The 72,089-nt window shown below is 43.7% G+C and overlaps 1 protein-coding gene across 1 annotated transcript; it reads left to right on the top strand.

Annotated features, from left to right (window-relative positions):
- The first annotated feature begins 26,677 nt into the window (after window positions 1-26,677).
- On the top strand, window positions 26,678-43,911 carry LOC139764060 (uncharacterized). The gene is made up of 6 exons (XM_071690515.1): window positions 26,678-26,817; window positions 31,123-31,286; window positions 33,528-33,648; window positions 36,842-36,927; window positions 38,966-39,193; window positions 41,554-43,911. Exons 2-6 carry the CDS (start codon window positions 31,227-31,229, stop codon window positions 41,773-41,775), a joined length of 717 nt encoding a protein of 238 aa, XP_071546616.1. The 5' UTR covers window positions 26,678-26,817; window positions 31,123-31,226; the 3' UTR covers window positions 41,776-43,911.
- The last annotated feature ends 28,178 nt before the right edge of the window (window positions 43,912-72,089 follow it).

Genomic DNA, 72,089 nt, shown 5'->3' with positions numbered 1-72,089 from the left:
CCTGTTTCAAATTATGTTTCTTGAACTGATAAAATTGTGTATAAAGGATTCTGTATCTCAGTTCAATGGATAATGTTATGCTCAGAAGTTGATATAGCAATGGGTAACCCTCTTAAACCTGTATCAAGTAATCTTTACATGGAGATATATAGATGATGTTCTTTGTGTTAGGCAAGCAAACGAAAATTAACAAAGATTTCTCCCTTTATTTCACAATTTAGTACCTTCCATCAAATTTACTGTGGAAGGGGAAAATAACTGTTTATTACCATTTCTAGATTGCTTGATCCATAAGGTTGGAAGCACGTTTAAGTTTAGCATAAATAGAAAACTCATCAATGTTTATTCATTTATTCATTATTCCGCAGCTCAACATGACCGAGTTATACAGTCATTATTCCAGTGATGTTCCGCAGGGCTAACATTAAGTATATGTAATTCAGAATTTATCAATAATGGATTGAGACGATATTCTCTACTGCATCTAAGTTAAAGTATCCTAGATCTTTCATTGATAAATCTCTTGAGCTGGCAAAGAAATTCTTTTAAGGAATCTTTTAGTTCTCCCATTTAGATAATTTCGTTACTCCCCAGCGCTCTTAAACGCTTTGATGACAATGTAGTCTCCTGTAATAACAATATTATTAAAAAATATCGTAATAAAAAACTCGCCAGAAGATACTGCGGGCTGTAGCATGTTCTATATTGGGCAGACTGATAAGAATCTCTACGTTAGACTTAAACAACACGAATATAGTATAAGAACAGGACAAGAATTAAATGCTTTGTTCAATCATGTTGAACATTATGATCATTGTATTGAATGGAGTAATGCTAATCAGATTATTCACCGTGACTCCTTGACCAAGAGAAATATCAGTGAATCTTCTCTTATTACATAAATAAAGACTTGTAACATGAATATTGGTGAAGGTCTATACAAACTGAATAGCTTTGTCGTCGGCATAACTTTTCAAATGGTTTCCTGTCTTGTTAACATGATAGAAGTTAGTGACAGACACGATGCCAGACCCGAACACCACCAACCGGAAACACTTGTGAACCAACAGCGTCTTACCTTTGCCTTTTCTTCGAATGTAAAGTGACTGTTATGTCTTCTTTCTAATTCTTGTATGTCCTCTGACGATGTGATCATTACATGAAAGTGCACTTGCGGCTCATTGTGTTTCATTTTCCTCATGGTTATCAAGAAATATGCACGAGACCGGGTGAGCAATGTGGCAGTTGAGGGTATGAGTGATGCACATGCGGTATTCAGTGCTTTGAATGGAAATAGTGAAGAGTTTGTGGATTTGTGTGCTGAAAAAGGACTGGTGATTGGGAATACCTGGTTTAAAAAGAGAGATATATATAAGTATACGTATGTAAGTAGGAGAGATGGTCAAAGGGCATTACTGGAGTAGGGCATTACTGGATTGATAGGCGTGTAAAAAGACACTTTGGACGTTAATGTGCTGAGAGGGACAGTTGGAGGGATGTTTGATCATTATCTTGTGGAGGCGAAGGTGAAGATTTGTAGAGGTTTTCAAAAAAGAAGAGAGAATGTTGGGGAGATGAGTGGTGAGAGTAAGTGAGCTTGGAGAGGAGACATGTGTAAGGAAGTACCAGGGGAGATTGAGTATAGAATGGCGAAAGGTGAGAGCAAAGGACGTAAGGGAAGTGGGTAAGGAATGGGAGTAAATGTGAATAAGAGCAAGAATATTAGGTTCAATAGGGTTGAGAGACAAGTTAATTGGGATGTAAGTTTGAATGGAGAAAAATTGGAGGAAGTGAAGTGTTTTAGATATCAGCAGCGGTTGGAACCATGGAAGCGTAAGTGAGAAACATGGTGGGGAGGGGGCGAATGTTCTGGGAGCGATGAAGAATGTGGAAAAAGAGAACATTATCTCGGGTAGCAAAAATAAGTATGTTTGAAGGAATAGTAGTTCTAACAAAGTTATAAGGTTGCGAGGCGTGGGCTATAGATAAGGTTGCACGGAGGAGGGTGGTTGTGTCGGAAATGAAATGTTTGAGGATAATATGTGGTGTGAGGTTGTTTGATCGAGTAAGTAATGAAAGGGTAAGAGAGATGTGTGGTAATAAAAAAAGTGCGGTTGTCAGAGCAGAAGAGGGTGTATTGAAATGGTTTGGACACATGGAGAGAATGAGTGAGGAAAGATTGACAAAGATGACATATGTGTCAGATGTGAAGGGAACAAGGGGAAGAGGGAGACCAAATTGGAGGTGGAAGGATGGAGTGAAAAAGATTATGAGCGATCGGGGCCTGAACATACAAGACGGTGAGACGTGCAAGCGAATTGGAACTATGTGGGATGTCAGGGTTGACGTGCTGTTAATGGATTGAACCAGGGCATGTGAAACGTCTGGGGTAAACCATGGAGAGGTCTGTGGGGCCTGGATGTGGATCGGGAGCTGTGGTTTCGGTGTATCACACATTACAGGTAGAGAATGAGAGTAAACGAATGTGGCCTTTTTTGTCTGTTTTCCTGGTGTTACCTCGCTCAAGCAGGGTTTAGTGATGCTGTTTCCTGTTGGGCGTGGTAGCGCCAGGAATGGAAGTAGGCAAGCAAATTTGAATATGTACATATGCATATATTCCTCTAAGTCCACGGGGAAAATGAAACACGATAAGTTCCCAAGTGCACTTTCGTGTTATAATCACATCATCAGGGGAGACACAAGATAGAAATATAAGTCAGTTGATATACAACGAAGAGACGTAGCTAGGACGCCATTTGGTAAACAAGTGATTGGTCAAGGCAGACAACGAGCGTATCATAAACTTATTATGTGGACAAGAAGGGGTATTGTTTACAAATTCTATCAACAATAAAGCTATCCAATTTGTATAGACTTTCACTAATATCAAGGTTATAATTCTTTGGGTATTTGATAATACCTGGGAATAGGGGAGAAAGAATACTTCCCACGCATTCCTCACGTGTCGTAGAAGGCGACTAAAGAGGACGGGAGCGGGAGGCCAGAAACCCTCCCTTCCTTGTATTTTGACTTTCTAAAAGGGGAAACATAAGAAGGAGTCAGGCGGGGAGTGCTCATCCTCCTCGAAGGCTCAGATTGGGGTGTCTAAATGTGTGCGGATGTAACCAGGATGAGAAAAAAGGAGAGATAGGTAGTATGATTGAGGAAAGGGACTTGGATGTTTTGGCTCTGAGTGAAACGAAGCTCAAGGGTAAAGGGGAAGAGTGGTTTGGGAATGTGTTGGAAGTAAAGTCAGGGGTTAGTAAGAGGACAAGAGCAAGGGAAGGAGTAGCACTGCTCCTGAAACAGGAGTTGTGGGAGTATGTGATAGAGTGTAAGAAATTAAATTCTAGATTGATATGGGCAAAACTGAAAGTTGATGGAGAGAGATGGGTGCATATGCACCTGGGCATGGGAAGAAAGATCATGAGAGGCAAGTGTTTTGGGAGCAGGTGCATGAGTGTGTTAGCGGTTTTGATACACAAGACCGGGTTATAGTGATGGGTGATTTGAATGCAAAGGTGAGTAATGTGGCAGTTGAGGGAATAATTGGTATACATGGGGTGTTCAGTGTTGTAAATGGAAATGGTGAAGAGCTTGTGGATTTGTGTGCTGAGAAAGAACTAGTGATTGGGAATACCTGGTTTAAAAAGCGAGATATACATAAGTATACGTATGTAAGTAGGAGACATGGCCAGAGAGCGTTATTGGATTACTTGTTAACTGATAGGCGCGCGAAAGAGAGACTTTTGGATGTTAATGTGCTGAGAGGTGCAACTGGAGGGATGTCTGATCATTATCTTGTGGAGGCGAAGGTGAAGATTTGTATGGGTTTTCAGAAAAGAAGAGAGAATGTTGGGGTGAAGAGAGTGGTGAGAGTAAGTGAGCTTGGGAAGGAGACTTGTGTGAGTAAGTACCAGGAGAGACTGAGTACAGAATGGAAAAAGGTGAGAACAAAGGACCTAAGGGGAGTGGTGGAGGAACGGGATGTATTTGGGTAAGCAGTGATGGCTTGCGCAAAAGATGCTTGTGGCATGAGAAGCGTGGGAGGTGGGTTGATTAGAAAGGGTAGTGAGTGGTAGGATGAAGAAGTAAGATTATTAGTGAAAGAGAAGAGATAGGCATTTGGACGATTTTTGCAGGGAAATAATGCAAATAAGTGGGAGATGTATAAAAGAAAGAGGCAAGAGGTCAAGAGAAAGGTGCAAGAGGTGAAAAAGAGGGCAAATGAGAGTTGGGGTGAGAGAGTATCATTAAATTTTAGGGAGAATAAAAAGATGTTTTGGAAGGAGGTAAATAAAGTGCGTAAGACAAGGGAGCAAATGGGGACTTCAGTGAAGGGGGCTAATGGGAAGGTGATAACAAGTAGTGGTTATGTGAGAAGGAGATGGAGTGAGTATTTTGAAGGTTTGTTGAATGTCTTTGATGATAGAGAGGAAGATATAGGATGTTTTGGTCGAAGTGGTGTGCAAAGTGAGAGGGCTGGGGCAAATGATTTGATAAACAGTGAAGAGGTAGTAAAAGCTTTGCGGAAGATAAAAGCCGGCAAGGCAGCAGGTTTGGCGGGTGTTGCAGTGGAATCTATTAAATTGGGGGTGACTGTATTGTTGACTGGTTGGTAAGGTTATTTAATGTATGTATGACTCATGGTGAGGTGCCTGAGGATTGGCGGAATGCTTGCATAGTGCCATTGTACAAAGGCAAAGGGGTTAAGAGTGAGTGCTCAAATTACATAGGTATAAGTTTGTTAAGTATTCCTGGTAAATTATATGGGAGGGTATTGATTGAAAGGATGAAGGCATGTACAGAGCGTCAGATTGGGGAATAGCAGTGTGGTTTCAGAAGTGGTAGAGGATGTGCGGGTCAGGTGTTTGCTTTGAAGAATGTATGTGAGAAATACTTAGAAAAGCAAATGGATTTGTATGTAGCATTTATGGATCTTGAGAGCGCATGTGATAGAGGTGATAGAGATGCTCTGTGGAAGGTATTAAGAATATATGGTGTGGGAGGCAAGTTGTTAGAAGCAGTGAAAAGTTTTTATCGAGGATGTAAGGCATGTGTACGTGTAGGAAGAGAGGAAAGTGATTGGTTCTCAGTGAATGTAGGTTTGCGGCAGGGATGTGTGATGTCTCCATGGTTGTTTAATTTGTTTATGGATGGGGTTGTTAGGGAGGTGAATGCAAGAGTTTTGGAAAGAGGGGCAAGTATGCAGTCTGTTGTGGATGAGAGAGCTTGGGAAGTGAGTCAGTTGTTGTTCGCTGATGACACAGCGCTGGTGGCTGATTCATGTGAGAAACAGCAGAAGCTGGTCTCAGTCTCTAGCTGTCATGTAATAATGCACCGAAACCACAGCTCCCTTTCCACATCCAGGCCACACAGAACTTTCCATGGTTTACCCAAGACGCTTCACATGCCCTGGTTCAATCCATTGACAGCACGGCGACCCCGATATACCACATCGTTCCAATTCACTCTATTCCTTGCACGCCTTTCACCCTCCTGCATGTTCAGGCACCGATCACTCAAAATTTTTTTCACTCCATCTTTCCACCTCCAATCTGGTCTCCCACTTCTTGTTCCCTCCACGTCTGACATATCTGACATATGCTGTCGGTGGATTGAATCAAGGCATGTGAAGCGTCTGGGGTAAACCATGGAAAGCGGTGTAGGTATGTATATTTGCGTGTGTGGACGTATGTATATACATGTGTAGGGGGGGGGGGGGTTGGGTCATTTCTTTCGTCTGTTTCCTTGCGCTACCTCGCAAACGCGGGAGACAGCGACAAAGTATAATAAAAAAAAATGAATATATATATATATATATTTCTTTTCTTTTAAACTATTCGCCATTTCCCGCGTTAGCGAGGTAGCGTTAAGAACAGAGGACTGGGCGTTTTTGGAATATCCTCACCTGGCCCCCTGTATTCCTTCTTTTGGAAAATTAAAAAAAAAACGAGAGGGGAGGATTTCCAGCCCCCCGCTCCCTCCCCTTTTAGTCGCCTTCTACAACACGCAGGGAATACGTGGGAAGTATTCTTAATCCCCTATCCCTAGGGATATGGGATATAATGGGATATAATGCTCTCCCATATATATATATATATATATATATATATATATATATATATATATATATATATATATATATATATATATATATATATATGGGAGAGCATTAAATCCCATTATATCCCATATCCCTGGGGATATGGGATATATCTATTCTATCCCTGGGGATAGGGGATTAAGAATACTTCCCACGTATTCCCTGCGTGTCGTAGAAGGCGACTAAAAGGGGAGGGAGCGGGGGGCTGGAAATCCTCCCCTCTCGGTTTTTTATTTTCTTTTTTTTTTTCAAAAGAAGGAACAGAGAATTGGGCCAGGTGAGGGTATTCCCTCAAAGGCCCAGTCCTCTGTTCTTAACGCTACCTCGCTAATGCGGGAAATGGCGAATAGTTTGAAAGAAAAGAAAATATATATATATATATATATATATATATATATATATATATATATATATATATATATATATATATATATATATATATATATATATATATATATATAAATATATTGCATTACAATGTAATGCATTACAATTCATGAAACGTATAAATGGCGTTGACAGTGAAATTTCAAAGCAAAACAGCCATAATCCACACAATGATGAAACAGTACAGAAGGTTGAAATAATCCCAATACAAATTACTAAGCTGACACCATTATGTATACAACAGTGAATTATCATGAATCAATTTGCATGACGTTACATGAGTAATACCTTTACCAAAAAGGTCTTTCAGTCTCATGATATCATACTGTTTTCTAATTGAATATGTTAAGGGACAGACGTGTTCTAACATATGTCACTCTGTCTGGATCAGCCCACAAACACATAACCGGGTCAGACGGCAACACCAAGCTGTGTCCACATACGCGGGTCTAGTGGATGTCTGTCATGTAACTCTCTTGACATGTTTGGTCTTGTATATCTCGCTCCTGTACTGAAAAGTTCAGGTTAATTTCCTTATATACGAGACACCTTGATGAACCTAAGTTACACATCATGTTACGAACATTTCATACTAGTAAGCATTTCTCGGGTATTTCATTTTTTAATAAGTTCACCAACAGTTTTTCTTGTATGTGTATTTGAGTTAATAACAGTTATAACGACAAGTGAGAGTGGGTCGTCATGCATCCCGGTCCTATCAGACCAAATTCTATGACCAAACTTGTGTTGATTCCGTTTAACCAAAACTTGTGGTGTCGGGTAACCTGCCTCAGTGTAGGTTCCACGTCGACCTCCTCACCTCCAGCAGTTGTCTTAATGCCCAGGTGTACGACGGGCTTGACCCACCCAAGACTCGCACATTAGGCAGGAGATCAGTGCCGTACCAAACACTCTCCACTTCACAATGAATGAGACACCGCTGTTCTTTTTTACTCCAGATGTATTCATCAAATTGCAACATAGCTTATTCTTTGCATGTGACTGAACAGCTGAGGAGACAGAACCATCACTTGTGAACGGTGGACCAAACACACATAACTGGTGCACTGCTCCATAACCAACACGTTCACGTTGATCACCTCCGTGTTCTCATTTTTACCAATGATCACACAGAATTTTGTCTTGCTAGTATTTATTACCATACCACAATGTAGCTGACATTACTGATAAGTTATTACCATACCACAATGTAGCTGACAGTACTGATAAGTTATTACCATACCACAATGTAGCTGACAGTACTGATAAGTTATTACCATACCACAATGTAGCTGACAGTACTGATAAGTTATTACCATACCACAATGTAGCTGACAGTACTGATAAGTTATTACCATACCACAATGTAGCTGACAGTACTGATAAGTTATTACCATACCACAATGTAGCTGACAGTACTGATAAGTTATTACCATACCACAATGTAGCTGACAGTACTGATAAGTTATTACCATACCACAATGTAGCTGACAGTACTGATAAGTTATTACCATACCACAATGTAGCTGACAGTACTGATAAGTTATTACCATACCACAATGTAGCTGACAGTACTGATAAGTTATCTCTAACTTCTTCATCATGTTGTGCCTGCTTATTGAGAGCCTTACAGTATCATCCATCAAGACTAAAATATGTAACCATTGTAAAAATTCTTCTGGGTGACATTTTTGTTTCATCACATTTATTAATTCATTAACAAAATGTACAAATATGAGACGAAGTTCGAGCCATGCCTGACACCCAACCTGACTGAAGTGCCCACAATACTTCTAGTTAGACGATACATTAACATTACTGCTGCTAGCACTACCACCCCACATCCCAACCTCTTCAGAACTGACAACAGTTTTTGCCTGGGGACTTGATCATATGTCTTGAAGACATCAGTAAAAGTCACCATTAGTTTCATTGTTCTGCTTGCCGTACGTGCGTGTGTGCATGGAGGAAACACAGTAACCTACAGGCACGGAAGGTTCTCCTGTACCTCGGTCTCTTCCCTGAACCAACTCATACCATTTCGCAATGCGCTTCATTACACTTATCCCTCTATGATCATTATGGCTAACATCCAGTGGCCTGGAAGCAGAGCAAACACACGTGGAGGGGCCAACACGCTGCATCAAGCTTCATGTTTCCATCATGTTGGAGCAGATTTGCGGCCCAGATGGGCTGGTCCTACACGGGGAGGGAGGGGGCATCCGTTGTTACCTCATCTACATTATGACCTGCCATCTTCTCATGGTTCAATATGATCAGTTTTACATTATGACATGCCATCTTCTCATGGTTCAATATGGTCAGTTTTACATTATGACCTGCCATCTTCTCATGGTTCAATATGGTCAGTTTTACATTATGACATGCCATCTTCTCATGGTTCAATATGGCCAGTTTTACATTATGACCTGCCATCTTCTCATGGTTCAATTTGGTCAGTTTTACATTATGACCTGCCATCTTCTCATGGTTCAATTTGGTCAGTTTTACATTATGACCTGCCATCTTCTCATGGTTCAATATGGTCAGTTTTACATTATGACCTGCTATCTTCTCATGGTTCAATATGGTCAGTTTTACATTATGACCTGCTATCTTCTCATGGTTCAATATGGTCAGTTTTACATTATGACCTGCCATCTTCTCATGGTTCAATATGGTCAGTTTTACATTATGACCTGCCATCTTCTCATGGTTCAATTTGGTCAGTTTTACATTATGACCTGCTATCTTCTCATGGTTCAATATGGCCAGTTTTACATTATGACCTGCCATCTTCTCATTGGTCAATATGGTCAGTTTTACATTATGACCTGCCATCTTCTCAAGGTTCAATATGGTCAGTTTTACATTATGACCTGCCATCTTCTCATGGTTCAATTTGGTCAGTTTTACATTATGACCTGCTATCTTCTCATGGTTCAATATGGCCAGTTTTACATTGTGACCTGCCATCTTCTCATTGGTCAATATGGCCAGTTTTACATTATGACCTGCTATCTTCTCATGGTTCAATATGGTCAGTTTTACATTATGACCTGCTATCTTCTCATGGTTCAATATGGTCAGTTTTACATTATGACCTGCCATCTTCTCATGGTTCAATATGGTCAGTTTTACATTATGACCTGCCATCTTCTCATGGTTCAATTTGGTCAGTTTTACATTATGACCTGCTATCTTCTCATGGTTCAATATGGCCAGTTTTACATTATGACCTGCCATCTTCTCATTGGTCAATATGGTCAGTTTTACATTATGACCTGCCATCTTCTCAAGGTTCAATATGGTCAGTTTTACATTATGACCTGCCATCTTCTCATGGTTCAATTTGGTCAGTTTTACATTATGACCTGCTATCTTCTCATGGTTCAATATGGCCAGTTTTACATTGTGACCTGCCATCTTCTCATTGGTCAATATGGCCAGTTTTACATTATGACCTGCTATCTTCTCATGGTTCAATATGGTCAGTTTTACATTATGACCTGCTATCTTCTCATGGTTCAATATGGTCAGTTTTACATTATGACCTGCCATCTTCTCATGGTTCAATATGGCCAGTTTTACATTATGACCTGCTATCTTCTCATGGTTCAATATGGCCAGTTTTACATTATGACCTGCCATCTTCTCATGGTTCAATTTGGTCAGTTTTACATTATGACCTGCCATCTTCTCATGGTTCAATATGGTCATTTTAACATTATGACCTGCCATCTTCTCATGGTTCAATATGGCCACTTTTACATTATGACCTGCTATCTTCCCATGGTTCAATATGGCCAGTTTTACATTATGACCTGCCATCTTCTCATGGTTCAATATGGTCAGTTTTACATTATGACCTGCCATCTTCTCATGGTTCAATTTGGTCAGTTTTACATTATGACCTGCCATCTTCTCATGGTTCAATATGGTCAGTTTTACATTATGACCTGTCATCTTCTCATGGTTCAATATGGTCAGTTTTACATTATGACCTGTCATCTTCTCATGGTTCAATTTGGTCAGTTTTACATTATGACCTGTCATCTCATGGTTCAATATGGTCAGTTTTACATTATGACCTGTCATCTTCTCATGGTTCAATTTGGTCAGTTTTACATTATGACCTGTCATCTTCTCATGGTTCAATTTGGTCAGTTTTAAATTCTTCGTCACTGATACAAGTTTTCACAAGGTTTGGCTACACCAAATTTACCTTTCCAATTAATAACTACACACACACTCACACACACACACACACACACACACACACACACACACACACACACACACACACACACACACACACACACATGCACACAGACGGAATAAGCTAGGATGTGTGTGTATGTGCATATATACACTGGAGTAAAGACATACTCCATATATAGAAGGTTAAGCGAGGGGTCAACATGAGTGTAAAGCTCTCTCAGTAACACACAAACAGTAACCATACACACACACACACACACACACACACACACACGCGCGCGCGCGCGCGCGGGCGCGCAACATGGCTCTGCCGGAGGTGCACATGTGAAACGCTGAAACATATGTAGGAAGGCCCTACATTTGAGACTTATGTAGGAAGGCCATACATGAGACACGTGTGTAGGAAGACCATACGTGTGAGACGTGTGTAGGAAGACCATACATGTGAGACGTTTGTAGGAAGACCATACGTGTGAGACGTGTGTAGGAAGGTCGTACATGTGAGAGGTGCGTAGGAAGGACATACATGAGAGACGTGTGTAGGACCATGCATGTGAGACGTGTGTGGGGAGGCCATACATGTAAGACGTGTGTACGAAGGCCATACATGGGAGACGTGTGTAGGAAGACCATACGTGTGAGACGTGTGTAAGAAGACCATACGTGTGAAACGTGTGTAGGAAGACCATACATGTAAGACGTGTGTAGGAAGGCCATACATGAGAGACGTGTGTAGGTAGATCATACGTGTGAGACGTTTGTACGAAGGCCATACACGTGAGACGTTTGTAGGGAGGTCATACATGAGACACATGTGTAGGAAGACCATACATGTGTTACGTGTGCAGGAACACCATACTTGTGAGACGTGTAGGAAGGCCATTCATGTGAAACGTGTGTAGGAAGACCATACATGTGAGACGTGTGTAGGAAGACCATACATGTGAGACGTGTTTAGGGAGACCATATAGGTGAGACGTGGGTAGGAAGGACATACATGTGAGACGTGTGTAGAAAGGTCGTACATGTGAGACGTGTGCAGGAAGACTATACATGTGAGACGTGTGTAGGAAGGCCATACTTGTGAGACGCGTGTAGGAAGACATAAACATGAGACGTTTGTAGGAAGACCATACGTGTGAGACGTGTGTAGGAAGGTCGTACATGTGAGAGGTGTGTAACAGGACATACATGAGAGACGTGTGTAGGACCATGCATGTGAGACGTGTGTAGGAAGGCCATACATGTGAGACGTGTGTAGGAAGACATACATGTGTGACGTGTGCAGGAAGACCATACAGATGAGACGTGTGTAGGAAAGCCATACATTTGAGACATGTGCAGGAAGACCATACAAGTGAGACGTGTAGGAAGGCCATTCATGTGAGACGTGTGTAGGAAGACCATACATGTGAGATGTGTGTAGGAAGGCCATACATGTGAGACGTGTGTAGGAAGACCATACATGTGTGACGTGTGCAGGACACCATACATATGAGACGTGTGTAGGAAGACCATACATGTGAGACGTGTGTAGGAAGACCATACATGTGTGACGTGTGCAGGAAGACCATATATATGAGACGTGTGTAGGAAAGCCATACATTTGAAACATGTGCAGGAAGACCATACATGTGAGACGTGTAGGAAGGCCATTCATGTGAGACGTGTATAGGAAGACCATACATGTGAAAAGTGTGTAGGAAGGCCATTCATGTGAGACATGTGTAGGAAGACCATACATGTGAGACGTGTGTAGGAAGGCCATTCATGTAAGACGTGTGTAGGAAGACCATACATGTGAGACGTGTGTAGGAAGGCCATACATGTGAGACGTGTGTAAGAAGACCATACATGCGAGATGTGTGTAGGACGACCATATAGGTGAGACGTGTTTAAGAAGACCATACATGTGAGACGTGAGTAGGAAGACCATATAGGTGAGACGTGGGTAGGAAGACCATATATGAGAGACGTGTGTAGGAAGACCATATAGGTGAGACGTGGGTAGGAAGACCATACGTGTGAGACGTGTGTAGGAAGACATACATGTAAGACGTGTGTAGGAAGGCTATTCATGAAAGACGTGTGTAGAAAGACCATACATGTGAGACGTGTGTGGGAAGGCAATACATGTGAGACGTGTGTAGGAAGACCATACATGTGAGATGTATGTAGGAGGCGGTATATGAGAGAAGTATGCAGGAAAGCCATACATGAGAGACGTGTGTAGGAAGACCATACATGAGAGACGTGTGTAGGAAGACCATACATGTGAGACGTGTGTAGGAAGGCCATTCATGTGAGACGTGTGTAGGAAGACCATACGTGTGAGACGTGTGTAAGAAGGCCATACACGTGAGACGTGTGTAGGAAGACCATACATGTGAGAGGTGTGTAGGAAGACCATACATGTGAGAGGTTTGTAGGAAGACCATACATGTGAGACGTGTGTAGGAAGACCATACATATGAGACGTGTGTAGGAAGAACATACTTGTGAGACGTGTTTAGGAAGGCCATTCATGTGAGAGGTGTGTAGGAAGACCATACATGTGAGAGGTGTGTAGGAAGGCCATACATGTGAGAGGTGTGTAGGAAGACCATACATGTGAGACGTTTGTAGGAAGACCATACATGTGAGAGGTGTGTAGGAAGACCATACATGTGAGACGTGTGTAGGAAGACCATATGTGTGAGAGGTGTGTAGGAAGACCATACATGTGAGAGGTGTGTAGGAAGGCCATACATGTGAGAGGTGTGTAGGAAGACCATACATGTGAGAGGTGTGTAGGAAGACCATACATGTAAAAGGTGTGTAGGAAGACCATACATGTGAGACGTTTGTAGGAAGACCATACATGTGAGAGGTGTGTAGGAAGACCATACATGTGAGAGGTGTGTAGGGAGACCATACATGTGAGACGTGTGTAGGAAGGCTATACATGTGAGAGGTGTGTAGGAAGGCCATACATGTGAGACGTGTGTAGGAAGACCATACATGTGAGACGTTTGTAGGAAGACCATACATGTGAGACGTGTGTAGGAAGGCCAGACATGTGAGACGTGTGTAGGAAGGCCATACATGTGAGACGTGTGTAAGAAGGCCATACATGTGAGACGTGTGTAGGAAGGCCATACATGTGAGACGTGTGTAGGAAGGCCATACATGTGAGACGTGTGTAGGAAGGCCATACATGTGAGACGTGTGTAGGAAGGCCATACATGTGAGACGTGTGTAGGAAGGCCATACATATCAGACGTGTGTAGGAAGGCCATACATGTGAGACGTGTGTAGGAAGGCCATACATGTGAGACGTGTGTAGGAAGGCCATACATGTGAGACGTGTGTAGGAAGGCCATACATGTGAGACGTGTGTAGGAAGACCATACATGTGAGACGTGTGTAGGAAGACCATACATGTGAGACGTGTGTAGGAAGGCCATACATGTGAGACGTGTGTAGGAAGGCCATACATGTGAGACGTGTGTAGGAAGGCCATACATGTGAGACGTGTGTAGGAAGGCCATAGATGTGAGACGTGTGTAGGAAGGCCATACATGTGAGACGTGTGTAGGAAGGCCATACATGTGAGACGTGTGCAGGAAGGCCATACATATCAGACGTGTGTAGGAAGGCCATACATATCAGACGTGTGTAGGAAGGCCATACATATCAGACGTGTGTAGGAAAGCCATACATATCAGACGTGTGTAGGAAGGCCATACATATCAGACGTGTGTAGGAAGGCCATACATGTGAGACGTGTGTAGGAAGGCCATACATGTGAGACGTGTGTAGGAAGGCCATACATATCAGACGTGTGTAGGAAGGCCATACATATCAGACGTGTGTAGGAAGGCCATACATATCAGACGTGTGTAGGAAGGCCATACATATCAGACGTGTGCAGGAAGGCCATACATATCAGACGTGTGTAGGAAGGCCATACATGTGAGACGTGTGCAGGAAGGCCATACATATCAGACGTGTGTAGGAAGGCCATACATGTGAGACGTGTGTAGGAAGGCCATACATGTGAGACGTGTGTAGGAAGGCCATACATGTGAGACGTGTGTAGGAAGGCCATACATGTGAGACGTGTGTAGGAAGACCATACATGTGAGACGTGTGTAGGAAGGCCATACATGTGAGACGTGTGTAGGAAGGCCATACATGTGAGACGTGTGTAGGAAGGCCATACATGTGAGACGTGTGTAGGAAGGCCATACATGTGAGACGTGTGTAGGAAGGCCATACATGTGAGACGTGTGTAGGAAGGCCATACATGTGAGACGTGTGTAGGAAGGCCATACATGTGAGACGTGTGCAGGAAGGCCATACATATCAGACGTGTGTAGGAAGGCCATACATATCAGACGTGTGTAGGAAGGCCATACATATCAGACGTGTGTAGGAAGGCCATACATATCAGACGTGTGTAGGAAGGCCATACATATCAGACGTGTGTAGGAAGGCCATACATGTGAGACGTGTGTAGGAAGGCCATACATGTGAGAAGTGTGTAGGAAGGCCATACATATCAGACGTGTGTAGGAAGGCCATACATATCAGACGTGTGTAGGAAGGCCATACATATCAGACGTGTGTAGGAAGGCCATACATATCAGACGTGTGCAGGAAGGCCATACATATCAGACGTGTGTAGGAAGGCCATACATGTGAGACGTGTGTAGGAAGGCCATACATGTGAGACGTGTGTAGGAAGGCCATACATGTGAGACGTGTGTAGGAAGGCCATGTTTGTGGAGGGTGGCAGGCAGGATGGTTGGGAGCCACGTCCTCGCTCCTGATTGTCATGTCTGGCTGGTGTCCGTCACCCGCAGACGCAGCATTGCTGACTTGAGGCAGGCCCGAGCCTACACACTGGCCCCACCCCACTCACAACACAGTGGCCCCACTCCACTCACAACACAGTGGTCCCACTCCACTCTCAACACAGTGGTCCCACTCCACTCTCAGCACAGTGGTCCCCCTTCACTCTCAACACAGTGGTCCCACTCCACTCTCAACACAGTGGTCCCACTCCACTCTCAACACAGTGGTCCCACTCCGCTCTCAACACAGTGGTCCCACTCCACTCACAACACAGTGGTCCCACTCCACTCACAACACAGTGGTCCCACTCCACTCTCAGCACAGTGGTCCCCCTTCACTCTCAACACAGTGGTCCCACTCCACTCATAACACAGTGGTCCCACTCCACTCACAACACAGTGGTCCCACTCCACTCACAACACAGTGGTCCCACTCCACTCACAACACAGTGGTCCCACTCCACTCTCAACACAGTGGTCCCACTCCACTCACAACACAGTGGTCACACTCCAATCTCAACACAGTGGCCCCACTCCACTCTCAACACAGTGGTCCCACTCCACTCTCAGCACAGTGGTCCCCCTTCACTCTCAACACAGTGGTCCCACTTCACTCTCAACACAGTGGTCCCACTTCACTCTCAACACAGTGGTCCCACTCCACTCACAACACAGTGGTCCCACTCCACTCTCAACACACTTGTAACACTCCACTCTCAACACAGTGGTCCCACTCCACTCACAACACAGTGGTCCCACTCCACTCTCAACAGAGTGATCCCACAACACTCTCAACACAGTGGTCCCACTCCACTCTCAACACAGTTGTCCCACAACACTCTCAACACAGTGGTCCCACTTCACTCTCAACACAGTGGTAACACTCCACTCTCAACACAGTGGTAACACTCCACTCACAACACAATGGTCCCACTCCACTCTCAACACAGTGGTAACACTCCAATCACAACACAATGGTCCCACTCCACTCTCAACACAGTGGTCCAACTCCACTCTCAACACAGTGGTCCCACTCCACTCTCAACACAGTGGTAGCACTCCACTCTCAACACAGTGATACCATTCTACCCTTAACACAGTGGTTCCACTCTACTCTTAACACGGTGGTCCCATTCCACTCTCAACACGGTGGTCCCACTCCACTCTTAACACGGAAGTCCCACTTCACTCTCAACACGGTGGTACCACTCTACTGTCAACACGATGGTCCCACTCCAATCTCTACACAGTGGTCCCACTCCACTCTCAGCACAGTGGTCTCACTCCACTCTCAACACAGTGGTAACACTCCACTCTCAACACAGTGGTTCCACTCCACTCACAACACAGTGGTCCCACTCCACTCTCAACACAGTGGTCCCACTCCACTCTCAACACAGTGGTAACACTCCACTCTCAACACAGTGGTCCCACTCCACTCTCAACAGAGTGGTCCCACTCCACTCTCAACATAGTGATTCCACTCCACTCTTAACACAGTGGTCCCACTCCACTCTCAACACAGTGGTCCCACTCCACTCTCAACATAGTGATTCCACTCCACTCTTAACACAGTGGTCCCACTCCACTCTCAACAGAGTGATCCCACAACACTCTCAACACAGTGGTCCCACTCCACTCTCAACACAGTTGTCCCACAACACTCTCAACACAGTGGTCCCACTTCACTCTCAACACAGTGGTCCCACTACACACTCAACATAGAGGTAACACTCCACTCTCAGCACATTGGTCCCACTTCGCTCTCAACAAAGTGGTCCCACTACACTCTCAACACAGTGGTAAAACTCCACTCTCAACACAGTGGTCCCACTCCACTCTCAACACAGTGGTCCCATTCCACTCTCAACATACTGACTCCACTCCACTCTTAACACAGTGGTCCCACTCCGCTCTCAACACAGTGGTCCCACTACACTCTCAACACAGTGGTAACACTCCAGTCTTAACACAGTGGTCCTACTCCATTCTCAACAGAGTGGTCCCACAACACTCTCAACACAGTGCTCCCACTCCGCTCTCAACACAGCAGTCCCACTTCACTCTCAACACAGTGGTAACACTCCAGTCTTAACACAGTGGTCCTACTCCATTCTCAACAGGGTGGTCCCACAACACTCTCAACACAGTGGTCCCACTCCACTCTCAACACAGCGGTCCAACTCCACTCTCAACACAGTGGTCCCACTCCACTCTCAACACAGTGGTCCCACTACACTCTCAACACAGTGGTAACACTCCAGTCTTAACACAGTGGTCCTACTCCATTCTCAACAGGGTGGTCCCACAACACTCTCAACACAGTGGTCCCACTCTACTCTCAACACAGCGGTCCAACTCCTCTCTCAACACAGTGGTCCCACTCCACTCTCAACACAGTGGTCCCACTCCACTCTCAACACAGCGGTCCCACTCCACTCAGAACACAGTGGTCCCACTCCACTCTCAACACAGTGGTAACACTCCTCTCTCAACACAGTGGTCCCACTCCACTCTCAACACACTGGTCCCACTCCACTCTCAACATAGTGATTCCACTCCACTCTCAACACACTGGTCCCACTCCACTCTCAACAGAGTGGTCCCACATCACTCTCAACACATTGGTCCCACTCCACTCTCATCACAGTGGTCCCACTTCACTCTCAACAGAGTGGTCCCACTACACTCCCAACACAGTGGTAACACTACACTCTCAACACAGTGCTCCCACTTCACTCTCAACAGAGTGGTCTCACTGCACTCTCAACACAGTGGTAACACTCCACTCTCAACACAGTGGTCCCACTCCACTCTCAACGCAGTGGTCCCACTCCACTCTCAACACAGTCGTAATACTCTACTCTCAACATAGTGATTCAACTCCACTCTCAACACAGTGGTCCCAGTCCACTCTCAACACAGTGGTCCTACTCCACTCTCAACACAGTGGTAACACTCTACTCTCAACACAGTGGTCCCACTCCACTCTCAACGCAGTGGTACCACTCCACTCTCATCACAGTGGTAACACTCCACTCTCAACATAGTGATTCCACTCCACTCCTAACACAGTGGTCCCACTCCACTCTCAAGATAATGGTCCCACTCCACTCTCAACACACTGGTCCCACTCCACAATCAACGCAATGGTCCCACTCCACTCTCAAAACACTGGTAACACTCCACTCTCAATACAGTGGTCCCACTCCACTCTTAACACAGTGTCCCACTCCACTCTCAACACAGTGGTAACACTCCACTCTCAACGCAGTGGTCCCACTCCACTCTCAACGGACTGGTCCCACTCCACTCTCAACACACTGGTCCCACTCCACAATCAACACAATGGTCCCACTCCACTCTCAAAACACTGGTAACACTCCACTCTCAATACAGTGGTCCCACTCCACTCTTAACACAGTGTCCCACTCCACTCTCAACACAGTGGTAGCACTCCACTCTCAACACAGTGGTCCCACTCCACTCTCAGCACAGTGGTCCCACTTCACTCACAACACAGTGGTCCCACTCCACTCTCAACACAGTGGTCCCACTAAACTCTCAACACAGTGGTCCCACTTCACTCTCAATAGAGTGGTCCCGCTACACTCTCAACATAGGAATTCCACTCCACTCTTAACACATTGGTCCCACTCCACTCTCAACACAGTGGTCCCACAACACTCTCAACACAGTGGTCCCACTCCGCTCTCAACACAGTGGTCCCACTCCACTCTCAACATAGTGGTCCCACTCCACTCACTACACAGTGGTAACACTCCACTCTCAACACAGTGGTAACACTCAACTCTCAACACAGTGGTCCCACTCCACTCTCAACACAGTGGTCCCACTCCACTCTCAACATAGTGATTCCACTTCACTCTTAATACAGTGGTCCCACTCCACTCTCAATAGAGTGGTCCCACAACATTCTCAGCACAGTGGTCCCGCTCCACTCTCAACACATTGGTCCCACTTCACTCTCAACAGAGTGGTCCCACTACACTCTCAACACAGTGGTAACACTCCACTCTCTACACAGTGGTCCCACTCCACTCTCAACACAGTGGTCCCACTCCACTCTCAACACAGTGGTAACCCTCTACTCTCAACATAGTGATTCCACTCCACTCTCAACACAGTGGTCCCACTCCACTCTTTACACAGTGGTAATACTCCTCTCTCAACATAGTGATTCCACTCCACTCTTAACACAGTGGTCCCACTCCACTTTCAAGACAATAGTCCCACTCCACTTTCAACACACTGGTCCCACTCCACAATCAGCACAGTGGTCCCACTCCACTCTCAACACAGTGGTAACACTCCACTCTCAACACAGTGATACCATTCTACCCTTAACACCGTGGTCCCATTCTTCTCTTAACACAGTGGTCCCATTCCACTCTCAACACGGTGGTCTCATTACGCTCTTAACACGATGATCCCACTCCACTCTCAACACGGTGGCACCACTCTACTGTCAACACGATGGTCCCACTCGACTCTCAATACAGTGGTCCCACTCGACTCTCAACACAGTGGTCCCACTCCACTCTCAACACAGTGGTCCCACTCCACTCTTAACACAGTATGCCCATTCCACTCTCAACACAGTTGTCCCACTCCACTCTCAACACAGTGGTCCCACTCCACTCTCAACACAGTGGTCTCACTCCACTTTCAACACAGTGGTCCCACTTCACTCTCAACACAATGGTCCCACTCCACTCTCAACACAGAGGTCCCTACACTCTTAGCATAGTGGTCCCACTCCACTCTCAACACAGTGGTCCCACTCCACTTTCAACACAGTGGTCCCACTCTACTCTTAGCACAATGGTCCCACTCCACTCTGAACACGGTGGTCCCACTCCACTCTTAACACAGTATGCCCATTCTACTCTTACCACAGTAGTGCTACTCCATTCTCAACACAGTGGTCCCACTCCACTTTCAACACAGTGGTCCCACTCTACTCTTAGCACAATGGTCCCACTCCACTCTGAACACGGTGGTCCCACTCCACTCTCAACTCATTGGTCCCTCTCCACTCTTAACACAGTGGTCCTACTCCACTCTCAACACTGTGGTCTCACTCCACTCTTAACACAGTGGTCCAACTCCACTCTTAACACAGTGGTCCCACTCCACTCACAACACATTCGTGAGAAGTTTTGAGTCCTGGAAACTGTAGTTTGGAGGGTAGACGGGAGGCAGGCAGGTGGCTCCTGTACTCCGTGTTACCTGACCTTCTACTTCACCCGTCTAACACACACGTTCTTGCTGGGGGCCTCATTATCTTCACGCTACCTGGACTCACGCTGGCGTAAGACATACGGGCCTGTCATACTTATGAACCAACAAGAAATGTCTCATATAGCCTGAGTTAACACTAAATTACCTGCCGTATACTCTCTCTTAAAGTACCAGCCGTACACTGTCTCATAAAGTACCAGCCGTATACTCTCTCTTAAAGTACCAGCCGTACACTGTCTCATAAAGTACCAGCCGTATACTCTCTCTTAAAGTACCAGCCGTACACTGTCTCATAAAGTACCAGCCGTATACTGTCTCTTAAAGTACCAGCCGTATACTGTCTCTTAAAGTACCAGCCGTATACTGTCTCTTAAAGTACCAGCCGTATACTCTCTCTTAAAGTACCAGCCGTATACTCTCTCATAAAGTACCAGCCGTATACTCTCTCTTAAAGTACCAGCCGTATACTGTCTCTTAAAGTACCAGCCGTATACTCTCTCTTAAAGTACCAGCCGTATACTCTCTCATAAAGTACCAGCCGTATACTCTCTCATAAAGTACCAGCCGTATACTCTCTCTTAAAGTACCAGCCGTATACTGTCTCTTAAAGTACCAGCCGTATACTGTCTCATAAAGTACCAGCCGTATACTGTCTCTTAAAGTACCAGCCGTATACTGTCTCATAAAGTACCAGCCGTATACTGTCTCTTAAAGTACCAGCCGTATACTCTCTCATAAAGTACCAGCCGTATACTGTCTCTTAAAGTACCAGCCGTATACTGTCTCTTAAAGTACCAGCCGTATACTGTCTCTTAAAGTACCAGCCGTATACTCTCTCATAAAGTACCAGCCGTATACTGTCTCTTAAACTGCCAGCTGTATACTGTCTCATAAACTGCCAGCTGTATATATTGCGTTAAAATACCAATCGTATACTGTGTCTTGAAGGGCAAATTGTTTACACTGTGTTTAAGTGCCAGCCTTGTCTAGTCACCATAAGTGTCAGCCATAAACTGTCTCTTACAGTGCGAGCTGTATACTGCTTCTTGCAGTACCAACTGAGCACTCTCTCTTAAAGTGCCAATTGTATGCTGACCCATATAATGTCAGCTGTTCAGCCGCATACAGTCTTAAAATGTCAGTCGTATAACGTCTCTTAAAGTGTCAGCCATATAGTTTTGCTTAAAGTGTCAGCCATATGGTTTTGCTTAAAGTGTCAGCCATATGGTTTTGCTTAAAGTGTCAGCCATATGGTTTTGCTTAAAGTGTCAGCCGTAGTGTCTCCTAGAGCACCAGCCGTAGTGTCTCCTAGAGTACCAGCCGTAGTGTCTCCTAGAGCACCACCCGTAGTGTCTCCTAGAGTACCAGCCGTAGTGTCTCCTAGAGTACCAGCCGTAGTGTCTCCTAGAGTACCAGCCGTAGTGTCTCCTAGAGCACCAGCCGTAGTGTTTCCTAGAGTAACAGCCGTAGTGTCTCCTAGAGCACCAGCCGTAGTGTCTCCTAGAGCACCAGCCGTAGTGTTTCCTAGACTAACAGCCGTAGTGTCTCCTAGAGCACCAGCCGTAGTGTTTCCTAGAGCACCAGCCGTAGTGTCTCCTAGAGTAACAGCCGTAGTGTCTCCTAGAGTAACAGCCGTAGTGTCTCCTAGAGCACCAGCCGTAGTGTCTCCTAGAGTACCAGCCGTAGTGTCTCCTAGAGCACCAGCCGTAGTGTTTCCTAGAGTAACAGCCGTAGTGTCTCCTAGAGCACCAGCCGTAGTGTCTCCTAGAGCACCAGCCGTAGTGTCTCCTAGAGTAACAGCCGTAGTGTCTCCTAGAGCACCAGCCGTAGTGTTTCCTAGAGTAACAGCCGTAGTGTCTCCTAGAGCACCAGCCGTAGTGTCTCCTAGAGTAACAGCCATAGTGTCTCCTAGAGTAACAGCCGTAGTGTCTCCTAGAGCACCAGCCGTAGTGTCTCCTAGAGCACCAGCCGTAGTGTCTCCTAGAGTAACAGCCGTAGTGTCTCCTAGAGCACCAGCCGTAGTGTTTCCTAGAGTAACAGCCGTAGTGTCTCCTAGAGCACCAGCCGTAGTGTCTCCTAGAGTAACAGCCATAGTGTCTCCTAGAGTAACAGCCGTAGTGTCTCCTAGAGCACCAGCCGTAGTGTCTCCTAGAGCACCAGCCGTAGTGTTTCCTAGAGTAACAGCCGTAGTGTCTCCTAGAGTAACAGCCGTAGTGTCTCCTAGAGCACCAGCCGTAGTGTTTCCTAGAGTAACAGCCGTAGTGTCTCCTAGAGCACCAGCCGTAGTGTTTCCTAGAGTAACAGCCGTAGTGTCTCCTAGAGCACCAGCCGTAGTGTCTCCTAGAGTAACAGCCATAGTGTCTCCTAGAGTAACAGCCGTAGTGTCTCCTAGAGCACCAGCCGTAGTGTCTCCTAGAGCACCAGCCGTAGTGTTTCCTAGAGTAACAGCCGTAGTGTCTCCTAGAGCACCAGCCGTAGTGTTTCCTAGAGCACCAGCCGTAGTGTCTCCTAGAGTAACAGCCATAGTGTCTCCTAGAGTAACAGCCGTAGTGTCTCCTAGAGCACCAGCCGTAGTGTCTCCTAGAGTACCAGCTGTACACTGTCTATTATCGTGCCAAGTGATCACTGTCGTGGTTGCTTACAACACTGCATGTGATGCTGGTCAACATCAAAGTAAAACAAAATCCCGATTTCCAACGTGGATATTGTAGTGATCCTCTTACTGCTCATGACGGGCAATCCTGGGATGATATACTTCATGAAGATGACATGAACGTAGCTTGTAAAAATCTCAGAAAATCCTTCCAAGCAGCAGAGGGACCGACCATAGGTACCAGTGCGTAGCAGATGGTGGATTACTAAAACAAAACCAAGGTGGTGGAACGGGGAAATAAGAAGGTGCTGTTGTTTGAGTAAGTAGCTCATAAGAAGCTCACACAATGCAGTAACCAACATGATAGAGTAAGGTATGTACATTTGCATAGAGAAAGTGAGAGAGTTATACGACGAAGCGAACATCAATATGAAGCGTATATTGCTGAACATAGCAAAATATACCTTAAGGAGTTTTCCAATCATGTAGTTATGGGAGGAGCAAGAGTCATTACCCAGTCAACAGGTCCATAATTACGAAAAACGGTGACCTGGTTCAAGACAACGTAGCCATAACAAAAATATTAGATGACTTTCTTGTATCCATATTTACGATCGAGGACACAACCCATGACCAGAACCCAGTTTCATTGATAAGAGAGGAGGACGTTCTTCAACAAACTGACGTAAAGGACGAAGACATACCATCAATAATAAAAGAAATGAAGATAAATCAAACAGCAGAGCCTGATGAGTTATATGTGAGAACAATGAAAGAGGTGAACAATGAGACAGTTAACTGGTCTTCTCAGTAAGTCACTTGCTACAGGACAAGTTCCAGATGAATGCAAGTTGGCCAATGTGACGATGATATTCAAAACAAGGCAGTAAGTCACTGCCCGGAAATTATCGTGCTATTAGCTTAACGTGTGTAGTTGGTCAACATATGGAAACCATCATTCTGTGTACAATTGTAAACCATTTAGATGACCATCACTTAATAAACAATTCTCAGTATAATGTCGACGAAATCGCTCATGTCTGACAAATCTGCTTGATATCTTTTATGATATAATCAACATGTGTGACGAAAGTAAAGTACTTAATGTTATCTATCTAGATTATCATAAAGCTTTCCATAAGGTTCATCATCCAAGATTACATGCAAATATTGAGGCACATGGCAATGATGGGGTTGTACTTTAGTGGACAGAAAAGTGGTCCCTGATGCAACACTATGGTCCTTAATGCAACATTACAGTCAGTGATGCAGCATTATGGTCCCTGAAGCAACAATTTGGTCCCTGATGTAACGCTATGATCCCTAATGCAACACTATGGTCCCTGGCGGAAGACAATGGTCCCTGATGAAACAAATTGGTCCCTGATGTAACGCTATGATCCCTAATGCAACGCTATGGTCCCTGGCGGAAGACAATGGTCCCTGATGAAACAAATTGGTCCCTGATGTAACGCTATGATCCCTAATGCAACGCTATGGTCCCTGGCGGAAGACAATGGTCCCTGATGAAACAAATTGGTCCCTGATGTAACGCTATGATCCCTAATGCAACGCTATGGTCCCTGGCGGAAGACAATGGTCCCTGATGAAACAAATCGGTCCCTGATGTAACGCTATGATCCCTAATGCAACGCTATGGTCCCTGGTGGAACACTATGGTTTCTGATACAACAGTAGTGTCCTTCATGCAGTGCTATGGTCACTGATGCTACACTATGGTCCCTGATGCAACACTATGGTCCCTGATGCAACACTATGGTCCCTTATGCATCACTATGGTCCCTAAAGCAACATTATGGTCTCTGATGCAACACTATGGTCCCTGATGCAACACTATGGTCATTGATGCATCACTATGGTCCCTGATGCATCACTATGGTCCCTAAAGCAACATTATGTTCCCTGATGGAACACTATGTTTCCTGAAGGAACACCATGGTCGTTGATGCAACACTATGATCGCTGATGCAACACTGTGGTCCCCGATGCAACACTTATTTCTATGATGCATCACTATGGTCCCTAAAGCAACATTATGTTCCCTGATGGAACACTATGTTCCCTGAAGGAACACCATGGTCCTTGATGCAACACTATGGTCGCTGATGCAACACTATGGTCCCCGATGCAACACTTATTTCTCTGATGCAAAACTATGGTCCCCGATGCAACACTATGGTCACTGACGCAACACTATGGTCCCTGATGGAGCATTATGGTCCCTGAAGCGCTGCCCTGGTCCCTGATGAAAAACAATGGTCCCTGATTTAACGCTATTCTCCCTGAAGCAACACCATGATCCCTGATGCAACACAATGGTCCCTGATGAAATCCTATGGTCCTTGATGCATCACTATGGTCCCTGATGTATCATTATTTTCCCTGATACAACACTATGATCCCTTATGAAACACTATGCAACACGATGGTCCCTGATGCATCAATATGGGCCATGATCATCACTATGGGCCATGATGCATGACTATGGTCCCTGATGCATCATTATGATCTCTGATGCAACGCTATGATTCCTGATGCATCACTATGGTCCCTGATGCATCACCATGGGCCATGATGCATGACTATGGTCCCTGATGCATCATTATGATCCCTGATGCAACACTATGATTCCTGATGCATCACTATGGGCCATGATGCATCACTATGGGCCATGATGCGTTACTATGGGCCATGATGCATCACTATGGGCCATGATGCATCACTATGGGCCATGATGCATCACTATGGGCCATGATGCATCACTATGGGCCATGATGCATCACTATGGGCCATAATGCATCACTATCGGCCATGATGCATCACTATGGGCCATGATGCATCACTATGGGCCATGATGCATCACTATGGGCCATGATGCATCACTATGGGCCATGATGCATGACTATGGGCCATGATGCATGACTATGGGCCATGATGCATCATTATGATCCCTGATGCATCACTATGATCCCTGATGCAACACTATGGTCCCTGATGGAACACTATGGTTCGTGATGCAAGGCCATAGTCCCTGATGGAACACTATGCTAGACCAAAGCTGGTGTGTTACCAGCAACAGTTCACCAATATTTGCCACAGTGAGGGAGAGCAGGAAGGAATGGTGGCACGTCGTTAGTAGGAAGGACCCCAGCCAGGGACACACTACCTTTCACCACCCTGGAACACCCCATCCAGGAGAACATATACGCAACTGCCTCACTGATGACTGTGTCAAACACCTTCTAGGAATCCCTGAACATCGCCGTAGGGTGGGTGAGTCAGACGGGCCGCACGTATAAGGTGGGAGCGGACGAGGCCAGAGTCAGTCGAGATCTTTGTTCTGAGGAGGACGGTAGCAGACCAGGACCCTCTACTACCCCGTCAGTGTAAGTGTGTTCATCAGTCTGGCCAAGTGATAGTGTTCCACACACACACACACACACGCGCTCATCCTCCATCTCCAGCAGAACACCTGGAGACCCAGTGACCAACACCTATAGTGGTGGTGTGACCTTTTGAAATTTGTGATACAGACGTGTACGTCACTACTGTACCTTACAGTTCTATCTATGGTTTATGCTGATTACAGTGTTTTTGTACATTTTGTATGACCAAGATAGAATGTGGTGAAGCCACGCCACGCCTACCACAGTCTCCAGCGATAGTGTGGTGACGAGAGGTGTACCCAGTGTGGTGTGCGGCCCTGTGTAGTGAGGGCTCAGGGAGAAACACACGTGCTACCACCCCATCATAGCCACCTCACGCTCCCCCATACTCTCTCTCTCTCTCTCTCTCTCTCTCTCTCTCTCTCTCTCTCTCTCTCTCTCTCTCTCTCTCTCTCTCTCTCTCTCTCTCTCTCTCTCTCTCTCTCTCTCTCTCTCTCTCTCTCTCTCTCTCTCTCTCTCCTGGCTTGGTCATGTACTCTTCTCGAGACTTGAACTTTAAACAGTTCTTACAGAAGACCGACACACTGTTACCACGCCATCAACATATATCCTGCCCTAGGGTCTGCCCTTTACACATGGCCACCATCCACCCTAGGGACTGCCCTTTACACATGGCCACCATCCACCCTAGGGACTGCCCTTTACACATGGCCACCATCCACCCTAGGGACTGCCCTTTACACATGGCCACCATCCACCCTAGGGACTGCCCTTTACACATGGCCACCATCCACCCAAGGGACTGCCCTTTACACATGGCCACCATCCATCCTAGGGACTGCCCTTTACACATGGCTACCATCCACCCTAGGGACTGCCCTTTACACATGGCTACCATCCACCCTAGGGACTGCCCTTTACACATGGCTACCATCCACCCTAGGGACTGCCCTTTACACATGGCTACCATCCATCCTAGGGACTACCCTTTACACATGGCCACCATCCACCCTAGGGACTGCCCTTTACACATGGCCACCATCCACCTTAGGGACTGCCCTTTACATAAAGCCACCATCCATCCTAGACAGAGCCACTTCAGGCATCATGAGCAGTAAAGCCAATGTGATAGGAAGACAGAGTGAGGGTGTTTCCCTTTATCTTAACTCTTGCTACAGGAGGAGACTCATAACATGTCCACTACGGCATAGGATGTCGAGTGTCGAGCACAGCCAACATATTCAGGATTGTTTCACCCAATCATAGTGTGGGCTCTGGCGTATACCTTGCCCGCTGGGTCACAGGGCCAAGGTCTTGGAAAGTTTGGCAGTGTGTTGACAGCGGGCCAGGTTCTCCTTTCACTGCCTGGTGACCCTGGAAACCTGGTACTAAGCAGCACCTGATGCAGGCTTCACCGTCAGACTCCTCAACTTTGGGTGTGGCAGGAGACGAAGGTTCTCCTGCGGTCGCTCTCATATTTGTCAGCCAGTTGGAACAGTCTTTGTCTCGTTGCTAAGCCAGTCGGAAAAGTCTGCCACATTGCCTCAACCAGTCGGAACAGTCTGTGTCACTTGCCTGAACCAGTTTCAGCAGACAGTGAGAAGTGTCTGTGTCACTTGCCTCAGCTGGTCCGAGCAGTCTTTGTCTCTTGCCTTAGCCAGTGGGAACAGTTTCTGTCGCTTGCTTCATCCACCAGAAAGTCTTTGTCACTTGCCTCAGCCAGTTTCAGCAGCTTGTATCACGTGTCTCAGCCAGTTAGAAATGTCTGTGTCACTTGCCTCATGTGGTCCGAACAGTCTTTGTCTCTTGCCTTAGCCAGTCTAAATAGATTTTGTAACTTGCCTCAGCCAGTGGGAACATTCTTTGTCTCTTGCCTTATCCAGTTCGAGCAGTCTGTGTCTCTTTCCTCAGCCAGTATAAATACCCCATTTCACTTGCCTCAAACACTAGGATCAATCTTTGTCACTTGCCTCAGCTAGTAGGAAGTCTTTATCATTTGATCAATCAATTTTGATAGATTTTGTCACTTTTCTCAGTCAGTCTGAACAGCACTTGTCACTTGTCTCAGCTATTGGGAAGAGTCTTTGTTAGTTGCCTCAAACAATCTAAGCAAAGTTTGTCACTTGCCATAGCCAGTGGAAAAGTCTTTGACACTTGCTTCAGCCAGAAAAAAAAGTCTTTGTAATTTGCTTCAGCCAGAATGCACAGTTTTTGTGACTATCCTCGGCCAGTAGGGACAGTCTTTATCATTTGCATCAACCACTGGAATAATCTTTATCACTTGCCTCAGCCACTGGAATAATACTTTTCACTTGCCTCAGACAGAGAGAAAAGTCTTTGTCACTTGCCTCAGCCAGTAGGAATAGCTTGTGTCATTTGCCTTAGTCGGTAGGAACAATCTTTGTCCCTTGCCTCAGCCTCTGGAATAATCTTCGTCACTTGCCTCAGCTAGTGGAAACAGTCTTTGTTACTTGTTTCAGCCAGTAAGAACAGTTTTTGTAACATGCCTCAGCCACTAGGGACATTCCTTGTCACTTGCCTCAATTACTGGAATAATCTTTGTCAACTGCCTCAGCCACTGGGATCATTTCTGTTACTTGCCTCGGCCAGTAGGAACAGTCTCTGTCACTTGCCTCAGCCAGTGGGAGAAGTCTTTGTCACTTGCCTCAGCCAATGGAAGAAGCCTATATCACTTGCCTCAGCCAATGGGAGAAGCCTTTGTCACTTGCCTCAGCCAATGGGAGAAGCCTTTGTCACTTGCCTCAGCCAATGGGAGAAGCCTTTGTCACTTGCCTCAGCCAGTGGGAGAAGCCTTTGTCAGTTACTTTCTGTCTGTTACCTTCCCGGCTTTTCTGGCAGCAGTTATTTCTTTACGACACTCACTCACCGTGTTATTACGCTGTTGTTACGGTCGTCACGCTGTTGTTACGGTCGTCACAACACTTTACATTGTGACGCTAAGGTCTCCGGTCTCGAGAGACTGACACCACAAAGTTACTGTCCATTTTCATCAGATATGATATACCAGCATACAACATACACTCAGACATACCCGCATACAACATACACTCAGACATACCAGCATACAACATAAAGTCTGACATACTAGCATACAACATACACTCAGACATACCCGCACACAGCATACACTCGGACATACCTACATACAACATAAACTCAGACATACCAGCATACAATAACACTCAAACATACAAACATACAACGTATACTCAGACATACCAGCATACAACATATATTTAAACATACCACCATACAACATAGACTCAAACATACCATCATACAACAAACACTCAGATATACCAGAATACAACATACATTCAGATATACCAACATACAACATACAATCAGACATACCAGCATAGAACATACACTCAGATATCATATACCAGCCAAGTATTTCTGGTAACATCTAAGGTGGTATGTGAGCCAGCTGGTTCATGGTAGCACCTAAGGTGGTGTTCGAGCCAGCTGATTCATGGTAACAATAAGGTGGTGTGAGAGCTAGCTGGTTCATGGTAACACCTAAGGTGATGTAGGATCCAGGTGGTTCATGGTAACACCTAAGGTGATGTAGGATCCAGGTGGTTCATGGTAACACCTAAGGTGATGTAGGAGCCAGGTGGTTCATGGTAACACCTAAGGTGATGTAGGAGCCAGGTGGTTCATGGTAACACCTAAGGAGATGTAGGATCCAGGTGGTTCATGGTAACACCTAAGGTGATGTAGGAGCCAGGTGGTTCATGGTAACACCTAAGGAGATGTAGGAGCCAGGTGGTTCATGGTAACACCTCAGGTGATGTAGGATCCAGGTGGTCCATGGTAACACCTCAGGTGATGTAGGAGCCAGGTGGTTCATGGTAACACCTAAGGTGATGTAGGAGCCAGGTGGTTCATGGTAACACCTCAGGTGATGATGTAGGAACCAGTTAGTTCATGACAGCGGGGAGTGTCATGGCGTCAGAATGCCGCACTTCATGAGAGTTGGATGGTGTCATGCAGTTCAGCCAGGCATGCGGCCCCATCATGCAAGGATGCATGGAGAGCACAGTAGTTGTTCTGGGCGTCTGTGCTGGAGGGCAGTTGGTGTCAGGGTTCCCAGACCATCTCGGCCCACCGACCCTCAAATGGTTTCAACTGGACGTGAATGGTTCAACTTTACCCCGGTATTGCCCTCCACTGCAGAATGGACACCACTTAATATCTTTTGAGGTCATTCTTATGTTTCTGGAGGTGTTTTCTTCATACTAAATGTTTTATTACCATAGTCCTCTTCCTTCCCCGCAGGATCGCCAGTTGGAGAGCGTGTCGAGTATCGGGGTTACGAACCAGTAGAGAACAAAGAAAGGGCAACGAGTCGACGCTGAGGGTAGCCAACCAGCATATCCAAGATGGCGTGTTCATTACGATGTGTTGTGGTCTGTGGGATACTGCTCGCAGTTCTTGACATCGTAAGTGGCTTGATTCTTCCATCTTTGTGTGTGTGTGTGTGTGTGTGTGTGTGTGTGTGTGTGTGTGTGTGTGTGTGTGTGTGTGTGGCTCAGACCTGCAGCTGTGTTGGCAACCTCTTCAAGATGTCCTCGAGTTTAGCTGTTGGCTTTGTGTGTCGCCGGAGAATAGCGGCCGCTTCACCTGGACCTGTGTGTGTTGACATGAGGCAAGGCTCATGTTGTGTAGGTGTACAGCAACATGAGGCAAGGCTCATGTTGTGTAGGTGTACAGCAACATGAGGCAAGGCTCATGTTGTGTAGGTGTACAGCAACATGAGGCAAGGCTCATGTTGTGTAGGTGTACAGCAACATGAGGCAAGGCTCATGTTGTGTAGGTGTACAGCAACATGAGGCAAGGCTTCTTGTTGTGTAGGTGTACAGCAACATGAGGCAAGGCTGTGTAGGTGTACAGCAACATGAGGCAAGGCTCATGTTGTGTAGGTGTACAGCAACATGAGGCAAGGCTCATGTTGTGTAGGTGTACAGCAACATGAGGCAAGGCTCATGTTGTGTAGGTGTACAGCAACATGAGGCAAGGCTCATGTTGTGTAGGTGTACAGCAACATGAGGCAAGGCTCATGTTGTGTAGGTGTACAGCAACATGAGGCAAGGCTCATGTTGTGTAGGTGTACAGCAACATGAGGCAAGGCTCATGTTGTGTAGGTGTACAGCAACATGAGGCAAGGCTCATGTTGTGTAGGTGTACAGCAACATGAGGCAAGGCTTCTTGTTGTGTAGGTGTACAGCAACATGAGGCAAGGCTCATGTTGTGTAGGTGTACAGCAACATGAGGCAAGGCTCATGTTGTGTAGGTGTACAGCAACATGAGGCAAGGCTCATGTTGTGTAGGTGTACAGCAACATGAGGCAAGGCTCATGTTGTGTAGGTGTACAGCAACATGAGGCAAGGCTCATGTTGTGTAGGTGTACAGCAACATGAGGCAAGGCTTCTTGTTGTGTAGGTGTACAGCAACATGAGGCAAGGCTCATGTTGTGTAGGTGTAAAGCAACATGAGGCAAGGCTCATGTTGTGTAGGTGTACAGCAACATGAGGCAAGGCTCATGTTGTGTAGGTGTACAGCAACATAAGGCAAGGCTCATGTTGTGTAGGTGTACAGCAACATGAGGCAAGGCTCATGTTGTGTAGGTGTACAGCAACATGAGGCAAGGCTCATGTTGTGTAGGTGTACAGCAACATGAGGCAAGGCTCATGTTGTGTAGGTGTACAGCAACATAAGGCAAGGCTCATGTTGTGTAGGTGTACAGCAACATGAGGCAAGGCTTCTTGTTGTGTAGGTGTACAGCAACATGAGGCAAGGCTTCTTGTTGTGTAGGTGTACAGCAACATGAGGCAAGGCTTCTTGTCAAGTGTAGGTGTACAGCAACATGAGGCAAGGCTTCTTGTCAAGTGTAGGTGTACAGCAACATGAGGCAAGGCTTCTTGTTGTGTAGGTGTACAGCAACATGAGGCAAGACTTCTTGTCAAGTGTAGTTGTACAGCAACATGAGGCAAGGCTTCTTGTCAAGTGTAGGTGTACAGCAACATGAGGCAAGGCTTCTTGTCAATATTACTGATGTCTTATAGTATTCTATATTTCTGAAGCCCTATTGTACTGTATTACTATAACCTTATAGTACCCTAATTACTGAAGTCTTATAGTACCATTCATTAGTGTAGCCCTATACTAACTTGTGTTACTGAAGCCTTGTGGTACCCTATATTACTGAAATCTTACAGTACCCTATACTGCTTAGTCACTATAATTTTCTGTAATACTATACATCTTGTGTTACTGAAGCCCTATAGTTCCTGTAATAATGTAACCCCATAGTACCTTATATCACGATAACCCTGTATTACCTTACCTCTATCGCTGTAACCCTATACTACCATGAATCGGTTGCCTCATATCCGTCTATCACTGCTACATCCTGCATCACTGTTGAGCCCTACCTTTCATCACTTCTACCCTCTCTCCTTATCACTGTCACTGCTGAGCTGTAGCCTAAAAATTCTGTAACCTTGACCTACTGTATCTATGTACCTTTAATCCATCTTCATCTATCATCTCATGTTGACTCTTCCTTCAGTCTGTAACCTTACAATCTTGTATCATCTCATCCCTAATTCCCTGAATCATTGGTAGCTACTGTAACTGTCAAATACAGTGTGACTGTAATGTATTGTATCTTGCTTCAACAGCTGCACGGGTTGGTAACGCTGGGCTTCTACGGTTACCAGTTCATCATTGAATCCTTCTACCTGTGTCCACTCGAGCTGCCTGTAGAGAAATGCCACAACAAAATCTACATCTACGAGCAGAGTGAGTACACCTCGCCATGTATCGTGAGGTTGTCAGTCTAACCTGAACTGTTGCAGTACAACATGTGTACATCTTAGATCACTCCTGGTGGAGTGGTGCAGTACAACATGTGTACATCTTAGATCACTCCTGGTGGTGTGGTGCAGTACAACATGTGTACATCTTAGATCACTCCTGGTGGAGTGGTGCAGTACAACATGTGTACATCTTAGATCACTCCTGGTGGTGTGGTGCAGTACAACATGTGTACATCTTAGATCACTCCTGGTGGAGTGGAGCAGTACAACATGTGTACATCTTAGATCACTCCTGGTGGTGTGGTGCAGTACAACATGTGTACATCTTAGATCACTCCTGGTGGTGTGGTGCAGTACAACATGTGTACATCTTAGATCACTCCTGGTGGAGTGGTGCAGTACAACATGTGTACATCTTAGATCACTCCTGGTGGTGTGGTGCAGTACAACATGTGTACATCTTAGATCACTCCTGGTGGTGTGGTGCAGTACAACATGTGTACATCTTAGATCACTCCTGGTGGTGTGGTGCAGTACAACATGTGTACATCTTAGATCACTCCTGGTGGTGTGGTGCAGTACAACATGTGTACATCTTAGATCACTCCTGGTGGAGTGGTGCAGTACAACATGTGTACATCTTAGATCACTCCTGGTGGTGTGGTGCAGTACAACATGTGTACATCTTAGATCACTCCTGGTGGAGTGGTGCAGTACAACATGTGTACATCTTAGATCACTCCTGGTGGAGGAGGCTAAAGCTGGTCATTCTGCCCAGGACGGTGTCTGACTTTCCTTAATTACAAGTTAAGTGTGCTACTGTGTGTTGTTGTTGTTGTGTGTTGTGTGTTGTTGTTGTGTGTTGATGTTGCTGTTGTGTGTTGCTGTTGTTGTTGTGTTGCAGAATGTTGAGTGTGGTACCGCGGCTCAGTGCATGACTCACCGGAAACACTGCTCGTGATTCAGACCAAAATGTTTCCGTAAGAGTGACGTAATGTACAGCACGGGAAATATCACTCCTTGTGGCTGTTAAACATGAGATACGTCATGCTGATCATACTGATCATACTGGTACTGCTGATCATACTGGTACTGCTGATCATACTGGTACTGCTGATCATACTGATCATACTGATCATACTGGTACTGCTGATCATACTGGTAGTGCTGATCATACTGATCATACTGGTACTGCTGATCATACTGGTCATACTGATCGTACTGATCATACTGATCATACTGGTACTGCTGATCATACTGGTACTGCTGATCATACTGATCGTACTGGTCCTGCTGATCATACTGATCATACTGATCATACTGGTCCTGCTGATCATACTGATCATACTGATCATACTGATCGTACTGGTCCTGCTGATCATACTGATCGTACTGGTCCTGCTGATCATACTGATCATACTGGTCCTGCTGATCATACTGATCATACTGGTTTTGCTGATCATACTGATCGTACTGATCATACTGGTCCTGCTCATCATACTGATCGTACTGGTTTTGCTGATCATACTGATCATACTGATCGTACTGGTCCTACTGATGATACTGATCATACTGATCATACTGGTCCTGCTCATCATACTGATCGTACTGGTCCTACTGATCATACTGATCATACTGATCATACTGGTCCTGCTGATCATACTGGTCCTGCTGATCATTCTGATCATTATGATCGTAGAAGACGAGAGATATATTCATTCTCCGGAAGGACTACAGTTAGGCATCTGATCTGCTTCAAGACTCTATATATACATTGTGTCATTTCATTAACGAAAATCATCAAACTATGTTTTTCTTTGACATCTTTATTATACGGCAGACCAGACATGACTCCTCCTAACGTCATGGCAGACCAGACATGACTCCTCCTAACGTCATGGCAGACCAGACATGACTCCTCCTAACGTCATGGTGGACCAGACATGACTCCTCCTAACGTCATGGTAGACCAGACATGACTCCTCCTAACGTCATGATAGACCAGACATGACTCCTCCTAACGTCATGGCAGACCAGACATGACTCCTCCTAACGTCATGGCAGACCAGACATGACTCCTCCTAACGTCATGGTAGACCAGACATGACTCCTCCTAACGTCATGGCAGACCAGACATGACTCCTCCTAACGTCATGATAGACCAGACATGACTCCTCCTAACGTCATGGTAGACCAGACATGACTCCTCCTAACGTCATGGTAGACCAGACATGACTCCTCCTAACGTCATGGTGGACCAGACATGACTCCTCCTAACGTCATGGTAGACCAGACATGACTCCTCCTAACGTCATGGTAGACCAGACATGACTCCTCCTAACGTGATGGTAGACCAGACATGACTCCTCCTAACGTCATGGTGGACCAGACATGACTCCTCCTAACGTCATGGTAGACCAGACATGACTCCTCCTAACGTCATGGTAGACCAGACATGACTCCTCCTAACGTGATGGTAGACCAGACATGACTCCTCCTAACGTCATGGTGGACCAGACATGACTCCTTACCTTACACCGTCAGACCAGGTAACAGGCTCAAGATTCATCTTAGATCGTCAGTCTAAAATTTCTTTGTTATCTTTACATGTCTTCAGACACTTTTCACGTATTTGGGACAGTCTTGAGACTGTCTTGGGACAGCCTTGAGACAGTTTTGGTACAGCCTTAGGACAGTCTTGAGACAGTATTGAGACAGTCTCTCAGAAAAACAATTTTGAGTCTGTCTCCCTCCACCCTGAGACTGAGACTCCCGGAGTCCTCACCAAGGTCAGTCAGTCACTTACAGACACGAGCACACAAAATGCCACCTCTCCTCTGTACCATGAGTGTCCTTCATCCCTCCTGTAGGCGTGGTTCATCCCTCCTGCAGGCGTGGTTCATCCCTCCTGCAGGCGTGGTTCATCCCTCCTGCAGGTGTGATCAATCCCTCCTGCAGGTGTGATCATTCTCTCCTGCAGGCGTGGTTCATCCCTCCTGCAGGTGTGATCAATCCCTCCTGCAGATGTGATCAATCCCTCCTGCAGATGTGATCAATCCCTCCTGCAGGCGTGGTTCATCCCTCCTGTTTGTGTGTATGTTTGTGTGTATGTGTGTGTGTGTGTGTGTGTGTGTGTTCCTACAAGGTCCACGGTCCTCATTACATATTCTCCCCAGTGTTCGAGATGCGCGTCTACATCGGCATCGGTGAGGGCATCGCCTGCGTCTTATTCTCCATCTTCTACATCATCGCGTTAGTCAAGGTGAGGAACAGTTCCCGGGGATAGAAGGAGAGTTCCCGGGGATAGAAGGAGAGTTCCCGGGGATAGAAGGAGAGTTCCCGGGGATAGAAGGAGAGTTCCCGGGGATAGAGGGAGAGTTCCCGGGGATAGAGGGAGAGTTCCCGGGGATAGAAGGAGAGTTCCCGGGGATAGAAGGAGAGTTCCCGGGGACAGAAGGAGAGTTCCCGGGGATAGAGGGAGAGTTCCCGGGGATAGAAGGAGAGTTCCCGGGGATAGAAGGAGAGTTTCCGGGAATGTAAGGATAGTTCCTGGGGACACAAGCATAGATCCTTGCGGTGGTGTGTCGGGTGTGTGTCGTGGGTTGGGACATGCTGGCTGCCCTTCCCCCACGCCGCCGAGCATCCTGTGATGTGGTGTGGCTGTCAGCCTCCTACAGGCCTCACCCTTGAGGTCAACACGACACATAGCTCCTGGTGCAGACTGGACGTGTCACCCTGTACGTGTCAACTGTACACGTGGCAGCCTGTACGTGTCAACTGTACATGTGGCAGCCTGTACGTGTCAACTGTACATGTGGCAGCCTGTACGTGTCAACTGTACATGTGGCAGCCTGTACGTGTCAACTGTAAATGTGGCAGCCTGTACGTGTCAACTGTACATGTGGCAGCCTGTACGTGTCAGCTGTACATGTGGCAGCCTGTACGTGTCAACTGTACATGTGGCAGCCTGTACGTGTCAGCTGTACATGTGGCAGCCTGTACGTGTCAACTGTTCATGTGGCAGCCTGTACGTGTCAACTGTATATGTGGCAGCCTGTACGTGTCAACTGTACATGTGGCAGCCTGTACGTGTCAACTGTACATGTGGCAGCCTGTACGTGTCAACTGTATATGTGGCAGCCTGTACGTGTCAACTGTACATGTGGCAGCCTGTACGTGTCAGCTGTACATGTGGCAGCCTGTACGTGTCAACTGTACATGTGGCAGCCTGTACGTGTCAACTGTACATGTGGCAGCCTGTACGTGTCAACTGTTCATGTGGCAGCCTGTACGTGTCAACTGTACATGTGGCAGCCTGTACGTGTCAACTGTACATGTGGCAATGCTTCAGTATGAGACCCTGAGAGGGAAGCAGGCACCCCGCCCGCCACATCCCCTTGATAACCTCCGGCAACATGAGAGGCGAGCATCATGTGTGGGGAATACTGACTGGCGGGTCACACCTTCATGGCGACGACAGGAAGCATAGGCTGCTGGGCGGGTGAGGGAGGGGGTCATACCACGCGCCAGGAAGCATAGGCTGCTGGGCGGGTGAGGGAGGGAGTCATACCACGCGCCAGGAAGCATAGGCTGCTGGGCGGGTGAGGGAGGGGGTCATACCACGCGCCAGAGGCCCTCACCACAGAGAGTGGTCGGTGCCACCGTTGTGGTGTGGCTGGCGACAGCTCTGTGCCCAGCACAGTCTCCATCACTAACTATCCTGTTGTAGAATATCATCGGCACAGTTTATATGCATCACTAACTCTCCGTCTGTAGTTATTCTCCCCAGCACAGTCTCCATCACTAACTATCCTGTTGTAGAATATCCTCAGCGTAGTTTATATGCATCACTAACTCTCCGTCTGTAGTTATTCTCCCCAGCACAGTCTCCATCACTAGTTCTCACGCAGTAGTAACTCTCCTCCAGTATAGTTAGTTTCCATCATCAACCCTGCTGCTGTAGTAACTTCCTTCCAACATAGTTTTGCTGAAATATATTATGGGTCGAGTGACCTAATAACTCTTCATGTCTCCTCCCGTCTGACCCTGGCATTACCTAATGTCTCCTCCCGTCTGACCCTGTCATTACCTAATGTCCCCTCCCGTCTGACCCTGGCATTACCTAATGTCCCCTCCCGTCTGACCCTGGCATTACCTAATGTCCCCTCCCGTCTGACCCTGGCATTACCTAATGTCCCCTCCCGTCTGACCCTGGCATTACCTAATGTCCCCTCCCGTCTGACCCTGTCATTACCTAATGTCCCCTCCCACAGTAACTAATGTCCCGTCTTCATCCTCAGCACAAGCCATCCCTCACCTGGGTATGGCTGATGAAGTCGTTTGCAGTGATCGCCATCAACGTGTACTACCTTGCCGCCTGGCTCATCCGTCAGGGTCGTTACGACCACATTGAGTGGGAGAAACAAGACTACGAGGACGACTTTGTCTGGGCTGGTGAGGGCCTGACGCTGGCACAGATTATCATCATGATCCTCTTCTGTCTCATCGGTGGAATCTTTACTTACAAGGTAAGGGCTACTACTTACTGTACTGTGGAGGGAGGGCTACTACTTACTGTGTTGTAGGGTGAGGGCTACTACTTACTGTGTTGTAGGGTGAGGGCTACTACTTACTGTACTGTGGAGGGAGGGCTACTACTTACTGTACTGTAGGGTGAGGGCTACTACTTACTGTGTTGTAGGGTGAGGGCTACTACTTACTGTACTGTGGAGGGAGGGCTACTACTTACTGTGTTGTAGGGTGAGGGCTACTACTTACTGTGTTGTAGGGTGAGGGCTACTACTTACTGTACTGTAGGGTAAGGGCTACTACTTACTGTACTATGGAGGGAGGGCTACTACTTACTGTGTTGTAGGGTGAGGGCTACTACTTACTGTGTTGTAGGGTGAAGGCTACTACTTACTGTGTTGTAGGGTGAGGGCTACTACTTACTGTGTTGTAGGGTGAGGGCTACTACTTACTGTGTTGTAGGGTAAGGGCTACTACTTACTGTGTTGTAGGGTGAGGGCTACTACTTACTGTGTTGTAGGGTGAGGGCTACTACTTACTGTGTTGTAGGGTGAGGGCTACTACTTACTGTACTGTGGAGGGAGGGCTACTACTTACTGTGTTGTAGGGTGAGGGCTACTACTTACTGTGTTGTAGGGTGAGGGCTACTACTTACTGTGTTGTAGGGTGAGGGCTACTACTTACTGTACTGTAGGGTAAGGGCTACTACTTACTGTGTTGTAGGGTGAGGGCTACTACTTACTGTACTGTAGGGTAAGGGCTACTACTTACTGTGTTGTAGGGTGAGGGCTACTACTTACTGTACTGTAGGGTAAGGGCTACTACTTACTGTGTTGTAGGGTGAGGGCTACTACTTACTGTGTTGTAGGGTGAGGGCTACTACTTACTGTGTTGTAGGGTAAGGGCTACTACTTACTGTGTTGTAGGGTGAGGGCTACTACTTACTGTGTTGTAGGGTAAGGGCTACTACTTACTGTGTTGTAGGGTAAGGGCTACTACTTACTGTACTGTAGGGTAAGTTCTACTACTTACTGTACTGTAGGGTAAGGGCTACTACTTACTGTACTGTAGGGTAAGGGCTACTACTTACTGTACTGTAGGGTAAGGGCTGTTAGTTACTATACAGCTAAGTAAGGGCTGTTAGTTATTTTACCATAGGGTAAGAGCTGCTAAATACTCTACTGCAGGGTAAGGGCTGCCACTTACTGCCCACTAGGGTAAAGGCTGCTAGTTACTGTACCGCTAAGTGAGGGCTGCTAGTTGCTTTACCAGAGGATAAGGGCTGTTACTTACTATACAGCTAAGTGAGGGCTGTTAGTTATTTTACCATAGGGTAAGAGCTGCTAGTTACTTTACCACAGGATAAGGGCTGCTAGTTACTTTACCACAGGATAAGGGCTGCTAGTTACTTTACCACAGGATAAGGGCTGCTAGTTACTTTACCACAGGATAAGGGTTGCTAGTTACTTTACCACAGGATAAAGGTTGCTAGTTACTTTACCACAGGATAAGGGCTGCTATTTACTTTACCATAGGATAAGGGTTGCTAGTTACTTTACCACAGGATAAAGGTTGCTAGTTACTTTACCACAGGATAAGGGCTGCTAGTTACAGTACATCTGCTTTTGTATACATCATTTCATATTTGATGCCAAGTGAGTCTTCGTAAGGGTTTTGCGTTGTCTGATATCAGCGTTGAGTGATGGCTTTGTTAACATGTATTACTTCTGATGAACAATTCTGTGTATATTTGTGTGAGCTTGAGATTTATATGTACAAGGTTGTATGATGATAATGTGTATGGACAAGGTTGTATGATGATAATGTGTATGGACAAGGTTGTATAATGATCATGTGTATGGACAAGGTTGTATGATGATAATGTGTATGGACAAGGTTGTATGATGATCATGTGTATGGACAAGGTTGTATGATGATAATGTGTATGGACAAGGTTGTATGATGGTAATGTGTATGGACAAGTTTGTATGATGATAATGTGTATGGACAAGGTTGTATGATGATAATGTGTATGGACAAGGTTGTATGATGATAATGTGTATGAACAAGGTTGTATGATGGTAATGTGTATGGACAAGGTTGTATGATGGTAATGTGTATGGACAAGGTTGTATGATGATTTGTATGAGAGAGCTATAGAGCTAGATAGGGGTATAGAGCTAGAGAGAGAGAGAGAGAGAGAGAGAGAGAGAGAGAGAGAGAGAGAGAGAGAGAGAGAGAGAGAGAGAGAGAGAGAGAGAGAGAGAGAGAGAGTATGGAAGTATGTCGTTGGTGATTCCCTGGCTGGCCCCTGTGTCTGCCGCACGCAGCCTCTGACAACATGGTTATCCTCCACCAGGTTTGTGAGGAGAGGACCGCCAGTCGTCGCAACCTGCGCCACCGTCGCAAGTGGAGCTCCCACGACGCTACGGCGCCGCCCCTGAACTACGACGAGGAGGAGGCCCAGTACCTGAACGAAGCCCTGACCAACAGCGACAAAACCTTACCAGTGCGCGCATCCAAGCAGAGCCTATCAGAGATCAGTCGGACAGACACCTTCAAACACTCTACAGGAGTGTAGAGCACTTGGCCCAGCCACAGGTCGTACGCCCGCTCATCACAAGTATTGATCTTCCACTGTAAGTCATGGCACCACTGACGATGATGACCCTTCCTAGTCTTTGTATTGACATAAAGAATGGAACGAAGGGACAGTCGGCCTTGCCTTCGCAACCTCTTCCTCGTGAAACACAGCCTGTGTTTACAAGGCATATTACAAGCCTTTCTCAAACATCACATCATCTTGGAAGAATGCATATTTTATATATATATATATATATATATATATATATATATATATATATATATATATATATATATATATATATATATATATAATGTGTGTGTGTGTGTGTGTGTGTGTGTGTGTGTGTGTGTGTGTGTATGCACGAGCTACAAGCAAGCCACTGCCGTACATTAAGGTAAACAGCTCACAAGGAAGTTATATTTTGCACAAGTCATGAAGTGTTGCACGTCATCTGGAGGGCATGTTGTACGAAGGTTCTTGGTTATCGCCTGCCTAATTTATGCTAGAGTTCTCTAGAGTCAAATATGTGAAAGGAAACTTGCAGAAAGTGAAATTTTTAGCAAGTTGAGGAAATGTGTGTTTATATCCGCTGTGCGGATGACTCTAAGACAATGGTTACATTACTTTACTCTATTTCATTATATAGTCAAGTGTAATGTAAAGAGATACGTGTCTTGTGTCTTGTCATGATCATCATGAAACATGAGTTTATCTGCACCATATACATGTAACCCACCATCATGGGTCACCAACCTGTACGTTCGTAAACTTGTAATCATATATGAAGGTGAAGCAGAGCTACATCAGAGCCAGCCACACCTGACACTCCCTTCTCCACAGGAAAACAATTATTGTGCCAAAGACTTGTAACCTGAGTGTTGTGTGGATCTGATGGGTGCCTGGGTCAACACCACCCCTGTAACCTGAGTGTTGTGTGGATCTGATGGGTGCCTGGGTCACCACCAACCCTGTAACCTGAGTGTTGTGTGGGTCTGATGGGTGCCTGGGTCAGCCGTAGCTGTGATGTCTTATGTTAATGTCAGAGTCAGAATTATTATTGCAGTGTTAACGGCTGTGTACACCAAACTGATGTGTCAGGTGTCAGAACCTGGCTAGTGTTAACGGCTAACTGTGTACACCAAACTGATGTGTCAGGTGTCAGAACCTGGCTAGTGTTAACGGCTAACTGTGTACACCAAACTGATGTGTCAGGTGTCAGAACCTGGCTAGTGTTAACGGCTAACTGTGTACACCAAACTGATGTGTCAGGTGTCAGAACCTGGCTAGTTTTAACGGCTAACTGTGTACACCAAACTGATGTGTCAGGTGTCAGAACCTGGCTAGTGTTAACGGCTAACTGTGTACACCAAACTGATGTGTCAGGTGTCAGAACCAGGCCAGTGTCAAGGTCTGAACGCCAGTGTCACCTGGCATATAGCGCGTCTTTAGTTGCGGGAGTGTGATGGAGGAGAATGTAGTGTATAGCTTCAGGACCTCACACTGACCAGGTGATCCTGTTTAAGCTGTTGCAGAAGGCAGTGTTGTGGCTCAGGTGTGGCCAGTGTGACACATATATCTTCATAAACCGATTCAAAAACTCATCTTCATTTCGATTCAAACAGTATTATTTTCCTTTTTTTAGTGTTTAGACACAAGTTTAGTATTAAGTACGATTGTACACATACGAAAAGAATCATAATGAGACACTAGTGTAAGAGTTGTATATAAACATTTTATAGGTCTCCTTTTTATATGAACGTTTGTAGCCTGAGGACATGTGAGCCTCATTCACGCCAGCACACACCTCGTCTCCTCCTGAGAAATGTAAGATTCACTCATCCCCAGATCGCCCCCTCCCCTCCCACCTTGAGGAGACAGATGACCTACTCATCCCCAGTACACGTCATCCCCTTCCACTTGAGGACACGTGAGCTTCGTTCACCCCCAACACACACCTCGTCTCCTCCTGAGGAGACATTAGCTTCACTCATCCCCAGTACACTCACCATCCTCCTCCTGAGGACACATACTCATCCCCGATACCCCTGCCACACCCTCATCACCTTCACTATTGCATGTATATACTCTCCATCATCCCTATAAACCTTGAATAAAATTGTATGATCATGATTGTTGGTTTTATTCCATACACAAGACTGACAGTGTTTACATATAGAGAGTAAACAAGAATATGTCAGGTAACCACAGGAAGAATTCTCTTGACCTACGAAACGTGGGTCAGGAATAGAACTTGGGTGTGATAATCTCTGGTGACGGAGAATCAGGCAAGCATTGCAGAGAAGAAGTGAAGAGAACGAACAAAACTCCTGGCTCATCGGGAGGCTCTGCGAATCTATCTCGAGAAAATAGTCTCACATTGCCAAAGTTATTGATGCGTCATTATCTTGATAATTGATGCGTCATTATCTTCATTATTGATGCGTCATTATCTTGATAATTGATGCGTCATTATCTTCATTATTGATGCGTCATTATCTTGATAATTGATGCGTCATTATCTTCATTATTGATGCGTCATTATCTTGATTATTGATGCGTCATTATCTTGATTATTGATGCGTCATTATCTTCATTATTGATGCGTCATTATCTTGATAATTGATGCGTCATTATCTTCATTATTGATGCGTCATTATCTTGATAATTGATGCGTCATTATCTTCATTATTGATGCGTCATTATCTTGATAATTGATGCGTCATTATCTTCATTATTGATGCGTCATTATCTTGATAATTGATGCGTCATTATCTTCATTATTGATGCGTCATTATCTTGATTATTGATGCGTCATTATCTTGATTATTGATGCGTCATTATCTTGATTATTGATGCGTCATTATCTTGATAATTGATGCGTCATTATCTTCATTATTGATGCGTCATTATCTTGATAATTGATGCGTCATTATCTTCATTATTGATGCGTCATTAGCTTGATTATTAATGCGTCATTATCTTGATAATTGATGCGTCATTATCTTGATAATTGATGCGTCATTATCTTGATAATTGATGCGTCATTATCTTCATTATTGATGCGTCATTATCTTGATTATTGATGCGTCATTATCTTGATTATTGATGCGTCATTATCTTGATTATTGATGCGTCATTATCTTGATAATTGATGCGTCATTATCTTCATTATTGATGCGTCATTAGCTTGATTATTAATGCGTCATTATCTTGATTATTGATGCGTCATTATCTTGATTATTGATGCGTCATTATCTTGATAATTGATGCGTCATTATCTTCATTATTGATGCGTCATTAGCTTGATTATTAATGCGTCATTAGCTTGATTATTGATGCGTCATTATCTTGATTATTGATGCGTCATTATCTTGATAATTAATGCGTCATTATCTTCATTATTGATGCGTCATTAGCTTGATTATTAATGCGTCATTAGCTTGATTATTGATGCGTCATTATCTTGATTATTGATGCGTCATTAGCTTGATTATTGTGTGCATGTGAAGACCGGAGAAAAAACAGAAGCGAGCTACCAAGATGATTTTCGAACTGAGGGACAATTCCTATGAGAACCGAATAAATTACTCAAATAAAACACTTCTATAATTACAATCTAAGAAGCTACATAATGATTCATTCCTCTCATCTTAATCGTAGTCACGGATACAAACTCGTGGTCAAACGTTTTGCCTGGAATGAGGCCAAGTGTTCGTTCTTGAACAGAATTGTTAACATTTGGAATGATTCACCAGTTACGGAAGCTGAGTGTCGTTGTTTACATACGTTTAAGAACAGAGAGGATAAAGATATCGCTTTATGTCAACTACTGACATTACTTGCGCCTCTTCAGTGTAAAGTTTATACATTTTTCTTTCGAAACAACTGAGCGTCTTTGTCCTCTTACCTCAGTAATCTGTGATGAGCCTCGGTAGCAAACCAATAGCCTGGATCCTACTACATCGGACACCTTCCTATACCGAATCCAGGCTTGAAAATATGGTAAACCAACCAAGTTATCATTACGTTTTGTTTGATAGAAGATCTTGATGAGGTTCACAAGGAAGATCTTGATGAGGTTCACAAGGAAGATCTTGATGAGGTTCACAAGGAAGATCTTGATGAGGTTCACAAGGAAGATCTTGATGAGGTTCACAAGGAAGATCTTGATGAGGTTCATAAGGAAGATCTTGATGGGGTTCATAAGGAAGATCTTGATGAGGTTCACAAGGAAGATCTTGATGAGGTTCATAAGGAAGATCTTGATGAGGTTCACAAGGAAGATCTTGATGAGGTTCACAAGGAAGATCTTGATGAGGTTCACAAGGAAGATCTTGAGGTTCATAAGGAAGATCTTGATGGGGTTCACAAGGAAGATCTTGATGAGGTTCATAAGGAAGATCTTGATGGGGTTCATAAGGAAGATCTTGATGAGGTTCACAAGGAAGATCTTGATGAGGTTCACAAGGAAGATCTTGATGAGGTTCACAAGGAAGATCTTGATGAGGTTCATAAGGAAGATCTTGATGGGGTTCACAAGGAAGATCTTGATGAGGTTCACAAGGAAGATCTTGATGAGGTTCACAAGGAAGATCTTGATGGGGTTCATAAGGAAGATCTTGATGAGATTCACAAGGAAGATCTTGATGAGGTTCACAAGGAAGATCTTGATGAGGTTCACAAGGAAGATCTTGATGAGGTTCACAAGGAAGATCTTGATGAGGTTCACAAGGAAGATCTTGATGAGGTTCACAAGGAAAATCTCGATGGGGTTCACAAGGAAGATCTTGATGAGGTTCACAAGGAAGATCTTGATGAGGTTCACAAGGAAGATCTTGATGAGGTTCACAAGGAAGATCTTGATGAGGTTCACAAGGAAGATCTTGATGAAGTTCACAAGGAAAATCTCGATGGGGTTCACAAGGAAGATCTTGATGAGGTTCACAAGGAAGATCTTGATGAGGTTCACAAGGAAGATCTTGATGAGGTTCACAAGGAAGATCTTGATGAGGTTCACAAGGAAGATCTTGATGAGGTTCATAAGGAAGATCTTGATGAGGTTCACAAGGAAGATCTTGATGAGGTTCACAAGGAAGATCTTGATGGGGTTCATAAGGAAGATCTCGATGGGGTTCATAAGGAAGATCTTGATGAGGTTCACAAGGAAGATCTTGATGAGATTCACAAGGAAGATCTTGATGAGGTTCACAAGGAAGATCTTGATGAGGTTCACAAGGAAGATCTTGATGAGGTTCACAAGGAAGATCTTGATGAGGTTCACAAGGAAGATCTTGATGAGGTTCACAAGGAAGATCTTGATGAGGTTCACAAGGAAGATCTTGATGAGGTTCACAAGGAAGATCTTGATGAGGTTCACAAGGAAGATCTTGATGGGGTTCATAAGGAAGATCTCGATGGGGTTCATAAGGAAGATCTTGATGAGGTTCACAAGGAAGATCTTGATGGGGTTCACAAGGAAGATCTTGATGGGGTTCACAAGGAAGATCTTGATGGGGTTCATAAGGAAGATCTTGATGAGGTTCATAAGGAAGATCTTGATGGGGTTTATAAGGAAGATCTCGATGGGGTTCATAAGGAAGATCTTGATGAGGTTCACAAGGAAGATCTTGATGGGGTTCACAAGGAAGATCTTGATGGGGTTCATAAGGAAGATCTCGATGGGGTTCATAAGGAAGATCACGATGGGGTTCATAAGGAAGATCTCGATGGGGTTCATAAGGAAGATCACGATGGGGTTCATAAGGTAGATCTCGATGGGGTTCATAAGGAAGATCTTGATGGGGTTCATAAGGAAGATCTCGATGGGGTTCATAAGGAAGATCACGATGGGGTTCATAAGGAAGATCACGATGGGGTTCATAAGGAAGATCTTGATGGGAAATTTCGACATGTAAACAGGTCATTCAGTTTCTTTAGGCAGACTTAGCTATTTCCGTAATGTTTGGTTTTCAACAAAGAGCGGATGTACTGTAATGCCAAGTGTATGATCCCATCCGCCTTCCACTACGGTGGGTCTGGACCCCTCAACACAGGAGCACAGGCTTGTGTCTCGAGTACTTCCTGCGGGCTGTACACTAGATCATGTAGATGTCGTAACGTTATTGAAATTTCCATTCTTATCATAGTTGCCAGATAATCTTATTATGCCGAGTGAAACAAAGTTCCATATCTGAATACGAGAGTAACATCTGTAACATCAAATTCACGTTTAAACTTTTCACATCTTAATAAGTAATTATGTCAGGATAAATGAAAATGCTCATCAGACAATCAATAAACAATATATTGAAAATGAAATATCAAAAATTATAATTCCAGTACAAGACAGACACTATGACGGACACACCATATTTATTCTAAATTGATTTGAAGTTCAGAATGCAAAAATAAATTCTGCTCTCTTTCCTCCTACCAACAATATTCAGACCTTCATCCTACGTTATTACTCTTCATTAAGGGTCGATGACAAAATAAATGAGCAAGATACTACTTGATTTGTACAGAGAGAAAAGACTGCGTGTGTTTACCCCTAGCTTGCAAGAGAGAGAGAGAGAGAGAGAGAGAGAGAGAGAGAGAGAGAGAGAGAGAGAGAGAGAGAGAGAGAGAGAGAGAGAGAGAGAGAATCTACATTCCAGTAATTCAGTTCCAGCTCCTAGAATTACTATACTAACATAATAACCTCATCTTTATACAAAAAAATAATAGTTATAATTTCACAACACTTTTAGAATAATTTCAATATCAAGAATAATATCAATGACGCAATAATAGAGTACAATCCTATTAGAATTTCCTTCAGGCTTATCAATCCTGCAAGGTATATTTTCTACCTGTTTTCCTGCCTGCGTGTGCCGGAGGGAGTGGAGAATGGAGACAGACCCTTTGATTTGCTATCCGTTTCATTTACCGCTTACAAGGGCGGCCTTTTTCTTTCTTTATTTCTCTTGCTTGGACCTTGTATCTGTGTGGTCTTTCTATCTATGTAATATGTTCCATAAAATCTACATAATTTTCTAGATCTATAACAGAAAACGCAATGGCACATCATTAAGCGATACTGCACACACACACACACAAAAAAAAAAAAAACTTTTTTTCAAAATATATGAAAAGGAATACATAACCCAAGTATGTTCATTGAGTCAAGTGGTGGAATTACATAACCGTTGCATATAGGAAAGTTATGAGGAATTTTCGATAGAGAGATGGCAGAAATGTTCTTGAAGGCATTGTACTTAAACATATTGTGTCTACCCCACTAAGATATCCTGTCCAAGTCTGAGTTTATTGAGGAAGCTGTGTCAAGACGAGACACAGGTCGGGTGAGAGAAGAAAGAGCAAAACTGAAGGATATGTGGATGAATGTAGTGTTGAGTCGTCAGCGTAGGAATGCATTTGCTTAATTGTGGAGGAGAGGAAATCGTGGATGAAAAGAAGAAAAGTGTAGGAGACAGAACAGAACCTTGATGGACACCGCTGTTGATAGAGCAAGGGGGGGAGGCTGATCTATCAACAATAGATCGACCAGAGAGGGAACTGGATATGAGGGAGCAAAGTGAGGGAGGGAAGCCAAAAGAGGGGAGCTTAGAGATGAGAGCTCGATGCCACACCCTTCCAAAATCTTTGGATATATTAAAGGCAACTAAATGGAAATTCCCCAAATCGTCCAGAGATGATGACAAAATAAGAAGGAATCTATTGCGTGATTGCAGATTTGCAGTGCGTGGTTACAGGTTGATGAGGTCCGCTGGTCTGCCGTGCGTGGTAGCAGGTGATGGGGTCTGCTGGTCTGCCGTGCGTTGTTGCAAGATGATAGGGTCTGCTGGTCTGCGGTGCGTGGTTACAGGTTGATGGGGTCTGCTGGCCTGCTGTGCGTGGTTACAGGCTGATGAGGTCTGCTGGTCTTCCGTGCGCGGTTGAAGGTTGATGGTGTCTGCTGGTCTGCCGTGCATGGTTACAGGTTGATGGGGTCTGCTGGTCTGCCGTGTGTGATTGCCGGATGATGGGGTCTGCTGGCCTGCTGTACGTGGTTACAGGTTGTTGGGGTCTGCTGGTCTGCCATACATGGTCGCAGGTTGATGGGGTCTGCTGATCTGCCGTGCATGGTTACAGGTTAATGAGATCTGCTGGTCTGCCGTACATGGTTGCAGGTTGATGGGGTTTGCTGTTCTGCCGTGCATGGTTGCAGGTTGATGGGTCTACTAGTCTGCTGTGCATGGTTACAGGTTGATGGAGTCTGCTGGTCTGCCATACATAGTTGTAGGTTGATGGGGGTCTGCTGGTTTGCCATGCGTGGTTACAGGTTGATGGGGTTTGCTGGTCTGCCATACAAGGCTGCAGGTTGATGGGGTCTGCTAGTCTTCTGTGCATAGTTGCAAGTTGATGGGTTCTGCTGATCTGCTGTGTATGGTTGCAAGTTGATGGGGTCTGCTGGTCTACCGTGCATGGCTACAGATTAATGGGGTCTGCTGGTCAGCCGTGCGTGGTTGCAGGTTGATGAGATCTGCTGGTCTGCAGTGTGTGGTAACAGGTTGATAGGGTCTGCTGGTCTGCTGTGCGTGGTTGCAGGTTGATGGGGTCTGCTAGTCTGCCGTACATGGTTACAGGTTGATGGGTCTTCTGGTCTGCCGTATGTGGGTGCAGGTTGATGGGGTCTCCTGGTCTGCCGTACATGATTGCAGGTTGATGGGATCTGCTGGTTTTTATGGATGGTTGGAGGTTGATAGGGTTTGCTTGGTGCAGTACGTGGTTACAGGTTGATGGGATCTGCTGACCTGCTGTGCATGGTTACAGGTTGATGGGGTCTGCTGGTCTGCCGCACATGGTTACAGGTTGATGGGGGTATGCTGGTCTGCATTGTGTGGTTATAGGTTGATTGGGGTATGCTGGTCTGCTGTGTTTGGTTGCAGGTTGATGGGGTCTGCTGGTCTGCCGTACATGGCTGCAGGTTGATGGGGTCTGCTGTTGTCCCATCCATAGTTACAGAATGATGGGGTCTGCTGATCTGCCGTGCGTGGTTACAGGTTGATGGGGTCTGCTGGTCTGCTATGTATGGTTGCAAGTTGATGGGGTCTGCTAGTCTGCAGTGCGTGGTTGCATGCTGATGGGTTTGCTGGTTTGCAGTGCGTGGTTACAGGTTGATGGTGGTCTGCTGGCCTGCTGTGCGTGCTTACAGGTTGATGAAGTCTGCTGGTCTGATGTATATGGTTGCAGGTTGATAGGGTCTGCTGTTCTGCCGTGTGTGGTTACAGGCTGATGGGGTCTACTGGTCTGCCGTGCGTGGTTAGAGGTTGATAGGATGTGCTGGTCTGCCGTGCCTGCTTACAGGTTGATGGAGTTTGCTGGCCCGCAAGGCGTGATTGCATGTTGATGGGTTCTGCTGGCCTTCAAGGCGTAGTTGCAGGTTGATGGGATCTGCTGGTCTGCCGTGCATGGTTGCAGGTTGATGGGGTCTGCTGGTGTGTCGTGCATGGTTGCAGGTTGATGGGGTCTGCTGGTCTGTCGTGCGTGGTTAAAGGTTGATGTGGTTTACTGGTCTGCCGTACATGTTTGCTGGTTGATGAGGTCTACTGTCCTACAGTGCGTGGTTGCAGGTTGATGGGGTCTACTAGCCTGGAAGGCGTGGTTGTAGGCTGGTGGGATCTGCCGGTCTACCGTATATGGTTGCAGGTTGATGGGGTCTGCTGGCCTGCCGTACCTGGTTACAGGTTGATAGGGTCTGCTGCCCTGCAAGGCGTGGTTACAGGTTGATGGGGGCTGCTTTCTGCCGTACATGGTTGCAGGTTGATGGGGTCTGCTGGTCTGCTGGGCGTTGTTGCAAGTTGATGTGGGTCTGCTGGTCTGCAGTGCGTGATTGCAAGCTGATAGGGTCTGCTGGTCTGCAGTGCGTGGTTACTGGTTGATGGAGTCTGCTGGCATGCTGTATATTGTTACAGATTGATGGGGTCTACTGGTCTGCCGTACATGGTTGCAGGTTTATGGGGTCTGCTGATCTGCCGTGCATGGTTACAGGTTGATTGGGTCTGCTAGTCTGCCGTCCATGGTTGCAGGTTGATGGGGTCTGCTGGTCTGCCATGCGTGGTTGAAGGAGTCTGCTGGTCTGCTGATCAGCCGTGCATGGTTACAGGTTGATGGGTCTGTTGGTCTGCCATGTGTGGTTCCAGGTTGAAGGGGTCTGCTGGTCTGCCGTACATATTTGCAGGTTGATGGGGTCTGCTGGTCTCCCGTGCATGGTTGCAGGTTGATAGGGTTTGCTGGTCTGCAGTGCGTGGTTACAGGTTGAAGGGGTCTGCTGGCCTGCTGTGCATGATTACAGGTTGATGAGGTCTGCAGGTCTGCCGTACATGGTTGCAGGTTGATGAGGTCTGCTGGTCTGCCGTGCATGGTTACAGGTTGATGGGGTCTGCTGTCTGCTGTGCATTGTTGCAGTTGATGGGTCTGCTGTCTGCAGTGCGTGATTGCACAGTGCTGATAGGGTCTGCTGGCCTGCTGGTCATGGTACAGGTTGATGGGTCTGCTGATGCGTAGTTAGGCTGCTGGGTCTACTGATCTGCGTCATGTTACAGATTGATGGGGTCTGCTGGTCTGCCGTACATGGTTGCAGGTTGATGGGGTCTGCTGATCTGCGTGCATGGTTACAGGTTGATGGGGTCTGCTGGTCTGCCGTACATGGTTGCAGGTTGATGGGGTCTTCTGGTCTGCCGTGCGTGGTTACAGGTTGATGGAGTCTGCTGGTCTGCCATACATGGTTACAGGTTGATGGGTCTGCTGGTCTGCCTGGTGGTTCAGGTTGAATGGGTCTGCTGGTCTGCCGTACATGATTGCAGGTTGATGGGGTCTGCTGGTCTGCCGTGCATGGTTGCAGGTTGATAGGGTTGCTGTCTGCGTGCTGGTTGCAGGTTGATAGGGTCTGCTGCTGCTGGCATGATAAAAGGTTGATGGGTCTGCATCTGCCGTCATGGTTACAGTTGATGAGGTCTGCTGGTCTGCCGTGCATGGTTACAGGTTGATGGGGTCTGCTGGTCTGCCGTGCATGATTACGGGGTGATAGGGTTTGCTGGTCTGCAGTGCGTGTTTACAAGTTGAAGGGGTCTGCTGGCCTGCCGTGCATGGTTACAGGATGATAGGGTTTGCTGGTCTGCCGTACATGGTTGCAGTTTGATGTGGTCTGCTGATCTGCCGTGCATGGTTACAGGTTGATAGGGTCTGCTGGTCTGCCGTGCATGGTTGCAGGTTGATGGTGTTTACTGATCTGCCGCGCGTGGTTACAGGCCTTCTGGTCTGCCGTGTGTGGTTGCAGGTTAATGGAGTCTGCTGGTTTCCTGTGCATGGTTGCAAGTTGTTGGGGTCTACTGATCTGCCGTACATGGTTGCAGGTTGATGGGGTCTGCTGTTCTGCCGTGCATGGTTACAGATTGATGGAGGTTGCTGTTCTGCCGTGCGTTGTTGCAGGTTGATGGGGTCTGCTGGTCTGCTGTGCATGGTTACAGATTGATGGGGTCTGCTGGTCTGTAGTGCGTGGTTGCAGGTTGATGGGTCTGCTGGTCTGCAATGTGTGCTTACAGGTTGATGGGTTCTGCTGGTCTGCAGTGCGTGGTTGCAGGTTGATGGGTCTGCTGGTCTGCAATGTGTGGTTACAGGTTGATGGGTTCTGCTGGTCTGCAGTGCGTGGTTACAAGTTGATGGGGTCTGCTGGCCTGCTGTGCGTGGTTACAGGTTGATGAGGTCTGCTGGTCTGCCGTACCTTGTTTCAGGTTGATGGGTCTGCTGCACTGCAAGGCGTGGTTGCAGGTTGATGGGGTCTGCTGGTCTGCCGTACCTGGTTGCAAGTTGATGGGGTCTGCTACCCTGCAAGGCGTGGCTGCAGGTTGATGAACTATGGTCTTATGACACTTTAGAATATTACACACGAATGGTCCGTGTATCGAGGCTGATGAGAGTGTGGCCTGAGCTGGTTGCTGAGCCAGGCTTTCATCTGGTCGTGTCGGTACCTTGTGCTTGGTTCTTACACACTAAGCAGTGAGCCGGTCAACACATTCCATGTGGTGCAGCTACATATGTACAACTCACACTGAAGTGAGGAAACTAGATAGCTATTGAAAGATAGATTATATACAGTGAAATGAGGAAACTAGATAGCTATTGAAAAATATCCTGGACAAGCTCCTGCGAGTCATAATGAGTCATGACCACACATGGAACACGACTTGATAAAACAGTACAAAAATCAAGTAAATAAGAATTAGTTACAAAAGTACTCATCAATCTACACAGAAAATATACATAAAACGTAAAGTTAGTAAAAATGATACATATCGTTATAAGAGTACTCATAAATTCACACAGAAAATATACATAAAACGTTAAGTTAGTAGAAATGATACATATAGATATTATGAATGGAATAAAGTTACAATATACAAATAAAATAACAAAAGTAAAGAGAATACAAAACACCAAACAAAATATTGAATACATATTGTTCTGAAGTCAAAATTCTCCTAAAATAAGTAAGTGCTGTTGTAACTACTTTCTGAATATCAAATGTGGGTGTAGGAAATACTATATTGGACATTCTATGTTGTACATGACAATATAAGATAAATATCATGAATAACAATATGATGATGAGAACAATAGACAATGATGCAATAACAATATGAGGTGAGAACAATAGACAATGATGTAATAACAATATGATGATGAGAACAATAGACAATGATGTAATAACAATATGAGGTGAGAACAATAGACAATGATGTAATAACAATATGATGATGAGAACAATAGACAATGATGTAATAACAATATGATTATGAGAACAATAGACAATGATGTAATAACAATATGATAATGAGAACAATAGACAATGATGTAATAACAATATGATGATGAGAACAATAGACAATGATGTAATAACAATATGATGATGAGAACAATAGACAAGGATGTAATAACAATAGACAATGATGTAATAACAATATGATGGTGAGAACAATAGACAATGATGTAATAACAATATGATGATGAGAACAATAGACAATGATATAATAACAATATGAGGTGAGAACAATAGACAATGATGTAATAACAATATGATAATGAGAACAATAGACAATGATGTAATAACAATATGATGATGGGAACAATAGACAATGATGTAATAACAATATGATGCTGAGAACAATAGACAATGATGTAATAACAATATGATGATGAGAACAATAGACAATGATGTAATAACAATATGATTATGAGAACAATAGACAATGATGTAATAACAATATGATAATGAGAACAATAGACAATGACGTAATAACAATATGATAATGAGAACAATAGACAATGATGTAATAACAATATGATGATGAGAGCAATAGACAATGATGTAATAACAATATGATGATGAGAACAATAGACAATGATATAATAACAATATGAGGTGAGAACAATAGACAATGATGTAATAACAATATGATGATGAGAACAATAGACAATGATGTAATAACAATATGATTATGAGAACAATAGACAATGATGTAATAACAATATGATAATGAGAACAATAGACAATGATGTAATAACAATATGATAATGAGAACAATAGACAATGATGTAATAACAATATGATAATGAGAACAATAGACAATGATGTAATAACAATATGATGATGAGAACAATAGACAAGGATGTAATAACAATAGACAATGATGTAATAACAATATGATGATGAGAACAATAGACAATGATGTAATAACAATATGATAATGAGAACAATAGACAATGATTAATAACAATATGATACTGAGAACAATAGACAATGATGTAATAACAATATGATGATGGAACAATAGACAATGATGTAATAACAATATGATGATGAGAACAATAGTCAATGATGTAATAACAATATGATGATAATGAGAACAATAGACAATGATGTAATAACAATATGATAATGAGAACAATAGACAAGGATGTAATAACAATATGTAATGGAACAATAGACAATGATGTAATAACAATATGATGATGGGAACAATAGACAATGATGTAATAACAATATGATGATGAGAACAATAGACTAATGATGTAATAACAATATGATAATGAGAACAATAGACAATGATGTAATAACAATATGCTAATGAGAACAATAGACAATGATGTAATAACAATATGATGATGGGAACAATAGACAATGATGTAATAACAATATGATGATGAGAACAATAGACAATGATGTAATAACAATATGATAATGAGAACAATAGACAATGATGTAATAACAATATGATAATGAGAACAATAGACAATGATGTAATAACAATATGATGATGAGAACAATAGTCAATGATGTAATAACAATATGATGATGAGAACAATAGACAATGATGTAATAACAATATGAGGTGAGAACAATAGACAATGATGTAATAACAATATGATAATGAGAACAATAGACAATGATGTAATAACAATATGATGATGAGAACAATAGACAATGATGTAATAACAATATGATGATGAGAACAATAGACAATGATGTAATAACAATATGATGATGAGAACAATAGACAATGATGTAATAACAATATGATGATGAGAACAATAGACAATGATGTAATAACAATATGATGATGAGAACAATAGACAATGATGTATAACAATATGATGATGAGAACAATAGACAATGATGTAATAACAATATGATGATGAGAACAATAGACAATGATGTAATAACAATATGATGATGAGAACAATAGACAATGATGTAATAACAATATGATGATGAGAACAATAGACAATGATGTAATAACAATATGATGATGAGAACAATAGACAATGATGTAATAACAATATGATGATGAGAACAATAGACAATGATGTAATAACAATATGATGATGAGAACAATATGATGGTGAGAACAATAGACAATGATGTAATAACAATATGATGATGAGAACAATAGACAATGATGTAATAACAATATGATGATGAGAACAATAGACAATGATGTAATAACAATATGATGATGAGAACAATATGAATGATATAACAATAGAAATGATGTAATTACAATATGGATGATGAGAACAATAGACAATGATGTAATAACAATATGATGGTGACAACATTAGACAATGATGTAATAACAAATTTGATGATGAGAAAATAGACAATGATGTAATGACATATGATCGATGAGATACAATTTAGACAATTGATGTAATGACAAAGACAATGATGTAATAAAAATATGATGATGAGAAACTAATAGAATGAGTGTATAGAAATATGGTGATTGAGAACATTAGACCAATATGTAATAACAATATGATGAGAGAACATTGACTAGATGTAATAAAAAAGTTAGACAATGATTCTAATAACAATATGATGATGAGAACAATAGACAATGATTTAAAACAATACTGATGATGAGAACAATAGAAAATGATTAATAACAATATGCGATAATGAAGAACAATAGACAATGATGTAATAGACAATACAATATGAGTAACTAACAATATGTAGAACATATGATGTGAGAACATAGACTATGATGTAAAAATATGATGATGAGAACAAGACAATGATGAATAATAACAATATGATGATGAGAACAATAGACAATGATTAATAACAATATGATGATGGAAAATAGACAATGATTGTAATAACAATATGATGATGAGAACAATAGACAATGATGTAATAACAATTATGATGTGAAACAATAGACAATGATGTAATAACAATTGATGATGATGAGAACAAATGACAATGATGTAATAACAATATGTGATAGAACAATCCAATGATGTGAAACAAAATGATGTAATGACAATAGACAATGATGTAATAACAATATGAGGTGAGAACAATAGACAATGATGAATAACAATATGATGATGAGAACAATAGACAATGATGCAATAACAATATGAGGTTGAGAACAATAGACAATGATGTAATAACAATATGATGATGAGACAATAGACTATGATGTAATAACAATATGATGATGAGAAACAATAGACAATGATGTATAACAATATGATGGATGAAGCAACAATAGACAATGATTAATAACAATTAAGATGAAGAGAACAATAGACAAATGATATAATAACAATATGATGAAGAGAACAAAGCCAATGATGTTATAACAATAGACTGATGAGAACAATAGATAATGATGTAATAACAATATGATGATGAGAACATAGATAATGATGTAACTAACAATATGAATGATGAGACAATAGAACAATGATGTAATAACAATAGACAATGATTAATAACAATATGATGATGAGAACAATAGACAATGATGTAATAACAATATGATGATAGAACAATAGACAATGATGTAATAACAATATGATGATGAGAACAATAACAATGATGTAATAACATATGATGTGAGACATAGACAGATTAATAACATGATATGAGAAACAATAGACAATGATGAATAAGAATATATGAAATATGATGAGAACAATAGACAATGATATAATAACAATATGATGGTGAGAACAATAGACAATGATGTAATAACAATATGACGATGAGAACAATACACAACAGACACAATAGACAATGATGTAGTAACAATATGATGATGAGAACAATAGACAATGATTTAATAACAATATGATGATAACAATAGACAATGATGTAATAACAATATGATGATGAGAACAATAGACAATGATGTAATAACAATATGAGGGTGAGAACAATAGACAATGATGTAATAACAATATGATGATGAGAACAATAGACAATGATGTAATAAGAATATGATGATGAGAACAATAGACAATGATGTAATAACAATATGACGATGAGAACAATAGACAATGATGCAATAACAATATGACGATGAGAACAATAGACAATGATGTAATAATAATATGATGAGAACAATATGATGGTGAGAACAATAGACAATGATGTAATAATATGATGATGAGAACAAGAGACAATGATTTAATAACAATATGATGATGAGAACAATAGACAATGATTTAATAACTATATGATGATGAGAACAATAGACAATAATGTAATTACAATATGATGATGAGAACAATAGATAATGATGTAATAACAATATGATGATGAGAACAATAGATAATGATGTGATAATATGATGATGAGAACAATAGACAATGATGTAATAACAATATGATGATGAGAACAATAGACAATGATGTAATAACAATATGATGATGAGAACAATAGACAATGATTTAGTAACAATATGATGATGAGAACAATAGACAATGATATAATAACAATATGATGATGAGAACAATAGACAATGATGTAATAATATGATGATGAGAACAATAGACAATGATGTAATAATATGATGATGAGAACAATAGACAATGATTTAATAACAATATGATGATGAGAACAATAGACAATGCTGTAATAACAATATGATGATGAAAACAATAGACAATGATGTAATAACAATATGATGATGAGAACAATAGATAATGATGTAATAACAATATGATGATGAGAACAATAGATAATGATGTAATAATATGATGATGAGAACAACAGACAATGATGTAATAACAATATGATGATGAGAACAATAGATAATGATGTAATAACAATATGATGATGAGAAGAATAGACAATAATGTAATGGGAATTGCAGAAACATGAGTTAGGGTGTGAGGGTTGGGGGGTGTACTTAAAGGAACAAAAGCCAAAACATGTGTTGGAGAATCTAAATCATCCTCAACCTTAGATGGAAGATGTTGGATCTTTACTTCATCTAAATCATCCTCAACCTTAGATGGAAGATGTTGGATCTTTACTTCATCTAAATCATCCTCAACCTTAGATGGAAGATGTTGGATCTTTACTTCATCTAAATCATCCTCAACCTTAGATGGAAGATGTTGGATCTTTACTTCATCTAAATCATCCTCAATCTTAGATGGAAGATGTTGGATCTTTACTTCATCTAAATCATCCTCAACCTTAGATGGAAGATGTTGGATCTTTACTTCATCTAAATCATCCTCAATCTTAGATGGAAGATGTTGGATCTTTACTTCATCTAAATCATCCTCAATCTTAGATGGAAGATGTTGGATCTTTACTTCATCTAAATCATCCTCAACCTTAGATGGAAGATGTTGGATCTTTACTTCATCTAAATCATCCTCAACCTTAGATGGAAGATGTTGGATCTTTACTTCATCTAAATCATCCTCAACCTTAGATGGAAGATGTTGGATCTTTACTTCATCTAAATCATCCTCAATCTTAGATGGAAGATGTTGGATCTTTACTTCATCTAAATCATCCTCAATCTTAGATGGAAGATGTTGGATCTTTACTTCATCTAAATCATCCTCAATCTTAGATGGAAGATGTTGGATCTTTACTTCATCTAAATCATCCTCAACCTTAGATGGAAGATGTTGGATCTTTACTTCATCTAAATCATCCTCAACCTTAGATGGAAGATGTTGGATCTTTACTTCATCTAAATCATCCTCAACCTTAGATGGAAGATGTTGGATCTTTACTTCATCTAAATCATCCTCAATCTTAGATGGAAGATGTTGGATCTTTACTTCATCAATGAATGAGAAGTTAATGTTATGTGGGCCTTGTTGTATACTCGGGATTATTCTATTAATCTGTCCCAAGTAATGATCATGACTACTGAACAATGTGAAATGGGAACTGATAAAAGTACATTGTGTTCCTAACTGAACTTGATCCAGAACCAAGGAAGACATGGTTTGGTTATGTCAGCAATGAATCAGAACATTTTGTGGCTTTGGGAAGAATATGACATGATAATGGTCCATACTCTCAATCCAAGGTTCATTGACAACAATTTCTTTAAAAGAACAAGAATTAAGAACACTGTTGATGTCCATAAAGTAGGTGGTAAACTCATGCATTTGTTTGTAAGGTGTGAACAACCATAGTGTTGGCAGGGCTAATCAAGTTGTCAAGCAATGGTTTATGGCACAATGCTAAAGTTCATGTCATTTTTGAGGATTATTAGCAAGAACTATAGTTCTTGGCAACTCTTTTGTGTGATTAAAAGGGAACGATGTTACGTTACAGTGCTGTAAGTATTGGAGTCAATGATTGGTATATGGATAATGACAGCTTCAATATCCACATCAAGCGTTAGTCAGGAGTAATAACTGGCCAAGTGATGCAGAGGGAGAGCTGACTGAGGTGCGCCAGAATTGTGTCATCGCTTGGTCAATAATACGTGTCAGTTCCACATAAGGGAAAAATGATGGTGTGACAACTTGGTTTCCCAGATTATCAACATCTTCCAATATGTCAGTGGAATAATGTACATAATGTACATAATGTACATAATACGTAATATGAGAGTATAAACTATCAACATATAAGTCAGTGGAATAATGTACATAATACGTAATATGAGAATATAAACTATCAACATGTAAGCCAGTGGAATAATGTACATAATACGTAATAAGAGAATATAAACTATCAACATATGTGGAAATAGTCAATATTGTAAACATTGTATTAACAGGTATTGACATTAGCTCTACCTACTGAGTAAAGTTATTGACTGTTAACATGATGTCAACCAGATATTGGGAATGATCTTTCAACATTTTGGCTTCAGATTTAATTTGTTTATTGTTAAGAAGTTGTTGAAATTGCAAGTAGTGAACTTAATTTCTTACTAAATTGTTTTTTTTTTCTTAGTAGCAGTACCGGCCGAATACGAATGGAGTTAGTGAACGTTAAACTTTTGTGAAACCTGAGTATGGTAGACCGTAAGCAACTTCTTAAAGGCGAGGTCTTGATGATGTGTGTGTGTGTTGGTGATGTGAGGGTGGTCGGTTCTGGTGTAGGTGCAGACTGCATGGTGGTAGGAGGAGGTGGCAGACTGCATGGTGGTAGGAGGAGGTGGCAGACTGCATGGTGGTAGGAGGGGGTGGGGTAATATGGTTTGAAGGTTGAGGAGTGTTGTCTGGTGTGGGACCAACATGATCATGTTCAGAATACTGTCAAACTTTCAATTGGTGTTCTCATGTTCCTCACGAATGTCATCTGTATTTAGATGTCGAACCCTAAACTTACGTCCCTCTGAATGAGCCAAGACTATATAAATTTTGGATCTAGTTTAGGAACCTCATTGTAGGGTTGATATTATGCACCATTACCAAGAGTCCGGCAGCTACGTACCTGTGATGCTCTTGCGCACTTATTAGCCTTATCCGTGCAAGTTGTACTGGCTTCACCTAGATTTTCCTTGATATTTTGATGAATCAGTTGAGTCGTGCGATATTTCTGCTACAAGTGAATTCTGAACCGCTGGACCTGAAGGAGGGGACGCAATTACGTCATACTGCTACACTTTATCAAAACCATGTAAGGCGTGGAAGGGTGTGTCTCCAGGTGACTTATGATATGCAGAGTTTAATGAACATTGGACATCATACAGGTATTCATCCCAGTCATCATGATCAAAATTAATGTTGGTGCGAAGACACTGGAGGATCTTACGGTTCAACCTTTCTGCCAGGCCATTCCAGGCTGGGTGATGTGCCATTATATTACATTTACTTATGTTATACAACTTAAACAGTTCTTCTAGTAATGAATGACTGAATTCTCCTCCATCAGCTGGGAGTAAAACTTTAGGTGTATTATGTCTGTTAAGAATATGTTTCTTGAACACATTAGCGACCGTGGCTGTGTCTTTCTTCTGAACTGGAATTAATTCACAATATCTTGTGAAAGTATCAGTGATTACCAAAACATATCTGTAGCCTGCCATGGATCTAGGAAAACCTCCTAATATGTCCATAGGAACCCTTTCCCATGGGTATGAAGGTAAAGGATATCGCAACACAGTTTGAGGAGTAGCGGGACTTCCCTTGTGTGTGTTCCACATTTGGCACTTCAGTATATGATCTGTAATGTTTCTCTGCATTTCGGCCAAAAATACCTCAAACGAGTTTGCTTATAGCATGTATCTGGGCCTGGGTGTGCGGCCTGGGGTGAAGCATGTGCCAACTTCAAGATATCCTGTACTAATGATGTTGGAATGACTGACAACACGGGCGGGGACTCCTAATCTCACGTCTCTGTCTTACATACAATTCTCTGACTGGAAGAGCCGTCTTAACATCCAAGGAAGGTCATCTTTCCTCTAGGAATTCTATAACAGGACCGCAAACTGGGTCATCCCGTTGATGCTGTCTCAACCGCTCTATATCAGAATGTACGAGGCTATTGTCTACAGTGACTACACCCACTCTGTGGGAATGTGCCTCTACAACACATTTGATGATCACAAAACGAGACGAAATCTGGGTCAAAGGATTGTATAGTTAGGGACCATCTCTGAAATTTTTGCTCTTGGATCTCGTCGTTGAAAATGCTTAACTGTGTTCTGTGATCTGTATAAACTGTGGTAAGGTAGATATATATATTTATATATATATACATGGTGTGGGAGGCAAGTTGTTAGAAGCAGTGAAAAGTTTTTATCGAGGATGTAAGGCATGTGTACGTGTAGGAAGAGAGGAAAGTGATTGGTTCTCAGTGAATGTAGGTTTGCGGTAGGGGTGTGTGATGTCTCCATGGTTGTTTAATTTGTTTATGGATGGGGTTGTTAGGGAGGTGAATGCAAGAGTTTTGGAAAGAGGCGCAAGTATGAAGTCTGTTGGGGATGAGAGAGCTTGGGAAGTGAGTCAGTTGTTGTTCGCTGATGATACAGCGCTGGTGGCTGATTCATGTGAGAAACTGCAGAAGCTGGTGACTGAGTTTGGTAAAGTGTATGAAAGAAGAAAGTTAAGAGTAAATGTGAATAAGAGCAAGGTTATTAGGTACAGTAGGGTTGAGGGTCAAGTCAATTGGGAGGTGAGTTTGAATGGAGAAGAACTGGAGGAAGTGAAGTGTTTTAGATATCTGGGAGGGGATCTGGCAGCGGATGGAACCATGGAAGCGGAAGTGGATCATAGGGTGGGGGAGGGGGCGAAAATTCTGGGAGCCTTGAAGAATGTGTGGAAGTCGAGAACATTATCTCGGAAAGCAAAAATGGGTATGTTTGAAGGAATAGTGGTTCCAACAATGTTGTATGGTTGCGAGGCGTGGACTATGGATAGAGTTGTGCGCAGGAGGATGGATGTGCTGGAAATGAGATGTTTGAGGACAATGTGTGGTGTGAGGTGGTTTGATCGAGTAAGTAACGTAAGGGTAAGAGAGATGTGTGGAAATAAAAAGAGCGTGGTTGAGAGAGCAGAAGAGGGTGTTTTGAAATGGTTTGGTCACATGGAGACAATGAGTGAGGAAAGATTGACCAAGAGGATATATGTGTCGGAGGTGGAGGGAACGAGGAGAAGAGGGAGACCAAATTGGAGGTGGAAAGATGGAGTGAAAAAGATTTTGTGTGATCGGGGCCTGAACATGCAGGAGGGTGAAAGTAGGGCAAGGAATAGAGTGAACTGGAGCGATGTGGTATACCGGGGTTGACGTGCTGTCAGTGGATTGAATCAAGGCATGTGAAGCGTCTTGGGTAAACCATGGAGGGCTGTGTAGGTATGTATATTTGCGTGTGTGGACGTATGTATATACATGTGTATGGGGGTGGGTTGGGCCATTTCTTTCGTCTGTTTCCTTGCGCTACCTCGCAAACGCGCGAGACAGCGACAAAGAAAAAAAAAAAAAAAAAAAAATATATATATATATATATATATATATATATATATATATATATATATATATATATATATATATATATATATATATATATATATATATATATATATATATTGATTGATTGAGAGGGTGAAGGCATGTACAGAGCATCAGATTGGGGAAGAGCAGTGTGGTTTCAGAAGTGGTAGAGGATGTGTGGATCAGGTGCTTGCTTTGAAGAATGTATGTGAGAAATACTTAAAAAAGCAAATAGATTTGTATGTAGCATTTATGGATCTGGAGAAGGCATATGATAGACTTGGTAGACATGCTCTGTGGAAGGTATTAAGAATATATGGTGTGGGAGGCAAGTTGTTAGAAGCAGTGAAAAGTTTTTATCGAGGATGTAAGGCATGTGTACGTGTAGGAAGAGACCAAAGTGATTGGTTCTCAGTGAATGTAGGTTTGCGGCAGGGGTGTGTGATGTCTCCATGGTTGTTTAATTTGTTTATGGATGGGGTTGTTAGGGAGGTAAATGCAAGAGTTTTGGAAAGAGGGCAAGTATGAAGTCTGTTGGGGATGAGAGAGCTTGGGAAGTGAGTCAGTTGTTGTTCGTTGATGATACAGCGCTGGTGGCTGATTCATGTGAGAAACTGCAGAAGCTGGTGACTGAGTTTGGTAAAGTGTGTGAAAGAAGAATGTTAAGAGTAAATGTGAATAAGAGCAAGGTTATTAGGTACAGTAGGGTTGAGGGTCAAGTCAATTGGGAGGTAAGTTTGAATGGAGAAAAACTGGAGGAAGTAAAGTGTTTTAGATATCTGGGAGTGGATCTGGCAGCGGATGGAACCATGGAAGCGGAAGTGGATCATAGGGTGGGGGAGGGGGCGAAAATCCTGGGAGCCTTGAAGAATGTGTGGAAGTCGAGAACATTATCTCGGAAAGCAAAAATGGGTATGTTTGAAGGAATAGTGGTTCCAACAATGTTGTATGGTTGCGAGGCGTGGACTATGGATAGAGTTGTGCGCAGGAGGATGGATGTGCTGGAAATGAGATGTTTGAGGACAGTGTGTGGTGTGAGGTGGTTTGATCGAGTAAGTAACGTAAGGGTAAGAGAGATGTGTGGAAATAAAAAGAGCGTGGTTGAGAGAGCAGAAGAGGGTGTTTTGAAATGGTTTGGGCACATGGACAGAATGAGTGAGGAAAGATTAACCAAGAGGATATATGTGTCAGAGGTGGAGGGAACGAGGAGAAGAGGGAGACCAAATTGGAGGTGGAAAGATGGAGTGAAAAAGATTTTGTGTGATCGGGGCCTGAACATGCAGGAGGGTGAAAGGAGGGCAAGGAATAGAGTGAATTGGATCGATGTGGTATACCGGGGTTGACGTGCTGTCAGTGGATTGAACCAGGGCATGTGAAGCGTCTGGGGTAAACCATGGAAAGCTGTGTAGGTATGTATATTTGCGTGGGTGGACGTATGTATATACATGTGTATGGGGGTGGGTTGGGCCATTTCTTTCGTCTGTTTCCTTGCGCTACCTCGCAAACGCGGGAGACAGCGACAAAGCAAAAAAAAAAAAAAAAAAAATACATATATATATATATATATATATATATATATATATATATATATATATATATATATATATATATATATATATATATATATATATATATATATCATTTTTATTATTTTGCTTCGTCTCTGTCTCCCGCGTTAGCGAGGTAGCGCAAGGAAACAGACGAAAGAATGGCCCAACCCACCCACATACACATGCATATACATACACGTCCACACACGCAAATATACATACCTATACATCTCAACGTATACATATATATGCCCATACAGACGTATACATATATACCCATGTACATAATTCTCGATTAATATGGGTAAAATTGAAAGTTGATGGAGAGAGGTGGGTGATTATTGGTGCATATGCACCTGGGCATGAGAAGAAAGATCATGAGAGGCAAGTGTTTTGGGAGCAGCTAAATGAGTGTGTTAGCGGTTTTGATGCACGAGACCGGGTTATAGTGATGGGTGATTTGAATGCAAAGGTGAGTAATGTGGCAGTTGAGGGAATAATTGGTATGCATGGGGTGTTCAGTGTTGTAAATGGAAATGGTGAAGAGCTTGTAGATTTATGTGCTGAAAAAGGACTGATGATTGGGAATACCTGGTTTAAAAAGCGAGATATACATAAGTATACTTATGTAAGTAGGAGAGATGGCCAGAGAGCGTTATTGGATTACGTGTTAATTGACAGGCGTGCGAAAGAGAGACTTTTGGATGTCAATGTGCTGAGAGGTGCAACTGGAGGGATGTCTGATCATTATCTTGTGGAGGCTAAGGTGAAGATTAGTATGGGTTTTCAGAAAAGAAGAGTGAATGTTGGGGTGAAGAAGGTGGTGAGAGTAAGTGAGCTTGGGAAGGAGACCTGTGTGAAGAAGTATCAGGAGAGACTGTGTACAGAATGGAAAAGGTGAGAACAATGGAAGTAAAGGGAGTGGGGGAGGAATGGGATGTATTTAGGGAATCAGTGATGGATTGCGCAAAAGATGCTTGTGGCATGAGAAGAGTGGGAGGTGGGCTGTTTAGAAAGGGTAGTGAGTGGTGGGATGAAGAAGTAAGAGTATTAGTGAAAGAGAAGAGAGAGGCATTTGGACGATTTTTGCAGGGAAAAAATGCAATTGAGTGGAAGAAGTATAAAAGAAAGAGACAGGAGGTCAAGAGAAAGGTGCAAGAGGTGAAAAAAAGGGTAAATGAGAGTTGGGGTGAGAGACTATCAGTAAATTTTAGGGAGAATAAAAAGATGTTCTGGAAGGAGGTAAATAGGGTGCGTAAGACAAGGGAGCAAATGGGAACTTCAGTGAAAGGCGTAAATGGGGAGGTGATAACAAGTAGTGGTGATGTGAGAAGGAGATGGAATGAGTATTTTGAAGGTTTGTTGAATGTGTCTGATGACAGAGTGGCAGATATAGGGTGTTTGGGTCGAGGTGGTGTGCAAAGTGAGAGGGTTAGGGAAAATGATTTGGTAAACAGAGAAGAGGTAGTAAAAGCTTTGCGGAAGATGAAAGCCGGCAAGGCAGCAGGTTTGGATGGTATTGCAGTGGAATTTATTAAAAAAGGGGGTGACTGTATTGTTGACTGGTTGGTAAGGTTATTTAATGTATGTATGACTCATGGTGAGGTGCCTGAGGATTGGCGGAATGCGTGCATAGTGCCATTGTACAAAGGCAAAGGGGATAAGAGTGAGTGCTCAAATTACAGAGGTATAAGTTTGTTGAGTATTCCTGGTAAATTATATGGGAGGGTATTGATTGAGAGGGTGAAGGCATGTACAGAGCATCAGATTGGGGAAGAGCAGTGTGGTTTCAGAAGTGGTAGAGGATGTGTGGATCAGGTGCTTGCTTTGAAGAATGTATGTGAGAAATACTTAGAAAAGCAAATGGATTTGTATGTAGCATTTATGGATCTGGAGAAGGCATATGATAGAGTTGATAGAGATGCTCTGTGGAAGGTATTAAGAATATATGGTGTGGGAGGCAAGTTGTTAGAAGCAGTGAAAAGTTTTTATCGAGGATGTAAGGCATGTGTACGTGTAGGAAGAGAGGAAAGTGATTGGTTCTCAGTGAATGTAGGTTTGCGGCAGGGGTGTGTGATGTCTCTATGGTTGTTTAATTTGTTTATGGATGGGGTTGTTAGGGAGGTAAATGCAAGAGTCTTGGAAAGAGGGCAAGTATGAAGTCTGTTGGGGATGAGAGAGCTTGGGAAGTGAGTCAGTTGTTGTTCGCTGATGATACAGCGCTGGTGGCGGATTCATGTGAGAAACTGCAGAAGCTGGTGACTGAGTTTGGTAAAGTGTGTGGAAGAAGAAAGTTAAGAGTAAATGTGAATAAGAGCAAGGTTATTAGGTACAGTAGGGTTGAGGGTCAAGTCAATTGGGAGGTGAGTTTGAATGAGAAAAACTGGAGGAAGTGAAGTGTTTTAGACATCTGGGAGTGGATCTGTCAGCGGATGGAACCATGGAAGCGGAAGTGGATCATAGGGTGGGGGAGGGGGCGAAAATCTTGGGAGCCTTGAAGAATGTGTGGAAGTCGAGAACATTATCTCGGAAAGCAAAAATGGGTATGTTTGAAGGAATAGTAGTTCCAACAATGTTGTATGGTTGCGAGGCGTGGGCTATGGATAGAGTTGTGCGCAGGAGGATGGATGTGCTGGAAATGAGATGTTTGAGGACAGTGTGTGGTGTGAGGTGGTTTGATCGAGTAAGTAACGTAAGGGTAAGAGAGATGTGTGGAAATAAAAAGAGCGTGGTTGAGAGAGCAGAGGAGGGTGTTTTGAAATGGTTTGGGCACATGGAGAGAATGAGTGAGGAAAGATTGACCAAGAGGATATATGTGTCAGAGGTGGAGGGAACGAGGAGAAGAGGGAGACCAAATTGGAGGTGGAAAGATGGAGTGAAAAGGATTTTGTGTGATCGGGGCCTGAACATGCAGGAGGGTGAAAGGAGGGCAAGGAATAGAGTGAATTGGAGCGATGTGGTATACAGGGGTTGACGTGCTGTCAGTGGATTGAATCAAGGCATGTGAAGCGTCCGGGGTAAACCATGGAAAGCTGTGTAGGTATGTATATTTGCGTGTGTGGACGTGTGTATGTACATGTGTATGGGGAGGGTTGTGCCATTTCTTTCGTCTGTTTCCTTGCGCTACCTCGCAAACGCGGGAGACAGCGACAAAGTATAAAAAAAAAAAAAAAAAAACATAATTCATACTGTCTGCCTTTATTCATTCCCAACGCCACTCCACCACACATGGAATAACAACACCCTCCTCCCTCATGTGTGCGGGGTAGCGCTAGGAAAAGACAACAAAGGCCCCATTCGTTCACAGTTTCTAGCTGTCATGTAATAGTGCACTGAAACCACAGCTCCCTTTCCACATTAAGGCCTTACAAAACTTTTCATGGTTTACCCCATACGCTTCACATGCCCTGGTTCAATCCATTGACAGCACGTCGATCCCGGCATACCACATCGTTCCAGTTCACTCTATTCCTTGCACGCCTTTCACCCTCCCGCATGTTCAGGCCCCGATCACTCAGAATCTTTTTCACTCCATCTTTCCACGTCCAATTTGGTCTCCCACTTCTCCGTTCCCTCCACCTCTGACACATATATCCTCTTGGTCAATCTTTCCGCACTCATTCTCTCCATGTGACCAAACCATTTCCAAACACCATCTTCTTCTCTCTCAACCACACTCCTTTTATCACCACACATCTCTCTTACCCTATTATTACTTACTCGATCAAACCACCTCACACCACATATTGTCCTCAAACATCTCATTTCCAGCACATCCGCACTCTTGCGCACAACTCTATCCATAGCCCATTCCTCGCAACCATACAACAGTGAATGTAGGTTTGCGGCAGGGGTGTGTGATGTCTCCATGGTTGTTTGATTTGTTTATGGATGGGGTTGTTAGGGAGGTGAATGAAAGAGTTTTGGAAAGAGGGGCAAGTATGCAGTCTGTTGGGGATGAGAGAGCTTGGGAAGTGAGTCAATTGTTGTTCGCTGATGATACAGCGCTAGTGGCTGATTCATGTGAGAAACTGCAGAAGCTGGTGACTGAGAATGGTAAAGTGTGTGAAAGAAGAAAGTTAAGAGTAAATGTGGATAAGAGCAAGGTTATTAGGTACCGTTGGGTTGAGGGTCAAGTCAATTGGGAGGTAAGTTTGAATGGAGAAAACTGGAGGAAGTAAAGTGTTTTAGATATCTGGGAGTGGATCTGGCAGCGGATGGAACCATGGAAGTGGAAGTGAATCATAGGGTGGGGGAGGGGGTGAAAATCCTGGGAGCCTTCAAGAATGTTTGGAAGTCGAGAACATTATCTCGGAAGGCAAAAATGGGTATGTTTGAAGGAATAGTGGCTCCAACAATGCTGTATGGTTGCGAGGCGTGGGCTATGGATAGAGTTGTGCGCAGGAGGGTCGATGTGCTGGAAATGAGATGTTTGAGGACAATATGTGGTGTGAGGTGGTTTGATCGAGTAAGTAATGTAAGGGTAAGAGAGATGTGTGGAAATTAAAAGAGCGTGGTTGAGAGAGCAGAAGAGGGTGTTTTGAAATGGTTTGGGCACATGGAGAGAATGAGTGAGGAAAGATTGACCAAGAGGATATATGTGTCGGAGGTGGAGGGAACGAGAAGTGGGAAACCAAATTGGAGGTGGAAAGATGGAGTGAAAAAGATTTTGAGTGATCGGGGCCTGAACATGCAGGAGGGTGAAAGGCGGGCAAGGAATAGAGTGAATTGGATCGATGTGATATACCGGGGTCGACGTGCTGTCAATGGATTGAATCAGGGTATGTGAAGCGTCTGGGGTAAACCATGGAAAGTTCTGTGGGGCCTGGATATGGGAAGGGAGCTGTGGTTTCGGGCATTATTAACTGACAGCTAGAGACTGAGTATGAACGAATGGGGCCTTTGTTGCCTTTTCCTAGCGCTACCTCGCACACATGAGGGGGAAGGAGGATGTTATTCCATGTGTGGTGAGGTGGCGATGGGAATAAATAAAGGCAGACAGTATGAATTATGTACATGTGTATATATGTATATGTCTAAGTGTGTAATATATGTATACATTGAGATGTATAGGTATGTATATTTGCGTGTGTGGACGTGTATGTATATACATGTGTATGGGGGTGGGTTGGGCCATTTCTTTCGTCTGTTTCCTTGCGCTACCTCGCAAACGCGGGAGACAGCGACAAGGTATAATAAAAAAAAAAAAATATATATATATATATATATATATATATATATATATATATATATATATATATATATATATATATATATATATATATATTATATATATACAGTGTTTTCAATATCTGGGAGTGGATTTGGCAGTGGATGGAACCATGGAAGCGGAAGTGAGTCACAGGGTGGGGCAGGGGTCGAAAGTTCTGGGAGCGTTGAAAATTGTGTGGAAGGCGAGAACATTATCTCGGAAAGCAAAAATGGTTATGTTTGAAGGAAAAGTGGTTCCAACAATGTTGTATGGTTGCGAGGAGTGGGCTATAGATAGAGTTGTGCGGAGGAGGGTGGATATGTTGGAAATGAGATGTTTGAGGACAATATGTGCTGTGAGGTGGTTTGATCGAGTAAGTAATGAAAGGGTAAGAGAGATGTGTGGTGATAAGAATAATGTGGCTGAAAGAGCAGAAGAGGGTGTTTTGAAATGGTTTGGTCACATGGAGTGAATGAGTGAGGAAAGATTGACAAAGAGGATATATGTGTCAGAGGTGGAAGGAACGAGGAGAAGTGGGAGACCAAATTGGAGGTGGAAGGATGGAGTGAAAAAGATTTTGAGCGATCGGGGCCTGAACATGCAGGAGGGTGAAAGATGTGCAAGTAATACAGTGAATTGGAACAATGTGGTATACCGCGGTGGACGTGCTGTCAATGGATTGAACCAGGGGATGTGAAGCGTCTGGGGTAAACCATGGAAAGTTTTGTGTTGCGTGGATGTGGAAAGGGAGATATGGTGTCGGTGCATTACACATGACAGGTAG

The sequence above is a fragment of the Panulirus ornatus genome, chromosome 48 (assembly GCF_036320965.1).
Source record: "Panulirus ornatus isolate Po-2019 chromosome 48, ASM3632096v1, whole genome shotgun sequence".
NCBI lineage: Eukaryota > Metazoa > Arthropoda > Malacostraca > Decapoda > Palinuridae > Panulirus > Panulirus ornatus.
This window is presented reverse-complemented; position numbering and strand designations above follow the sequence as displayed.

Bases quoted from the DNA above. Each gene is read 5' to 3' on its own strand.
- LOC139764060 (XM_071690515.1), top strand. From the start codon at position 31,227: ATGGCGTGTTCATTACGATGTGTTGTGGTCTGTGGGATACTGCTCGCA. The intron at 36,928-38,965 runs GTGAGGAACAGT...CTTCATCCTCAG, and splicing joins ACATCATCGCGTTAGTCAAG to CACAAGCCATCCCTCACCTG. The intron at 39,194-41,553 runs GTAAGGGCTACT...ATCCTCCACCAG, and splicing joins GTGGAATCTTTACTTACAAG to GTTTGTGAGGAGAGGACCGC.